We start from the raw sequence: 62,891 nt of genomic DNA, 5'->3' as shown, positions 1-62,891 counted from the left end.
GGAGGTGGGGCAGAAATAGCCTAATGAGCAGCAATCCACGTCTCTTGGCTCTAGCAGGCCTTCTCCTAGGTAACATTGTACCTGGCTGACTGGCCTCTGTTCCCTGTTTTGAGGCCCCCCAAGCAGAGACCCTCAATAATCTGTCTGTAGGGAGCCCCGCTCTCAGGAGAAAGCCAGAAACTCGGTGATATCTGATTTTTAAATGTTTGTAACCAATTCATGCATTTTTAATATTCCCCCTGAGAAGAGGGGCAGACAGCCTCAAAGTCAGCATCCTGAGTGGGATGTTCAAGACATCACCACGGGAAGACAAACGGGCACATGGGGTACCTGAGTCACCTCACAACTGCATGTGAATCTCATCCTAGAATAAGTTACTTAGTCAGAGAACAAACATTGTACACATTTTAAAGGAAGGAGGGGTTCACACAGGCTTCACACGGCACTGTGCTAGGCTCGAGCCCCGACTGTCTTGCTCACTATCTGTGTCCCACTGGGAGAGTTTCTTGGCCTCTCTAGGTCTCCATAAGTGAAAGGATGGTTGGGTCTTAGGATGCGCATCTGAAGAGATTTCTAAAACTGTGCCTGTATGGATCTGTACCTATATTTATCCCGACTATGGGTCCTCCAGCAATGCAGTCTAAAGTCTATTTGTATTAGGTATTATAAGGCACCCAGGGGTGACTGGAGGTGAATGGGAGGACTTCACAGGTTACATGCCACTCTAACAGGTAAGGACGATGAGCATCTAGGGACTGTGGTATCTGCAGGTTCCAGCACCATGGACACAAAGAGATGACCCTAACAACACTAATACGTCACAGAAGTGGGCTGGGGATGGAACGACGTCATACCTGAAGGGCCCTGAAGGTGCCCCACGTGTAATCAGCACCACATGAGATGTGGACAGTTTTCTCATTGATACCTGCGCTAAAGACCTTCATCTCCAGCGACAACTCTGACCTCTTGCTAGCCCCCCTCCCCAACCCCCCACCCCCCACCCCCCACCCCCGACCAACACAGAAGCTGAGAGGCACAACCAGCATCCAGAAATCTCAGCTGTCAGATTTGCGGTGTGTTTAGAAAAATCCACTGGAGGATCGGGGGGGGGGGGGGGCCCCATCTCTCATTTAACCCCTCCCCCGCCACTAGCACCCACCCCAGAGCCTCCTTACTGCTCATTTAATATGCAGGGACAGAATTAAATCAGGTCCTCAAATTCTCAGGCATGTCTGTGTGAGGCGGGGATCCAGTCCTGTCATTGGAACCTGGGCCAGCCTCAGTGGTTCCAGGGAGCTAAAATAAATCAGGCCAGGTCAGAGACAGGCCACACAGTCATGCAGTCATGTTCTGTGGTCCCAAGGTTCTAGGTCCCTGGGTAGGAACAGACACATATCTCATGTGTGATCATGAGCCATCAATGCGCTGCCTGGCAGGCTTCCAGATGATGGCCATCTCAGTTGCCACCTGGCTGCAGCAGCATGGGACCCCTGGGGGAAGCATACAACCGGGACCCTTCCCCAGTCCTTGATCCACGGCACTGAAGTGGTTTTTGGAGGCTACTAAATTTCAAGGCAATTTGTCACTTGGCTATAATTGACACTCACTTCAGAGTCTTTGCAGCAGGCAGAAGGAAGCTTTTCCGGGGAGCTACCAGGGACCTGGGCCTGGAGGCAGGCATCTGCACGTAGGTTCCAAGATTTCAAATCTTCCTGGTGGCTCCCAGGGGACTCCCATCTCTAGGGACAACAGTGGGCTGAGTTGTTCTCAATTTTGGTCACTAGGTGGCAGCCTAGAAGGCCAAATCACTGAAGACTGGAAGACGGTACCAGGTTCTGGGAATGAATGTCTGAGGACCCTGTGAGTCTGGGTGGTATTTGGGGCAGATAGGTATTGTGATGGGTGATCCAGAATCCTTGGGTTCTGGGATGGGAGGAAACAGGCCTTCCCTGCGGATGGGGGATCCTGAGAAGGATGTGGTTTGAGCGTGAACTGGGTTCCCACCCAGCAAGGTAGAGCCTTCATTGCTGTTTGAAGCTAAATGTAAAACTGTCATTTGTTCCATAGTTTTCATTAATAGATAACAGATCATTTCTATAAGAGGCCGCAATTAGGATTGTTGAATGCTATTATCAAGTCCTTACAGGACTTCTACTGCACCGGAGACTGTTCCAATCTCTCTGCTTCTCACTTAACCTCCGCAGCACAGTGAGGTTTAATATTATTGGACGGGGAACTGAGACCCAGCTGGCAGGTGCGACACCAGCGTGGGGTGCAGCACTCACCCTGCACACAAGGCTAAATGCTGGCTCGGCCGTGCTCTTCCTGCACACACAGGGCCAGCCGCTTGCTTGCGTTCCCTAAGAGGCTGGCTTCAGGGCAGCCAGAATCTCAGGTCAGGGGCATTCCCAGCCCACTGAGCCTACTGGATGTCTTTCTCTTCTATTTTTTATTTTGTGGCATTAGGATATAGCCCAGAGCTTCACAGTTTGGGAAAGTCCTCTATCACTAAGCCACACTCCCAACCTCCCCCCCCCTTTTTTTGGAATCTGCCAAAGACTGGACTTTACTCTGGTGTCTCTCTACAACTCAAACCCCTGTCTGCAGTGAGTTCCAAGTGCCCACTTGTGCCTGTAGCAGCTGTGGGTAACATGATGAGGCACAACAGGCCTAGTGCTCAGGAAGACACACCCGAGACCCCTTACTTCTCCTCCAGCCTGGACAAGTCCTGCAGGAACTGGGATTTGAGCAGGACCTGAAGACATGGAAGAAAGTGAGGCTACCAGGTGGGCTTGGGGGAGGGAGGGGCATTCATGACTGATCCTGGCGCGGGACAAGGACTACCATGACAGGTCCCATATGCTTGAGCTTGTGGTTCTGGCCTCTGCCATTAAGAAAAACAAGAGACACTACCTGGGAGGGGCCTGCTTTTCCCGGGTCACTCCTTGACAAGCTTCCGGGCCTTGAGAGGATGGTGGCACCCCAGAGCAAACTGTACCAGGTGGAGCCAGGCCAGAGATGGGCTCCCTCAGGTGCGCTCTGCCCTGCACACTTTTGACTGTGGGCCTGCATCGTAGTGCAGCCCACCTCCCTTCCTACCTGAAAAGTCCCTGTGGGCTCCTGGGACACTGGACAGGAGTCAGGCACTTCAGTGAGAACGGCTACAAGGAGCCTGGACTGTAAAGCACCCCGTTACTGCTTGCCTTTTCCTTTTTTAAAAAAGTTAAGATCCTGGGCCCTGAAAGATTTGTGACCCCCAACAGTTATTCGACCATTTCCTAGTAGTGAGGCCTCTCAGCCCTACAACCAAGGCACTGTCCTCATGGTTCCTGGCTGCCTTGAACTCTTCTTGGGCACCTTTGGGAAACTGAGCTTAGACTTCAGCTGATGGATCCCAAAGCACATCCTGGTCCTGATTCATGGTCTCAGTTACTGCTGTTTCAAACAGCTTGTGCAGGATGAAACTTTCTGCCCACCATCAGCGTCTGGGAAATCAACATGACTCTTGGGTATTTTTACCCACAACAGAGGGGGAGTCTTTTCCCTGGTACCGGTGCTATGCTTGGTGCAAATTCAGTCTTTAATTTGCAGGAAAGGTTGTGCTCTGATTGGTGCAGACGCTGCTTGCCACACTTCCGTTCTGAATCAGCTCATGATCACTTGTGTCGCCACGTGGAGGGTTTCTCCAACGTGGTCTTCCCCAGAATGGGAACTGAGGGGCCGCTGTGGAGAGCAGAGGCTTCGTAGGCAAGGGCAGGGGAAGTTGGGAGGAAACAAGACATTGCCAAGGGCTAAGGCTGGAGAAAGCAGGCAGAGAGGAGAAGCTACGCAGACGGTCCCAGCACCCTGGGCCTAAAAGCTGTGACATTTGCCAATATTGAGAGCCAAGAGTCCCAAAGCCTGGGGACGAAAGCTGTCACGCCCAGGGTTACAATAGCTGCCCAGTTAAAGCCCAGGGCTGAGCGTCCAGCCTGAGCACCTGGGAACCTGAGTTTCTGACCTGCAGGGCTCTGGCTCTGCCACTATGGTCCTTGAGCCTGTGGCACCTGTACCGGAGAGTTTCTTCACTCCTAATTCCCACCTGCACAGGGTAGAGGACCCTAATGACTAGTAACAAGGCTAGACGCTGCATCTCACTATCCTGGGCTCCAGCCTTACCCATTCAGCCAGCTGGAGCGAGAGCCTACCACTAGGCAGGAGCGCCAGACGCCACTCCTGGGCGGGTCCTAGGCTAAGGTCAGGACTGGGCGTGTCCTGGGGCCTTGGCCGCGCAGTGGGAGAAGGCACTGGATGACCGTCGCCTGCCACGCGCGGGGCACAGTATGGGGAGGCGCTCCTGCTGCCGACAGCGCTTCCCGGTTGTGGCAAGGCTGGGCGCTGCGCTCCTGCTTCTGTGCGCGCTCCTGCTCCTGCGTCCCGGTGAGTGCGCGTTGGCCTGGGCTTCCGCTTCTGGGGCTCCACTAGCTGGAGCGCCCCCTGGGTCGACCAGGCACCTACCCTTGTTCCCGGCGGGGTGGAAGACAGGCGCCTTCCACCCCCCCTCAGGAGTCTTCTTTCCTGTTGCTGGCTGGCGAGGTGACCATTGTCGGGGTCAGGTTGTGATGGTGGGGGAGTGCATATGGCCAGTCTAGGGGGCATGCTGTCACTGTCCCCATTCTCTGAGCCTCGGGAGTCATCTTGCGCTCCGGCCTCCTCGGGATGTCTGTCTCCATCTGAGACCCTGCTGAGTCCTTACATCCGCAGAACTGCACAGCTCTATGCTGGCCTGGAGGTACAGGGCTTACAGCCAGCCTGTACCAGCCACATACCAGTTTCCACCAGGTATATGGTCTCACTCTGAATGAGCCCAGTTCTCCTCAGATCCTCTGGAGAACAATTCACTCTACATACAGACAAAGCTGAGGACAGAGGCCAGGTGTGGAGGGGCTGGAGGAGCCTAGGCAGTGAGCTACGTTTGTGACCGTCTGCCCATCCTTATGTCTGTGTCTGTGGGGTCTGTTCACTTCCCAACAGGCTCATACCCTAGGGTAGACAGGGGCATTAGCTGGGAGTGACTCAGGGCAAGGGGAAGCGGTTTTCAGGGTGGTACTAATCTGTGGAGGGACCCAGTGGCCAAACTGGTAGATTGGAGGTCACTCAGCAAGCTCAACTTGCTTCAGTCCCCTGCCGGGGCCCCAGCAGTCTCTCTATGGAATAGGTGCTGACTCCATCCTTACAGGGCTTTTGGAGGGGCTTCAATGTTACAGTAGATGGTGCTCGGCCCCCAGTCCTTCCGCCATATTGGCTTCATCCTTAGGGATCCCTGGGATGGAGGCCAGGGCTGGGCTGGGGGGTACAGTGAACAGAACTGTGGAGGTCTAAGGAGCAGCCACCAGGTCCATGGCCACTCACTCTGCCAGTTGACAACCTCTCCATGACCAGATACAAGTGGCCGTGCCTGGACCCCTCCGGAAGTCCCCCTGGAGGAAGCCTCCCTCCCCTTACCGAGGACCCGTAGGTGAATGGCTAGCCCTGCATAGGTTTGTCCTCATGTCTAAAGTGTCCCTTGCCACAGTGTGGTCCCAGTGTCTGCTCTTGCCACAGCCTCTGTCCACCCTGTCATTCATTGTAGACAAATGTTTACCCAGTCCTGAGCCGTGGTGGCTCAGGTCCCTCAGTGCTCAGCCACTGCTGTGGGGGATGAGAGGGTAGATGAGAGTCTGGGGACTGTCTGCAGAGGAGCGTGTGTCTTGGTAGCCCGCAGTGTGCGTTGAGACACATCTGTTCTGCTACCTCCCTCCAGTCGGGTCTGAGAAAATAAGAAACAACCACTGGCCCGGGCCCGCTCCTTGCCCACAGAATCTGGAGGGGAGGGGTGTGAATGTGGGGAGGTAAAGTGTAAGCATGGTTAGAGAAGGGGTCTCCTGCTCCCCCCTCCCCACTTTGCTCAGGTGGGGCTGCCGTCTACATCTGTCACCCCCAGGCTGGCCCTGTGCTGTCTGGCCTGGGAAGTCCTCATAGTCTGAGACGGGTCTCTGAGCTTCCTCAGCTGCTCTCCCTACCTCCCAGTCTCTAGATGCTCACACCCCACTGTATTAGGTTTTCAGCCGCTAACTCTTCAGTCTTGGGCCCACAAGAGCCAACCCCACCTCACAGTTAGCTCTCAGAGTTAGCTCTCCACTCTCTTCCGGGGAGAAATGTGTGCTTATGGCAGGCACTGGCTGAGAGGCAGTGGGAAGGTCTGGTCTGGGTGCAGGGGGGCAGGGTCCCACTGTCCCAGGTCTCAGGGGGGACATGCCCCTGTTTTTCCAGCCACCAGCCAAGTCTGAGTCATCAGGGGCTCATGGGAAGAAATTTATGGGTGAATGAGGGCTTAGGACCCAGGAGAATCCAATGCCACATCCCAGCTGAGAGACCAAGCAGGGTCTTGTCCCTTCCTGCTCCAGGGAATGAGATGTCACTGTCACCATCTGCTGGGCAATGAGGGTTACAGATTATGCCTGGGTTCTAGCTGCTCTGGGGAATCTCACTGGTCTCTTTCTAGTGGGGAGCCCATTCTGGTCCCCCTGCCCCAGGATCTGCTGCCAACACTGGCTCAGAGCCCAGGGTCAGAGAGAAGATAGCATGGTGGAATGGGACAGCTGCCTAAGACACCTCTGTCCCCAGCATGCCACCCTTCCCTCTGGGGTCCCAGTTATGGTGACACTGCCATCCCCAGGGCCCCCTTCTGTCCTTTGTTCCCTTGGCCTAGGCCTGGTTCCTGGGCTCCCCTGCTGCTCACACCTCGAAACACATGTCTGCTGAACCTGCTGCCACTGAGTGTCTGTCCCACCTCTTAGAGTTGCATTTTGACACTAAAACCCAGGTCTCCATGTCACCTGCTCTTAGACACACCCTGAGGGGTGGGGCTAGGGTGCTTTGATCTGCCAACTGGGAGAGCAGAGGAGTCTCAGGACCCCTTGGCCTAAATGCCAGGCTGGTTAGCAAAAGGAGAGGATGTGGCTGTTGGGAGGAGCTCACAAGAGCCTCACCAGGTCCAGCTGGAGTCCAGAGCTCAGCAGACTCTGGGGGAAATGCTCTCTGATAGGCCAGTCAGCTCAAGTAGGAGCAGGGAGGCAACTGCCATCATGGGGGAAGAAGTGACTTTTTTAAGATGACAGTTGGGGGGACAGGATTTGAGTCCTAGAGCCCAGAGTCAGGAGACGGGGTACACTGGGAGACAGGACAGCTGCCCCCACACCGCCACCCCCACAGGGGCTCTGTGGCAGCCCCCGTGCTGATCCTAGGATGTCGTATGGCTTTGCTCCTATGCCATCCTTACCTGGGATGGGGATTTGGGCTTATTCTTTTTAACTTTACAAAGCAAAGATAGTTGGAGTAGTGTAGCTAGAGTTTTCCTGCCTGGCCCACAGTCAGGACAAATCTTTGTCACCCGCCAGTCCCACAGCCGCTCAGACCCAACCAAGTAAACACAGAGACTTATCTTGTTTACAAACTGTATGGCCGTGGCAGGCTTCTTGCTAACTGTTCTTATAGAGTAAATTAATCCATTTCCATAAATCTATACCTTGCCACGTGGCTTACTGGTGTCTCCACATGCTGCTTGTCATGGTGGCAGCTGGCAGTGACTCCCTCCTCCTTCCTGTTCTTTCTTTTCTCCTGTTAGTCCCGCCTATACTTCCTGCCTGGCCACTGGCCAATCAGTGTTTTATTTATTGACCAATCAGAGTAATTTGACATACAGACCATCCCACAGCACTTCCCCTTTTCTTTTTTAAAAAGGAAAGTTTTGACTTTTACACATCTCCAAAGCCAGTTTGGTATATTTGGGAATTTGGGCGTAGCTTCTCTTACTACTTCCTGCTAGAGGGGGGCGCGGTATCTAATGGGAACACAAAGAAAATTTTAGGATTATGGAATAGTCCGTGAGGCTGTATTGTCTGAGCCAGTTGCCTTGAATCCAATCTGGACGTTGAATTATCTGGGTGTCATCGGAGACCTTTCAGGGGGTCTTGGCTAGTCAAACCTAATGTATCTTAATCTGGAACAAATCCATAGCCTCTGGCTTTCTGTGGGAATAAAAGCAGAGCCTCCTTTCCAAAACAACATATCCTTACATCCAAATTTTGAAGTCAAGGTACCTTTAAAATATACATATTGGCTTAACTCAACAGCTACAAATATCAAAGAGAACATAATCTAGATTCTCTGTGTGGTAGCCATTTTTACGTGGCTTATTTTTTATATTACCTTGAGCCTATTGCTTTAAACTGTAGCCTTCTAATACTGAAACTGTGCTGTGGCTGCTGGCTCTGCCCACCTCAGCTTCTCAACATGGCAGTGGTACGTTTTCTGCCAGCTCTAGGAGCCATCAACTCTCAGAAATAGTGGGTCTATGCTTCTATCAAAACAGCGTGTAGCCCAAAAACCTTTTTTTTTTGTACTAGCAAAGGCTAAATCCACCACGCAGCTTAATATGCCACTTGCAGAGGCCTCATTCCCACCATACTACAGGTCCAGCGCACACGCCAGGAACCCGCCATAGTAGCTCAAACACGCCACAGGCTGCCGCTAGCTTGAATGAGACAACTAAGAACTGTTTTTAGCTCCGTTTTAGAATCTTTTTACTCAGGTTTTAAGTGGAAACTCTTGCCAACACGTTGGGTGCCATTTGTAGCTAGAGTCTTCCTGCCTTGCCCACAGTCAGGACAAATCTTTGTCAGAGTAGATTGAAAGAAGCATAGAAATTGATTAGATGGGAAACTGAATAAACTGGTTAGGTTTTTTGTTTGTTTTTATGTCAATTTGACACAACTAAGGGTCATCTGGGAAGAGAAAAACCCCAGCTGAGAAAATGCCTCCATCAGACTAGCTGGTAGGCAAGTCTGTGGGAGCACTTTCTTGATTAATGATTGATATGGGAGGGCCCAAAGCACTGTGCACAGTGCCACCCCTGGGCAGATGGTCCTGGATGTATAAGAAAGCATGCTGAGCAGGCCATGGGGAGCAAGTCAGTAAACTGTTTCTCCCTGGTTTCTCCTCTAGTCCGACTCACTAGGCTCCTGCTTGAGTGACTTCCCTCAGTGATGGAATAAAGCCTTCCCTCCCCGAGTTGCTTTTGATCATGGTGTTTTATCATAGCAACTGGAGGCAAATTAGGACCGAAATAAGTACTGAGAGTGGGGTTTGAATCCATGTGGACATAGGTCCATTGGAGGGGTAGAAGGCCTGTGCATGAGGTGCAGTGCTGGGCTGGTCCACAGGTCCTGAAAAGTGGTGGGCAGAAGCCAGGGAGGTGCTGTAAGCGGGAGCCCAGCTTTCAACTTCGAATGGGTTTGAATGGCAGGTTAGGAGGTGAGATGTTCTCCAGTCTTTAAATAGACTGGGTGAGGTCTAAGTATTACAGGAAAACAACACAGTTCCCTTACTGACAGAACTGACTTCCAGAGGGGTTATCCCCGACACAGGTCAGCTGATTCCATCAGTAGCAAGCACTGTGAACAAATTAAAAGGATGCTGACTTAGCCTGGGATTTAGTTAAGGTTCCTATGACTGTGATAAATAGCATGACCAAAAGAGAGAGAGTTTATTTCAACTTACAGGTCTGTTACAGTCCATCCTCAAAGGAACTCAGGGCAGGAACCTGGAGGCAGGAGCTGAAGCAGAGGGTGGGAAGGGATGCTGCTAACTGGCTTGCTCACCATGGCTTGCTCAGCTAGCTTTCTTAGTGCACTCAGGACCACCAGCCCAGGGACGGCACTGCCCACAGTGAGCTGGGTCCTTCCACATCAATCATTTGAAAATGCACTGTGGGCCAATCTGGTGGGGGAATTTTCTCAACTGAAGCTTCTTCTTCCCAAGTGACTTCAGCTTGTGTCTACTTGACAGGAAGCTATCCCATGGAGTGACTGAAGAGGTTTTCTGCCACATTCAGTGGGAGCATGGTCAGTGAGAGGCTTCTACCCTGGGCAGGACCTGGACTCTGATGTGAGATAAACCAGTAGCAAGGGTCACCCCTACCCCGGGCGCAGGACTGGAGACTGAAGTGGGGTTCCTTCATGCTAGGCAAATGTTATGTGCTCTACCATTGAGCTGTATTCATAGCTTCCTAGTCCTTCCTCTTTTTTTTTCCTGTTTTTGTTTGTTTGTTTGTTTGTTTTGTTTTTCGAGACAGAGTTTCTCTGTGTAACAGCCCTGGGTCTCCTGGAACGCGCTCTGTAGACCAGGCTGTCCTCAAACTCACACAGATCTGCCTGCCTCTGCCTCCCAAGTGCTGGGATTAAAGGCGTGCGCCACCCCCTAACCCCCCCCCCCCCCCGACTCTCAGACTCTCAATTTCAACTTTTTGATCCAGGGTTTCAATATTTGCCTAGGGTAGCTGGGTAGTCTAAGCTGTACTTAAGCTTGTGATCCCCCTGTCTCAGCCTTCTAAGTAGCTGGGATCATAGGCTTGCACCACACAGTGGGGCTGCTGTATGGATTTTGAGATGACCCACGTGGGATAAGCAGTAGGTTGTTAAACAGTTTCCCGTTGCCCCTGAGCAGGGATGGGAGCCGGGAGGGCTGGCAGTTCAGAGGCAACTTTGACCTGGTGATGGCTGCTCAGATAGGAATTTCCTCACAGCAGCCGGCTTGTAAAAGTCAGTGAATTCTCTCTTCAGGGCAATCACAGGAAACAATGCTCCTGACACTGGATTGCAGGGCTCCCTGAAAGCATGGGGGGGAGGTGTGTGTCTGAGTGGGGCCAGCAGACCGGAGGCTCTGACCTCGCTACCGCTGGTGCTGGTGGTGGTTTGTCTTGCAACATGGCAGTGAGAACTTATTAACCAGGATGTGGCTGTTGCAATGTGCCCTGGGCTGGACTTACCCCCCACTCCACCCCCACCCCCCAAAGCAACCTGCCCTACCCTGCCTGGGGCCCGGGGCTTCCTGCTGGAAGTGGGGGATGACGACTGAGGTCAGCTTTCTTGGAGTTTTCTGTGGTGTTTCAGCCCACAGGTTCCTGCAAGGGTGTGTCCTGCTATATTTCACCCTCTGTGACCTTGTGTGCCCTGTTCCTTTCCACGATGGTGGGCACTTCCTTTCTAAAACAGAGCTTGGGCAATCTTGTGGACCCCTAGGATGTGCAGGATGAGCTGGAGCCTGCCAAGCAGAAGCCGGGGCCTTAGCAGTGCAGACACGGGAACCTGAGGTGTGTCCTGTCTTTGGAGCCAGTAGCCCTGAGGTTTGGGCCTTGTCACTGCCAGTTTCCCTGTCTAATGCGTGGGAAAGTAACAGTTTCCACCTGACAGGACACGGGTCAGCTTCACACAGCACAGTTACACAGTGCCCTGTGTCCCCTGCCCAGCGTCTCCAGGGCCCCACCTTGGTGCTGACACAGGATCCTGGGCAAAGCCCTCTGCTGAGGCCTATGGCACTTTCTCCAGGATTTCCTTCCACCCTTCAGGGACACCGAGTCCACCCCAAGCTGGGCACTGAAAGTTCCGGTGGGCCTCACATGGGTGTCTTGAGCTGAGGAGGCGGCCTGCCTGGACAATCAGCATGTTCCTGCTTGTCAGAGGCCCGTTTTCCATTCCACAGGCCTGCTCTGGTCTCTTTCCAAAGTGTCATTGCATCCAGGCACTCTGCCTGCATGCCACTTTCTCCCAGCCGCAGTCCAGGGCTGTCCCCATCTATCTCCTGGTGGTGACACTCCTTCCTTCCTCCTCTTCCCCTTCTCTCTCCCTCTCTAAGGCAGGGGGGTTGTTGGCTTCCCTGCTGCTTGGGGTTGGGGAAGTCTTAGTTCTGCTGAGGCCCCTCCTTGGCTATACGAACCTGCTGCCTCCTCTCCATTCGGTTCTGTGTCTTGGGGAGGGGAGGGGAGGGGAGGGGAGGGGAGGGAGTACAGCTGGGAGCAGGTCAAACAAGGATGGGGTGAAGGTGCTGGGGCTCCAGTGTGGCCCTGTTTGAAGCTAGCCTCAGTGGTCCTCAGTGGGCTGGACCCATGGACGCACACCACACCACACACACACACACACACACACACACACACACACACACACACACACACACCTTCTACAGCCAGCCTGTCCTTGCCAGGCCTGGAGCCCTGAGCTCTTCATTGGCAGGGTGGAGATAGCCTGGCCCTGTAATCTGTGACCACAGCTATTCTGGGAAACCCTGAGGCCTGTCCTCCACCACAGACCTTTGGCATCTGCTGTGGGACCCACTCTTAGACAGCTGTGGTCTGGCCAGGAAATGGAAGGCCTTGGGCAAGGAGTGGCTTCTGGAAGGCCAGGAACCTCCAAAGAGGGCTGTGGGTCAGATGGCTGTGTTGTGGTCCCTCCAGGCTGTTCTTCCTACCCTGCCCACAGACCTAGAGGGAACTACGATCCCCCAGTTGCTTAGTGAGGCTCTAAAAGACCCCTTCACTACGTGGCCTAGAGTGACACCTCTAACCTGAAGAACTGTGAGGACACTTCTTCCCTGGTGTCGAGAGATGTCACTCTGGCATGCTGCAACCCTGCTCAGACTCCTGATGCCAGTTGCTGTATTTAGCAACAGCTTATAATTAGCGGTGCCTGCCTATCCTGGCAGTTTATTCTCTGATGAAGGTGCTGTTCTATCAAAAAGGCAGCAGGATCAGAGATCCTTCCCTGGATAGAGTCTGGAGAAGTTCAAGGGCTGGGTCCATGGGCATCCTCAAGACAGGTTTCTTGCACGAGCCCTGGTCCAAGTGGCCCCACTTATTTTAGGTACATACATACATGGCCTGGGGTGTACAGACAGGACACTTAAGGACACTGAAGACTGCAAGATAAAAACATAGAGAGTGTCCCTGTCCAGTTCTGGAAACGGGTAAAGCTACATTTATCAGGAGTCGCATCCACACCTTGGGGCATGCCCATGCTTCCAAGGGCTTTCATGGCGCCTCATGTGGCCTGGTGCCCTGCAGCCTGGCTGTGCCACCACCCATCCGTTCTGGATGCTCACAATTCAGATCTATGGGCTGGGCAGCCATCAGACTTGTGAACCCCTAGGACTCAGCAGAAGTGGCTGGTGGGGGGCAGGCTAGGGGCAGTGGTGTTGGTGGTTAGGGGCTGTGGGGGGGTTAGGGGTGGTGGGGAGGTGGCGCTGAGACAGAATGAGAAGAATTGGATAGGGCTGGATGCTCTTCCCAGAGGGTAGGCAGGCTCTTTTCCTCTTATCCCCTATACTTTCCAGTGTTGAGGGTAGGGCATGAGGGTGGGAATGACCCCAAGGACACTGCCCACCCCCTACCCAATCCCCCGGGAGGAAGAGAAGACACAGGAAGAAAAGCAGGCACACAAGTGGGTTAAATGTGTCCTAGGGGTGCTGGCCAAACCACGCCTTGACCAAAGCCAGCGCTGATCTCTCTCTCCTTGTGCCCTTCAGCATTTGAAAACAAAGCCCCGGGCTCTAGCTGGTTTGGAGGAGTGAGGAAGAGTCCCCTACAGCTGTTACATGACCTGGACCAGGTAAGTGGCTGGGATGCCCTCTTACATCCTGGATAGGAAGCCACAGTCTCCTGCATACCTCCTATCGGGCTCTGTCCAGTATGAGCCATGGGGCTTCCTGTGTAGCCTGGAAGTCCAATTTTCCTGTTCATCATCCCCCTCACCACACCCAAGACATGTGCTTGTTCTGTGGTATGTATTGCAGATACAGGGAAGTAAAACAGCCCCATGTCTGTCCCAGGGGACCAGCGAACAGCAGACGGTCATTAAGCTATGCCTGTTCCAGGAGTTCAAGTAGATGGTTGTTAAGCTCCCAAATTTTAGTAATGTGGCCTAACAGGGGAATGTTCAGAGGACACACACACACACACACACACACACACACACACACACACACGATCATCTCCAAGCAGGTGGAGAAGTGGCCCCACTGAGACCGCACCCAGCCTCCTACATGCTCTCACACACCCAACAGCACAAGCACTCCTTGGCTCAGGGTGGCGTTAGCTCCCAAGGAACCCAGCCTGCTTAAATATTGCTAAGTCAAAACGCTCCTTACGTCTGGGACCCTGGATGCACAGCCACCTGGCCACACAGGACACTGTAGATGAGGCTGACCCCCTAGTGATGGTGTGTGATGGTGTGTGATGGTGTGTGTGTGTGTGTGTGTGTGTGTAGGTGTGGGTGTGTGTGTGTGTGGGGTCAGACTCCATCCTCTCCTACAGGGAGAGATCTATACAAAGTGTCACTCAAGCCCAGGACAAAGTCTGTATTCAAAACTAGCTTCAGCTCCTTCTGAATGCCACCATCATAAAGTTTTTTTAAACCTAAATCATACAAGTATGACTGACTGAATACCACTAGAAGACCCCATACCTGGCTCAGCCCAACAAACACACAGACAGTATGTATTGGCACCTACTGTATGCAGCCATTCTTGTACCAGGCTTTTTCTTTTTGGGCCACCAACTAGTTCCCAAATCATGACATGGAGACTTACTAGTTTTGAATGCTCGGCCTAGCTTAGGCTCGTTTCTGGCTAGTTCTTTTAACTTAAATTGACCCGTTTCTCTTTATCTAGCTTTTGCACCAGGGCTTTTGACTTTTCTTTCCTTCTGCATGTCTTACTTCCACTGCTTCTTGTGTCTAGCTGGATGGCGACTGATTGGCTTCTTGCCCAGGGCATGTCCTCCTTTTCTTCTTCTTTTCTCTCGTTTCTCTTCTGTCTCCTCTCTCCTATTTATTCTCTGCCTGCCCACCCCGCCTACCCCTCTCCTGCCTAGGTATTTGCTGTTCAGCTTTTTATTAGACCAATCAGGCGCCTTAGGCAGACAAGGTGGAAAAAAATGCAACACATGTTTTCATAATTAAACACACATCCTTACATGTTAAACAAATGCAGCATAAACAAACATAACACATCTTTTTCCAGTTAAAATAATATTCCACAGCAATTCTCTTGTGCTGAGATTTAGTGGCAAACAGCTGGGCACATTCTCTTGTGCTGAGATTTAGTGGCAGACAGCTGGACTGGGGTCCTGCCCTCACAGTGCAGACAGCACAGCCGGGTAGGACACAGTCTGAACAGCATTTACACGTCCATGTTGTGCTCTGAGGGAACAGTGGGGATGACAGGGAACTACCCAAGGGGATTTTGTTAGAGATGGGGAGAAGCTGCTCCCCAAGAGAGGGGCTTGTAGTGAGACCTGAAGAGGAAAATGTGAGCACCACAGACAGAGGGAACAGCTAGGCCCACAGCCTTAGAGAGAGGAGGGCAGAGAGGTGGTCTGTGGTGAGCTTGGGAGGCAGGCAGTATTCCATTGGGCCAAAACAGGCAAGGGCAATGGGGAGCCATGGAGGATTTTAAGCAGGGGCAGCAGGGCCAGAAGTTTCCCCTGCGGGGAATGGTGGAGCTGCATAGGGGATGTCTGCTGAACCTAGCCACCCCTTGGGTTGCAGATAAGGAAGTCTTGGTTCAAAGAGAATGTCTGGCTCACTCCTGGTTGCACACTGAGCAGGTGCAGGACAGACTCCCAGAGGGTCCCAGATTCCATTAGCTCTGCAGCCTTCTTCAGAGGGACCGATGGGTCCTCACAGTCCCAGGATCCAGGGATGTTGGAGTCAAATCCTTTGAGGCCATAGGCCTTGCCTCTGGAGAAATGCCAGCAAAAGAAATGTCAGGGGACAAGGACTGATCTTGTGCCATGCACCCACCCACTTATACAAACCATAAAATAAGGCTGGGCCACAGTCATGTCCGTTTACTGATAGGGAATTGAAGCAAAGGGGCTGAGGACCTGCAGAAGTCATGGAGCTCGTAAACACTTGAGTCAGCTGGGCGACTGGGAAGCTCACTGGGAGGGAGAAGAGCTGTAGTGCAGGGCGTGGCTCCAGCTGTTGAGTTCCTCCAGCCCCACGTGTAAGAGCCAGCCTCCCCCACAAAGTGCCATGACCTCGGGCAGCTCACTTCTCCCACACCTGGGTTTTGCCATCTGCAGAGGGGACCGTATTGACTGTCACAGCATTCACAAGTCCGTAAACATCAGCAGTGTTGACAGAAAGGCCGGCAGCCCCATGGGACAGCAGTGGCAGATTGCCCTCTGTCATCCTCTGAGTGTTGACTCCTGTTAACAGATTCGCAGCCCCATGACTACATGGTAACTGCCATCCTCACAGAAGAGGATCCCAGGATGGGGGTGGGTGGTTAACGGTTTGAGTGCTCCCCCCCATGCCCTCTTGCTTTGTATCCTAAGGAAAAGTCTTTCCCACAAGCAGCTGGCCAGCTTCCCTACATCTCCTTGGTCACAGTCAGACCACATGCCTACCCTAGACTCATCCCTTTGTGATGGTGTGAGGCTGCATGGCTGGTTCTTCTGAGGCTAGGCATAGATCCCAACTCAGTTAATGAGGAGGGAGGTGAGCTAAGGAATAGATGGCTGGCCTTCTTCCACAAGGATGCCCTAGGCTGTGAGGAGGTTGAGGGCAGCCTGGCCTAAGACACTCCCGATAGCAAGAACAGGATCTTCTCAGAGCCTACAGACCCTATGGCCATGGCTGAACTTGGCATGGTGACAAAGAATGGTGTAAGTTCAGTGCAGCACAGGTCTCCTCAGCGAGGCCCTGGTCTTCCCCAGATGGGGCTGGGCCTTGTGTGGGCTTCCAGGCAAGATCAAGGATGTGCATTGTAACGAATCTTTTTCTGTCCTGCCAGGCAGCTCCCAAATAATGACACCAAGCCTCCTTATTGGTTATGAAAGCTCAGCTACTTTCTAACTAGCTCTTAAAACTTAAATTAGCCCGTTTATATTAATCTGTGTTCTATCACGTGATGTTACCTCTCTTCCATCTTGCACCTTTTTTCCTCCCCCATGTCTCCTGTGTGCCTAGATTCCTCCTCCTCTTCTCCTCTTTCCCTGGAAATCCCACCTATATCTCCTGCCTGGCTATTGGCTGTTCAGCTTTTTATTACACCAATCACAGAAATACCCCTTCACACAGTGTACAAACATCCCACCTCAGTGCATTTTAACTCTTCCAAAATGTCAGTTCCTGGAATTCAAGTTGTGTGTCTCTGCTTGTCCACCTCTCCGCTTTAGCTCTCCTTTGGAACTACCACAAGCAGGATGACTGACGTAGGACCCCCACATTACATCAGCACCCCCACATTACATCAGCGACTCCCTACCTCCTACTCCAAAGCCCATCCCAGCCTGTGGATTCTGAGGCTCTATCAGCACTTAAAGGAAAAGAAAAAGTGCCCCTCCACCCATCCTTTCTGAAACACTTTGTTTTCTTCTCTCCCTCATAAAACACAAAGGTCAATTCCCTTAATGAATCATGGACTTCTGCAGAATACCTTTAAAAGCCTCAGAAACACGTATGTGCATAGAGGCACATGCCCATATACTTCCATGCCACCAATATCCAAGCTGGGTCTCTACTATTTCTGCTTCTGCTATGGCCTCTGAGCTGGAAATATTCTGAAGGCCTTTAACTTTCTGAGAAATAACTCAGCATAAATTCACTCTTTTGAAATGGCTGATTCAGTGGTTTTCATATTTTACAAGGTTCTGTGACCTCATCACCACTGTCTAATTCCAGAACACTTGTGATCCCAAGAGAGACTATGATTATATCAGTGGTCATTCCTCTTCCTTCTCTTCTAGCCCCTGACAACCACTAATCCATTTCCTGTCTGTAGATTACCCGTTCTGATCATCCCATACAAGATAGACAAATGCTTTCCTGACAAAGCACTGCGATTACAAGTTGCTGGTGGTGGGCTGGAGAGATGGCTCGGCTTTAAGAGCGCTCACTGCCCTTGTAGAGAACTCAGGTTCCATTCCCAGCACCCACATGGTGGCTCGGTCCTATTTGTAATTCCAGTTCCAGGGGATCCAATGCCCTCTTCTGGCCACTTTGGGCACTGCATGCACGCAACACACAAATGTACATGATAGCAAAATGCCCATACACATAAAATGAAAAAACTTTGCTGGGGTAAAATAAATCAAGCTCCAAATAAATGTATCCATTCATTAATACAGAATCAGTAAATTTATTTAACCACTGCACACATAAAAGCCCACATCCTACTGCAGCTGCCAAGGGATGACCATGATTCAAGGCTAGCCAGGGCACAGCCTTCCTGTTGTCCTTGCCAGAGTTGGTGAATTGGGGGAGGACACAATGAGGCAGCAAGAATTAAACCCACAGCAGAGGACAGATGGTCTACGTGTGCCTGCGTTTATATGCTGTGCGCCCGGCCCTCGGCCATCCTTCTTTATCCAGTTTACCCAGTCCCGTAAATACTCATTCTCAGCAATCCTAGTGTACACGCAGTACCCAGCACTGGTTCTTCACATCCTCCCCCGTGTCTGCAGTTAGACTGCATTTCCTCCGATTCTAGGGCAGATTCTGACCCCAGACCACGCAGAGACGGGGGTCACTGGGGTTCCAGTTTCCAGAGGGGGAAATCCCTTGCCTGAGTCCCTGGGCCCAACCTCGGCCCAGAGCCTGCTGCACTCTGACGATTGGCCCTGCCTGCCTCCGTCCCTTGCCGCCTGCAGGGTGGTCGGCCCTCCTTGATGGCCAAGGTGCACCAGCAGCGGCGCGAGCTGCTACAGCGGGCCTGCAGCCGCCACACACGACGCCAGCGCCTGCTGCAGCCGGAGGACCTGCGGCACGTGCTGGTGGACGACGCACACGGGCTGCTGTACTGCTACGTGCCCAAGGTGGCCTGCACCAACTGGAAGCGCGTGCTGCTGGCGCTGCGCGGCCGTGGGGACCCGGGCTCAATCCCCGCGCACGAGGCGCATGCGCCTGGCCTGCTGCCCTCGCTGGCGGACTTTGCGCCGGCCGAGGTCAACCGGAGGCTGCGGGACTACCTGGCCTTTCTCTTCGTGCGCGAGCCCTTCGAGCGCCTGGCCTCGGCCTACCGCAACAAGCTGGCGCGGCCACACAGCGCGGCCTTCCAGCGGCGCTACGGCACGCGCATCGTGCGCCGCCTCCGCCCGCACGCGCAGCCCGACGCGCTGGCCCGCGGCCACGACGTGCGCTTCGCCGAGTTCCTGGCCTACCTGCTGGACCCGCGCACGCGCCGCCACGAGCCCTTCAATGAACACTGGGAGCGCGCGCACGCGCTCTGCCACCCGTGCCTAGTGCGCTATGACGTGGTGGGCAAGTTCGAGACGCTGGCGGATGACGCGGCCTTTGTGCTGGACCTGGTGGGCGAGCCGGGCCTGCGCTTCCCGGCTCCACCGCCGAGGTCAGAGAAGGACCCCACGCGTGACCAGGCCCGGCGCCTCTTCCAGGACATCAGCCCCTTCTACCAGCGCCGCCTCTTTGACCTCTATAAGATGGACTTTCTGCTCTTCAACTACTCCGCCCCCGCCTACCTGCGGCTGCAGTAGGGGCGGTGGGTGCCTTGAGAAGGACCTGTGACTGCTGTGACCAAGAGGCCACCAGCAGGTCTGGAATGGACCTGGTAGTGTGGATTGGAGAACCCTTGGCACACCTTCCTTATTGGGCCTGACTAAGATCCTGGGCACAGGCCACACTCACACCGACTGGGTTGGGCACAGCTTGCCTCAGGCGACTGTCTGGGCCTTTTGTGCCTTTGGTTTGATGCATGTCTCTTCTTCCTGATGCAGGTGGCAGGCTTCTCTCCACGACCCAGGGTTTTTTGTTTTGTTTTGTTTTGGTTTGGTTTTTTTGTTTGTTTGTTTGTTTTTTTGTTTTGGTGTTGGTGTTGGTGTTGTTTTGGTTATGAGAGGTCATTTTCGGTCATGTCTACACAGAGTCTGTCCATGGTGCTACAAGACAGAATGCCAGGGTTTGGTTCATTGTAGCCTGAGGCCCTGCCCTAGCCAGCCTCGGGAGGTCCTGTCCGCAGGCACTGCTTAGGCATCACCGTGAACTGTCAGCTGCCTTGGCAGTCACAGGATGGTAGAGCAGTGCCATTCCATCTCTACCTGGCTGGTCCACTTTTGATCTCATTGCACGATTTTGGGGTCTTCCCCTGTGTCATCGGAGGCCAGGATGTGATATGGTGGCAGTTTTTCCAGCATGACTGCTGGGGAGCTGGCCTGGTCATGTTTGTTTTTGTTTGTTTGAATAAATATGTTTTGTTACATTTTCACTTCGCGGGGGTTTCTCTGCCTCATTGGACCATTTACCTGCCAGATCTTGGGCAACTCACTGTGTCTCTGAACGCGTTTCTTCTGCTGCTGAGTGGCACAAGAATGCAGGGTGGCAGGCAGATCAGAGGAAAGTGGTCATGGAGCCTAGGTCACATCCAGAGCAGCCCATAGGTGGTGATGGTGATGGTGGTGGTGGTGGTGGTGGTGTGGTGGTGGTGGTGGTGGTGGTGATGGTGGTGGTGATGGTAATGGTGGTCACAAGAGGGCTGCTGGAATTATAGAGCCGCCAAGAATAACCCAGGGGAGCAGAAATGGTAGAGGAGACAAGGGGTGGTAGAGAGAGGACCAAGAGCTATGGCTGAAGAAAAATGCCTGGGAAGCTATGAGGGTGGAGTCACTTACTGTAAGGAGGAGCAAAGGATTCTGACATCCAGTACCTGTGAAGAAGCTGTGAGGCGGCAGGCATTGCCTGCAGCCATCTGCTGCTGGTGCCAGAGCTGAGGGTTACAGCAACCGCCTAGTGATGGGCTGCTGGTTCAAGCTCAGGGAAATGGTCCCCCAGCCTGAGCACCTGGAGTCCGGAGTCTCTGACTTCTACGGCCTGGAGCAACACGCCCCTGGCTCTCAGGGTTTAAGCTGCAGCCTCTGGCTGTGCCAGTCCAGCCCCTGGGCCTCAGGCACTCAGGGTTGGGACTGCCAGCACTGCAGAGTGTCTCTCCTCATCCACACAGAGTTCTATCTAGTGAAGAAGGACCTCAGGCAGCTGACTGAGAGCAGGCCAAGTCAAACCCCAATCTGTGGGGCGCAGAGGGGTCCTGAGATCTGCCTGCTCGGGTCCCTCACCCTTGGCCTTTGTTTGTGCTGGGTTCTCCCTCACAGGAACTTGCCTGAGGCCTTCAGAGCACCTGCCTGTGTGAGCAGCCACAGGCCTGCGCAGGACCCTTGCCTCCATGGATCTTGAAAGACGCTGCCGCTGCTCCTGGCTCTGTGAATCCATGCCCCAAGCCTGCCCTTCTCCCCACTGGAGGACTGTGGAGAGCCCAGGGCCTGGTGTCTTTCCCAGAAACCCAAGACCAAAGCTCTGCCCCTCTAGCCAAAGTGTGAAGTGAGAGGCTGGGTCCTATGGTCACACCAGTCATCACCCACCCTCTCTTCTAGGTACATCCTGGCCCTCACACTGTAACAGTTCACTGAGTTCTCAGCTGTTTCGCGCCTGTTTCCGTATCACTGGCCTTGGTTCCCAAGCTCAACTCAGCTTCCACAGAGCCCCTGATGGAACCTGTTTGCTGAAGCTGACATCCAACTATAATGCCACATTCCCAGGTGTGTCACATCCAGATGCTTCTAGGACCTGGACTGAACACCCTGTCTGTGCTTATACATGTTGATGATGGTGACAAACCCATGCCCTGTTATGAGACACTGATTATGCTCCCTCTAGATGTCCCCTCATATGCCAACATGTCCCCTTGCAGGCAACACACACACACACACACACACAGACACACACAGACACACACACACACACACACACACACACCAATTTTTAATATACACAAGATAGCTTCTCAGATACTTCTATGCTTTAAAAATATTTCTATACCTTATATACCATTCCAGATCAATGAATGCATGGTTGCTCTTTTCTTTTAATGGCTACCTGAGATTGTAGGTGTGGCTGTGAGCATCAGCAGTGACTACTAACAGGTGTTTAGTTGGCTCCCCAACCTTGCTATTTCTAACTACTAAAATGATGATCATTATTGTCCCAGTACCTTGGCTTACATGTGCATGTATCTGTATAAAATTCTTTAGTGTCCTAAATCTTACTCCAAGGCCTCATGATTAAATATTATACCCATTTTAAAAATGAGAAACTAGAGCCGGGCGGTGGTGGCGCACGCCTTTAATCCCAGCACTCGGGAGGCAGAGCCAGGCGGATCTCTGTGAGTTCGAGGCCAGCCTGGGCTACCAAGTGAGTCCCAGGAAAGGCGCAAAGCTACACAGAGAAACCCTGTCTCGAAAAACAAAAAAAACAAAAAAAACAAAAAAAACAAAAAAAAAAAAAAAGAGAAACTAGAGGCAAGTTGACCAGTCTGAGCAGAAATGGGATTTGAACCTGTGAAGTTTATTGGTGCTGCATGGTCTTTGGTGCGGGGGATGGACCACTCCTGGTTTTTGGTGGCCTACAAGGCTGCTCCCCTTTACAAATGTCTCTGTGGCAGCAGCTTGGAGCAGAGAGCAGGTGGCTGAGAAAGGAGCCATGGAGAGTCGATGTTCTAGGGAAAGCTCTCGATTGGCCCCGAAGTCTCACTCGTGTAGGGCTGGTTAGCATCGGCCTTTGGAGGAGGCAGCTTGTCAAGGTCTTGTCTAGGGAAACGGAGGCTCAGCAATTTAAGTTCCCAGAGGTTACATAGTGGAGGCTGTGGAGGCTGTGAGGAGAAGCTGAATGGTGATGTCAATTCCGGAGCTCCAGCCCTAGAGAAGCCACACAGAACCACCTGACTCAGGGAACCCTGCAGGTTCCAAGCAGCCAGGGAAGACAGGGGTCATATCTGGGAAGACTCTTGAAGGATGTCTCCAGTCAGGCCTGTCCCAGCCCCATACACAGCCTCTGTAACCAATGGCTACCAGAGAGGCACAGGAAGCGGCCCACACACTCCTCCTGCCATCTGCTTGTCCAGCCTCGGAAATCCAAATTAGACACAGCAGATTTCAAATGCTTCTTGGGCCTCAGGGTATCTCCTAGTCCTACCCATCCGCTGGGTGAGCTATGCTGGTTGATAGGCTCAGCTAAGTCACGCTCATTTTTCTTCTGCGGTTACCACCACCTGAGACTACCTCCTAGCTCCCGACCGGAGACTGTCCTCAATCTGAGACTGGCCCGTGACTGGCTCCCCTTTTCCCTCCTGGCTGAGGCTGCCTTCACAGTCCACTAGGTGGATCCTTTCTCTCTTTCCCTTTATGATACCTGCACTGGGCTTCTCCTTCAAGGTTCCTGTTACTCTTTCACCTTGATCCTCCTCCTTTATGCCCGGGGCCCCACAACTGGCCTCCCAGCAAGAAGTAGGCAAGGGTTCAGAGCTAGAGGACCTCATGGGGCTGGGGTTTCTCCACTTGCATCCTGCTCATCTCTTCTAATATGGTCTATTTCCTAACTCCCAAGCCCTGGCTGCTCCTCCCGTTGGGGGAAGAACTAATTTTTCACAGTGGCTGGTCTGAGGCATTAAGCTGGGGCTGGAGTGTCAGGATATACCCTTTGCTACTTATCCCTGAAGTCCCTCAGGATGGAGCAGCCTGTCCACCATGCTTGTGTGCAGGCAACACTTGCAGCCTGGGGGAGCCTCTTGCTTCCTGCACCTCTTTTTAGGGTGGAGCACTGTCGTTCCGTGTCTGCTGACTCTCTGAGAGGACCTGCCTACAGGTGACTGAGATTTCCGCATATGGGGTGGGGGGTGATGTCAATGAGACATTTGCCTGTGTGTGGCCATTGAGGGCAGCCAAGTATGGGAACTTACCCTGGGGGAGGAATGGACCGTGTGGGCACCAGCTTCTTCTGTAAGGGCAGCTGGTCCTTCAGTGAGTTGCTCTTGGTCTTCCAAGACTGTAGGTAAGCTGTGCTGGGCTCCGTCAACCAAGACAACCTAGAAGGGCCCTTGAGAGGTTAAGTGTCTGCCGCCAGCCACCTACAGGCATTCACACCTGACCTTCCTATGTGTCTGGCCTCATACTTGGTGCTTTACAAAACCTCTGTTCTACCCTTTGGCTTACCTGGCCTGGGGCAGCAGGTGAAGGAGGGAGAGCTAGATTGGTGGCCACAGCACACTAAGGTTCCTAAGGGACCCCATGGCTTAGAGTCTCTCCTCCTAGCTCCAAGATCCTCAGAACACCCGTGTTCTGGGGACCTGGGAACAATGTGGGGGTTGTAACGGGGTTCAGCCCTCGGTGTCTAGGTATCTTGTACCTGAAAGGGAACTTCTTGATGAATCTCTCCTGGCTCTTCATTTTACGTTTCTTATACCGACGGGGCTTCTTCGGGCCTCTCGATTCCATCACAGAGGATGTCAGGCTGTGTCCCCCTCAGCCATGGCTAGGAAAGAAGAGGAGGCTGCCAGGGCAGAGGCAAGAGCAGGCGTCCACTTGACCTCCCCACGGACGGAGAACACCGTTATTGCCTCATTTCTCATGGGAAGGGAAGAAAGATCGACAGCAGGTGAACTGCTGTGCTTGCGTCCACCCAAGAACACCAACCAGGAGTGTTGGGCTTCCAGAATAGCTCAGACAACCCTGAATGAGCAAGGTGGCAGGAGTCCCTCCCAGCCATCTGCCATCCATCTGAAGGATGGCCCGGTCACTGCTGCTTCCCTCTGGGGCAGGGGCCCCTGCAGAGTCCAGGGAACCGTTTGACTCCATGACACCCCCTTCAAGGCATCTCTACTGCCATCTCACAGCAGTAACTGTAATTTCACTAACGGCCATGGGGCCTTCCACACAGGCTACTGGAGCTCACCAAGGCAGCCCAGCTTAAATCTTGAGTGTGACAAGGATTAGGACTTGGATCACAAAGCCCCCAAGCTGCTCTTTCCAAGGAAGTTGCAAGTGGGAGAGCTGCTGGGGCCCCACGGCTGGCTTCTGCTGTCACACTCAGAAGCCTTGGTCAGATGGGAGGCCCAGGTCCAGGGTGTGCTGGGAGCAAGCCAACCAGCAGAGCTGCATGTTGAGACACAGGCTTAAGTGACACCACAGAGGTTGATGCTGGCCATGGTTCTGGGTGCCAGGCTACTAAGGGAGCCATAACCCCATGGCTTAGGGTCAACAGGCTGCACAGGCCCATTGCAAGGTCAGAAGCCTCTGAGGTCACAATCAGTGACAGGGTAGCTGCTGACATATCTCACAGCAGCTGAGGGCAGGTATACCAGCACGGCACAGGAGATCTGCTGGGGCACCTTATCTTGCAGGGAGGGAGGGAGAGAGAGACAGACAGAGACAGAGAGAGACAGAGAGACAGAGAGAGAGACAGAGAGAGAGACACAGAGAGAGACACAGAGAGAGAGACAGAGAGTAGAAAGGAACTGAAGAGGAGCCAGGCAGCAAGATGAATGAGTGGTCTGGAATTTGGGCCGTACTGTCAGGAGATGCTCAAGAGTCTGGAAAGCCAAGAGGGCTGTTTCTGGTGACCCAGCCAGGGTTGTTCAGGAGCTTGAATTCCCAGCAGGCTGCTCAAATCCTCAAGCCTAGATTTAGGCTTTCTCCCTTTTCTCCTCTAGGCCAGAAGATCCTCCCAGCTTCTAGGACAAGTGTCTTGAAGGGAGCAGCAGGAAAGTCAGGTGAGACTCTGAGAGTTTGAACAGAAGACACTGGTTCTTCACTGGGACCACCTTACAGTGGTTGGGGTTGGCAAAGCCTGGACTCGAAGTGGGGAGAACCAGATGAGAACATGTCTGTGGTGGTTCAGACTCTCCCCAAAGGCTCATGTGCCTCAGGTGTGGTCCCCAGATGGTGGATCCAGTCATGAGAGGTGATTAGACCATGAGAGCTCTGAAGTAATTGAAGGGTCAACCCACTGATGAATTCATGATTTGATGGTACCATTAGGGATAGTGGAGGCAGAAGATGGGTCTTGTTGGAGGAAATCGGTCACTTGGGGTGACATTCATGCTGGATGGTTCACAGCAATAGTAACATAACTAAGGCAGAATTTGGTACTAGGAATGGGGTATTGCTCCCATGTGTTTTGGGGAGGACCGTGGAAGGACTTTGGAACTTTGGACTAGAAAACTGTTGAGTGTTGACATCTCAAGTGGGCTGTTCTGTAGAGGCTTGGGAAATAAGAATGTTGGGAGCAGTGCAGATGATGGAGGCCTGGCATGAAGTTTCAGAAGGAAGTAAACACTCTATAGGGTCATATGTGTGAAGAACCTGCAGTGCCTGGGTAGCTGGGGCTGACTTAACAAGAGATTGGCACTATTGAAGTGAAACCTTTGCTTTACTAGGACAATTGATGCTGTCAGCTGGAGCTGAGAAATTAGCAGTGATTAAGAAAAGACCAGTATCACCGAGTTGAAATCTTCTGGGAAGTGTCTCCTAAGAGTCAGCACACAGAATCTGTGTTCCAGAAGTAGCCAAGGTTGTCCCTTGTGCTGGCAGCCGAACTTGGTAGTGTAAGAGTCACCCAGGTGGTACTGGTTTTAAAGGCATGAGGGGTCATGGAGAGCAGCTGTGGCTTGGCACTATGAAGAGAGCCTAGGAGAGGCTATTGGTGAAACTGTAGCCCCATTGCAGTAGAAGACCGCAGCATTCTGGTGTAGCTAGAGTTTTCCTGCCTTGCCCACAGTCAGGACAAATCTTTGTCACCCGCCAGTCCCACAGCCGCTCAGACCCAACCAAGTAAACACAGAGACTTATATTGCTTACATACTGTATGGCCGTGGCAGGCTTCTTGCTAACTGTTCTTATAGCTTAATTTAATTAAATTTAATTAATTAATTGAATTGAATTAATCCATTTCCATGCCTTTGTGCCATGTCATTTGTACTAAAAGTGTAAAATTAACAGAGCCAGTCATGCACCAAAGCCTCTATGACCAGGAGCCAAAATAAAGATGGTCTCCCCCGTCTTTGTCTCTTTTTGGTCATAATGACCCAAAACTGACTAATGTGTCTCCATCTGCCTGACTTGCTGTGTGTCTCTGGGCTAATGAAGTCCTTGATTTTGTTTCCTCACTATTAAAAATGACAGCCTATCTGCCATGTGTCTGTGGAGAACAAAGATGAGATCTGTCTAGGGGTCACTATGTGGCATTGACCCGATGTGACACTTGTCAAGGGGGTGTGATGGTTTTGATAAGAATGGCTCTCATAGGCTCACATTTTTGAATGATTAGTCACAAGGAATTGGCACTATTTGAAAGTATTAGAAGGATTAGGTGTGACCTGGTTGGAGGAAGTACGTTCCTTGGGGTGGGCTTTGAGGTTTCAAAAGCTCATGCCAGGACCAGGCTTGCACTCTCTGAGAACAAAAACAAATGGGACCTCGTGAAAATGAAAAGCTTTTGTATGGCGAAGGACACCATCATTAGGACAAAGTGGTGGGCCATTCACTACAGAATGGTGAAAGATATTTACAAATGTATGCATCTGATAGAGGGCTAATATCTAAAATTTGTAAAGAATTGAAGACAACACCAAGAAAATAAATAACCTAATTAAAATGGCATACAGAACTAAATGGAGAATTGTGAAAACATGGAACACAAATTGCTGAGTAACACTTAAGAAATGTTCAACATTCTTGGTCATTCGGGAATTGCAAATTAGATCTACTTTGAGATTTTATCTTATACCAGTCAAAATGGCTAAGATCAGTTTTGCTCATGCTGGCAAAATGTTGGGGTAAAAGGCATACTCATCCATTTCCATTGGGAGTGCAAACTTGTACAGCCACTGTAGAAATCAGTGTGATCGTTCCTCAGGAAGCTGGGAATGGATATACCTCAAGATCCAGCTATACCACTCTTAAGCATATATCCAAAGGACTCTACATCCTACTACAGAGACACTTGCTCATCCACGTTCATTACTGCTTTATTCCTAATAGCCAGAAATTTGAAACAACCCAGATGTCCATAAATAGATGAATAAATAAAGAAAATGTGGTACAATGGAATATTGCTCAGCTGTTAAATAAAAGAAATCATGAAAATTTCAGGTAAATGGATGGAGCTAGAAATCATCCCGAGTGAGATAGGTAACCCAGACCCCAAAAGACAACCATGGTATGTATTTCTTTATATGTGGATGTTAGCTTTTAAGCCTTTGATAGGAATGCTACTATTTGCATAACCACAGAGGTTGGGTATGCAGTAAGGGACTGGGTGAGGAGATCTCCCAAGGAAGGGGAAAAAGAATATATAGTTATGGAGAGATGGGAGGGGGACTGGAATGGGAGAATTAAACAGGAGGGAAGAAGTGGGTAAGGGAGGGAATATGGTGAGGGACCCAGCTAACAGGGCCATTGGAGAGGTCATATGGAGACCTACTGCAGTGGAAGCTTCTTTATATATATGAAAGAAATCTTAATGGAATCACCAAATAATGGGGGAGACAAAGCCCCAAATGGACATCTTCACCACCGAATGAAACCTCCAGGGCCAGAAATGTGTTACAGCTAATTGAGTTGTTATGCAACAAACAACTCAGGCTGTTGCTTGTTGTTTGATTGCTGCTTGTTTGCTTGATTGCCAAGCCTATTGGTTGCTCTCTACAAACTGCTAGTACAGCCCTATTGCTGCAGACAACACCCATGTATCTCATTGAACCTGGAGAAGTTGAACTGGTGCCTACCTAGAGCCTTCACCCCTTTGGACTAGTGTTCATGGTACTGGAAGGTAGTCCATGTGCTTCCAAGGAGAAAGCCAAACGTCAGTCCAGTTACTGAAAGGGAAAAATCAGTAGCCATCTTGAGAGATGATTCTCTCTCCCCTCCTCCAAAGGTATTTGCTGACCAGCATCTTTAGAAGTGACCAGAAGTTGAACTTATAAGGCTGGGACAATAAATCTATGTATCCTGGACTTGGCAAAACAAGATATGAGGAGTAATGGACTCAACTGACCAGAAGTTGAACTCAGAGGACAGTAGGACTGGGACAATAAATCTGAATGTGTATCTCCTGGGTTCAACAAAAGCGGACATGAGTAAAAATTTATGTCTCTGTAGATACCCTGAATCCTGTTAGCCAACAGAAACCTCATGCTTACACTTCAGCCAGTAACTTCAAAGAACTATCTCACCCCTAGCCCCCTCGTCCAATCCTAAGCTGCATGTAAACCTTTCCTATATAAACCCCTTAAAGTGAGTGCTCGGGGCCGTTTTCCTCCACCTGCTGTGCAGGATGTTGGACGCGGACCAAGCTTGCTTTTTTGTATTAAAAACCTCTGTGTGCTTGCATCGGGTATTGGCTCTGTGGTGGTCTTGCTTGGGGGTCTTGCGACCTGGGCCCAACACTACAAACCCTGCACTCTACAGTGGTGACCTGCCTGCATGATACGCTGGGGCAAAATGGCACAAAAGCCGTGGGGGTCACCAGCCACACTATCTGACTGCATTAAAGGCCCCCTCTGTGAGATGGAACCCACGCCTGACACTGCTCAGGTGGTCAAGATTCTGAGACTACATAGGCCATAGACATAGAGGAAAACCAAACACTACTGTCCCCCTAAAGGAGCGTAGCAATAGAATGACTCCTGCTGACATTCTGTTATGTCCATGATCAGTGCGTCACTCAGCCACCATCACAGACACTTCCTCCTGCAGTAGATGGGAACAAAAACTGAGACTCAGAACTGGAAAATGTGCTGAGAGTGAGAAACCTCGAATCACTTCATTCTAAATGGAATGTCCTTCTCAAACCTCTCCCCTCGGGGCTCAGGGAGCTGTGCAGAAGAGGAAGTGGAAGGACCCTAAGAGTCAGTAGGGATGGAAGACACCAAGCAAACAGCGTCTTCCAGACACAGCAGGACTGATGCACACATGAACTCACAGAGGCTGGGGCAGCATGCACAGGTTTGCACAGGTACAAGCCAGATGGGCGCCTCAGTGCTGAGAGGGGAAGCAGAACCGAACCCTCATCCCTACCGAGAAGCTATCGCTGCTGACACCTGCTCACAAAGGAAAAATTAGTTTTCTCCAATGGCGTTTCACTGGGTAGACAAACCACACTTGAGGCCCCATGCCCATCAGCAGATGGCCAACACGAAACAAACTCAATTCAATGGTACTTTGGGAGATTTTTTTTTTTTTTTTGGTCTTATAATGCTTTGGGTGGTTTTTTTTTGTTTTTTGTTTTTTGTTTTTTAACCTTACTGGTATTTTGTTGTGGAATATTATTTTAACAAGGTAAAGATGTGTTACATTTGTTTATGCTGCACAATATTACTTTAACTGTGTAAAGCTGTATTACTTTTGTTTATGCCATAGTTATTTAATTATGTAAAGATGTGTTGCTGTTTCACCTTGCCTGCCTAAGGCACCTGATTGGTCTAATAAAAAGCTGAATAACAATAGCTAGGTAGGAACATGATAAACAGGGTTGCCAGGCAGAGAGAATAAATAGGAGGAGAAGTCTAGGCTCAAGAAGAATGGAAGGAACGAGAGAGAAGAAGGAGATGCCCAGGGCAAGAAACCAGGCACACACCAGCCAGCAGACATAGAGAAGCCGTGAAAGTAAGATATACAGAAGGAAGAAAGGTAATAAGACCCAAGAAAAAGGTAGAGAAAGAGAAACAGGTTAACTTAAAATAAAAGAGCTAGCCAGAAACTGCCTAAGCTAGGCTGAGCATTCAAAACTAGTAAGTCTCTGTGTCATGATTTGAGAGCTGATTTGTGGCCTAAAAGAAAAAAGCCTGGTACAGTCTTTTCTTATATATTATGGTTTCGATTTTGTGATTTTATGTGTGTGTTTATATGTTTCTCATGCTTTTTCCTTTTTAATTTTTAGTTTCTTTGTCTTTGTTTTGTTTTATTGTGGTTCATTGTTTTCCCTGTTTGTTTTCCAAAGATAGAAAAAAGATGAGTTGGATGGGGGTGGGGGATGGGAAGGGTATGAGAACACATGAGGGAGCAGAAGCTGTGATCAGAATATAATGTATGAAAAATTATTTTCAATAAAAACATAAAACATAGGAGGGAAAGATTAATAAAACCACACAGACACCAACAACACATACAAATAAACAACAAAGCCCCCAAAGCTCTGAGCTTGTACCTAGGGCTCACTGTGTGAGGAGTTAGCAGGGAATAGGCAGTTAAGGAAGAGGTCACAGGGAAGGAGATAAACTTCTCACACAGTGCTTGGACTATAAAGAGAGACAATACTCCCACTTGGGAGCTGGGATTGTCTCTTAGAGTCAAGGACCATCCTGGCCAAGGAGATGTAGTGATGGGAGAGGGAAGGAGGTAGCAGAGAAAAAAAAAACAGGGATCCAAAGAGGGGAAGTCTAGGGCCCTACAAATGACCAACCCAGAGTCCACTAGACAGTCCACCAACCCTGGAGACTCCACCCTTCTCGACAGAGAACATTCTGCTCTTTGCTCTTGCCTCAGTAAACCGCTCTTCGAATTTTCTAAGTCTCTGGGTGTCTGGTTCTTTCTTTGCCTCAGGGAAAACCTGGACTCCTGGGCAGCTGCTCTGTGGCACCGACACCCCCTGTTACAGCTGGACTTGAGCTGCCCCACTGTGTGCTCCACCAGCTATGTTGACTTGGGGACCCCTCGTTAATACTCCTAGGTCTTGTCTTAGGAGCTTCTCAAAGTCCCCTGAGAGACAGGAGGCCACTAATCTCTGGCCAGAGCAAGGGTGAAGAGCCAGCAGCCAGAGTTCTGGGAGTGGACAGGGGAAGAGGGCTGTGGATTCACCAAGCAGCTGTTGATTTAAAGATGGGCTGGGAAGTACTGAAGCCTCCTTCCTGCCTAGGGACCACCAGTCAAGAGACTCTTGGCCTTACCCACTTTAAAAAACAGGACCTCAAAGCCACTGGGGCTCTGGGCTCTGCAGAGAGGAGAGTGGTCTTCAGTGTTGAAGGGGTACACACCTCAGTGGCCTGGGGGGGCTCTGCTCACTTCCCCTCCGGAGGGCTGGGGATGTTTGCAGCTTAACCCATCATTCCAGCCTGAATTTGTTTTTAACACATTGGCTTATTTGCCATGTACCTAATTTTCCCCAAAATCTCACAGAAATTAAAAGTAAAGAATACCTAAGCAAATGGGGCGATACCTGTGAGCAGCAGGACCACTAAAACGTTCTCCAGACTTGATCCAACCCCTATATGCTATGCAGGAGGTAGCCTCAGTCAGGCTGGTGATTCCAGACTTCCCTGACAGCATTCAGCTGAAATCTCTGTTGATTTCCAAGAAACTTGGTGCATCTGCATGGCTTAGGAGTCTATCAGTGGGCTTCCCAACAAATAGGATTTCAACTTGAAGTTGAGACTATAACTTGGTCATTTAACACTAACTACAGAACACAAATTTGTGCTCTTAGGCCTGTGTGTGTGCTTATGTGGACTGCAGAGTTTTCTGGCATAGGAATGGCTTGTATGTGACCTTGGTCACACACATAAGGCTTCTTACCTTCCTCCTCAGTCCCCTGTCAAGTTAGATGAAGGCCATTAGAAAGTCAGATGCTGTTTCCTGTGGGCAGGGGTGGGAGTGGGGGCAGATGTGGGATCAAGTAGACCTCTAGCCAACTTGTTCTGGAATCCCGAGCACTGTGCCTGCCTACTCCAGCATCCTTACTTCCCACTGGAAAGATGAGACCATCTAGCACCTCACTCAGAGGTATTCGTCTGGCGGCCAGGTTTGCCCTCAGGCTCCACCTGTGAGATTGTGTACAACAGGTAGTGTGGGATGGAGTATGGCAGCTCTGTGTCCTGCTGTGTGGAGCAGCTGGAAGCAAGACAAAGGTGCCTCCCATTTCAACTCCCATCCATGGCCTGAGCCCCTTGAGCAGGAGGCATGCCCAAGGCCATCCTACAATAGGGTAGCCGAGAAATCACTCATGTGGAGCACTGGAGCCAGGACTTTTGAGATGCGTCTGAATGCGGTGGTCATGCATGGCCTCTCTGGCACTGGTCAACTGACTATGGACTCCTGGTCACCTTTGGTGAAAGATTCTTATCACACTCCTGTCTCCAAGGTCTTCCTCTGAATAGTATCTGTTCCAGGCAGGTCACCTTCTGGTCTGGGCCCTTCCCTTCCCACCTTCAGGTGTCCAGGGTTAGGCCTGGGACCCTGGTCATGTGACTTCCTCAGGGCTCTGACCTGGGTGCTGCCTGCACATCTGCTCTCCAGTTTCCAACTCTGTAAGGCCAGCCTTCCTCTGCCTTCGTAGGACTGGGCCCCCAGCTACATTCTTGAATCTCCCAAGCCATTTAGCACCTAATATCTGCCAAAATCTTGGCCCCTCAAGTCCAGACAGCACCTGGGGCTGGTGTGGCTAAAAGGTTGGTCTGTGTTGTTCTTGCTTTATGGAGGTGCTATGTCCTGGAGGAACAGACAGCTTGTAGAGGGGGAGAGGTACAACACATCCCAGATACACGGAGGACCTACAGGCGAGTCCACCTCTCTGTGTTTTAGTTCTCTGATTTTAAATGCAGATGAAGAAGACTCTATCTCTAGTAGTTGTGAGGGTTAAATCATAATGTAGACACACTGATCCTGCTACCTGGATGCTACATCAGTCATGATGAAATGCCCTGGGGATCAGTACTCAGACACTGGACTCTATAAAGGTTTTGGGGGAGGAGGGAGCTCTCAGTTGTAGCCACTAGTGTGGAGTACTTGATAATGGCCAGAGCTCTGGAGTTGCTCATCATGGATATAAAGTCTCGGTTACATGACGGACCTTTTGCAGCCTGCCAAAGCCCCCATTACTCATCAGTCAGCAGGTGAGTTCTGTCTGACTTTGTGTATCCTCACCAGAGGACACTCCGCAAGAAGCTGTGTGCCTGAACTTCAGAACAGGTGTCTGTAAGCGAGTGAGTGTGGCTGTTGTTACTGTAGACAAGCGTGTGATGAGCAGCTATCAGTTACCGTGATGACAGAGTTGCTCTCTGGCATTGACTGAGCATAAAAACTGTATTTCCTCACCTTATGCCTGTCAGAATGACTAAGATCAAAAACACTGAAGACACTTTTTGCTGGAGAGGATGTGGAACTAGGGGAACTCTCCTTCACTGCTGGTGGGAATGCAAGCTTGTACAACCACTTTGGAAATCAATATGGCACTTTCTTAGAAAATTGGGAATCAATCTCCCCCAAGATCCAGCTATACCCAAGAAATGCTCAATCATACCACAAGAGCTCAACTATGTTCATATCAGCATTGTTTGTAATAGCCAAAACCTGGAAACAACCCAGATGCCCTTCAACTGAAGAATGGATAAATAAAATGTGGCACATATACACAATGGAATACTACTCAGCAGAGAAAAACAATGACATCATGAGGTTTGCAGGCAAATGGATGGATCTAGAAAAAATCATCCTGAGTGAGGTAACCCAGACTCAGAAAGACAAATATGGTATATACTCACTCATAGGAGGATGCTAGAGGTGGAACAAGGATGACTAGACTGCTGTTCACATCACCAGGAAGGCTACCTGGAAAACAGGACCCCCAAGAAAGACACGAGGATCGCCCAATGACGGAGAAATGGCTGAGATCTACATGAACAACCTGGACATGAGTGGGAGTAATGAAGGGCGAGGGTCAAGGGAAAGAGAGCCTGTGGGAGAAGGAGATCCCAGCTGGATCAAGAACAGAGAGGGAGAACAAGGAATAGGAGACCATGGTAAATGAAGACCACATGAGAAAAGGAAGAAACAAAGTGCTAGAGAGGCCCACAGAAATCCACAAAGATACCCCCACAATAGACTGCTGGCAATGGTCGAAAGACAGGCAGAACTGACCTACTCTGGTGATGGGATGGCCAAACACCCTAATAGTCATTCCAGAAACCCCATCCAAGGACTGAGGAATCTGGATGCAGAGATCCACAGCTAGGCCCCGGGTAGAGCTCCGGGAGTCCAATTAGTGAGAAAGAGAAGGGTTTATATGAGCGAGAATTGTTGAAACCAAGGTTGGATAAAGCACAGGGACAAATAGCCAAACAAATGGAAACACATGAACTATGAACCAAAGGCTGAGGGGCCCCCAACTGGATCAGGCCCTCTGAATAGATCTCTGAAGTATTCAAAGGCCATCTGGCCAAACATCCTAATTGTCATGCTAGAAACCCCATCCAATGACTGAGAGAACCGGATGCAGAGATCCATGGTCAGGCCCCAGGTGGAGCTCCAGGAGTCCAATTGGTGAGAAAGAGGGGGGTTTGTATGAGCGAGAATTGTTGAGACCAAGGTTGGAAAAAGCACAGGGACAAATATACAAATTAAAGGAAACACATGAACTATGAACCAATAGCTGAGGAGCCCCCAACTGGATCAGGCCCTCCGGATAAATAAGACAGTTGATTTGCTTGATCTGCTTGGGAGGCATCTAGACAGTGGGATTGGGTCCTGTCCTCAGTGCATGAACTGGCAGTTTGGAACCTGGGGCTTATACAGGGACACTTGGCTCAGTAGGAGGAGGGGACTGGACCTGCCTGGACTGAATCTACCAGGTTGAACTCCATCCTCGGGGGAGTCTTTGCCCTGGAGGAGATGGGAATGGGGGGTGGACTGGGGGGAAAGGTGGAGGTGGGGGTGGGAGGGGAGAACAAGGGAATCCGTGGCTGATATGTAAAATTAAATTTAATAAATAAATTTAAAAAATGAAAAAAAACCTGTATTTCCTATCATTCTTTACAGGCTGAAGTAGCCATGATGGTTCTTGTCCTTGGAAACTTGTGGAAGTCACCACAAGTTTGGGTCACTCTTCTTCCCATGCCCTTCTCTCAAGTAAGATTTTGGAATGGAAATAGGAAGACTGTGGTCCATGATGGCCTGGTGAGCACCATGACAGCCTATATTGTGCACCTTGGGGCTTTTTCCAAGGGCAAGGAAAATCTCTCAGTCTTGGTTTGTTTTTCCTAGTGAAAGGACACCAAGCATTCCATTTCCTCATTACCCTCCATTTCATTCTTAGTCCAAAGAATGTAAAAACTCTAGGCCAGAGGACTAGCATTCCAGATCACTAATTCCCTTCAGAGGCTGGGGTAGAGGCACCACACCTGCCTAGCCATCTCCCGAGCCCTGTCCAGGCTGCTCTAACTCCTCAGAAGAGAGTCTCTCCTCCAGGTGCCAGGGCCCAAGCCCAGGATCCCCAGGCTCCTGTTGCTCTCTTGAGCCCTGTCCAGGCTGCTCTAACTCCTCAGAAGTTTCATCTTCAGGTGCCAATGCCCAAGCCCAGGATCCCCAGACTCCCCAGACTCCTGTGGCTCTCCTGAGCACTGTCTCTAGATCTGGCAAATGCTTCTCAGGATCTCCAAGCTGCTCTGATTTGCTGGGGGCAGCTGGACATGGAGCAGGCATTGCACTTCCCATCTACGAAGCAGAGCTGGACAACTAAGAGAGACCCAAAGAACTCAGGCAGGGAAAGTCAAGGTCGGGATGGTGACATTGCCTTCAAATGAACCAAGACCAGGATGACGTGTCCAAGGGGAGGGGCATGGCAGAGCTGGGCATTGATGCCAAGTCCATTCAAGCAGTGTTGGGTGCGGGCATGGAAAAAGCAGGAGGGACTGGAGTTCCAAATCCTTCTGACCAGAGAGAGAAAGTGCTAAGATCAACCAGAACATGCAGCTCAAGAAGGGAGAGGACTGACGTCTCTTAGTGTCCATCGCCTTGGGGACATCTTGTGACAGGTGCGCAATTGGGTAACAAACCTGTGTAAAGTGAGTAACTGTTTCAGTCCACTCAAATTCGTTTATCTTGTACTAGATTCGAGTGAGAATAAGTTCCACACATTTAATTGTAAACCAGCACACTCAGTGTGATCTTTGCTATTTTTCTTTTCCTTCCTCCCTCCCCCCTGCCCTCTTGCCTCCCTCCTACCCTCACCCTCATCTTTTCATTCTCATCTTCTCTTCCTCCCGTATCATGTCTATACACATGTCTAGAATGATACTGCTTAATACAAATTTGGGGGTTGAGGTCGAAATAATTTCTTTTCCTGCTTCAATTTTACAGTGGAGCTTGAATTATTTTTTAATTTTAATTTTTTATAAATACTTTTTATAAGATCTTTTTTCTTTTTTATTAGTTCTTTGAGAATTTCTTACAATTTATTTTGATCATATTCACCTCCCTCCCCTTACTCCTCCCAGATCCAGCCCCTCCCCTTCTCACCCAACCACATGTCCTCTTTTTTTAAAATAAATTTTTTTATTAAAAATTATTTTATGTGTATGGATTTTTTGCTTGCATGCTTGTCTGTGCACTACATATGTATCTGGTACCCAAACTGTCCCCACGGAACTGGAATTACAGTTTGGAGTCACTGTGTGAGTGCTGAGAATCGAACCTGGGTCCTCAGGAATAGCAGTCAGTTCTCTTAACCACCGAACTATCTCTCCTGTCCCTTTCTCTTTTGTTTTTAAAGCCATCAAGCAGAATCTGTGCTGCACAAACACTCTTAGACGTCTTCCACTGGTTGACCTACCTGGAGCTGCAGCCTTAAAGAAAACCGGCTTTTCTTCTTCTGGCAACTATCAGTTACCAAGCTCCTTAGCTAGTGCTGAGGCTCCATGCCCATCTTCCCTCTCCATACTAGGATTTTGTCTAGTTTGAGCTTGTAAGGCCTTGTGCATGTTGTCCCAACTGCTGGGAGTTTGTGTTTCAGCCACTCTACAGCATAGGGAAAACCTTTAGTTACCCCTTGCAGTCTTTCTTCACCTTCTTTTGCAATGACCCCTGGCTCTTGGGAGAAAGATGTGGAATACAGATGTCCCATCTATCTATCTATCTATCTATCTATCTATCTATCTATCTATCTATCGCTTTATCTCTATCTCTCTATTATTATTTTTTTTTGAGACAGGGTTTTATTTGTGTAGCCTTGGAGCCTTTCCTGGAACTCACTCTGTAGCCCAGGCTGACCTCGAACTCACAGAGATCCGCCTGCCTCTGCCTCCCGAGTGCTGGGATTAAAGGCATGCGCCACCATCGCCCGGCCAGATGTCCCACTTATATCTGAGTATTCTGAAGTCTCTTATTCTCTTTATCTTGACCAGTTGTGAGTCTCTGTGTTAATCTCCATCGACTGCAAAAAGAACGATGACTGCTGAGGGACCAGGTTTGAGTGGTGCATTGATCAGTGGAGAGTTGTCCTTAGGAACTGATTTAAAATGCTCCTTTAGCACAGTAGAAGCATTAGATTCTCCCTCAGAGCCTATGGCTTATCTACCTACAGGTTCTTTAGCCCTGATACCTGTACTAGGTATAGATTTCAACTTGTAGAGTGGGCCTGGGTCTAATCAGGAAGTGGTGGGTTACTGTCATAGCATTTGTGACAAAATTGCACCAGCGGACATGTCTCCCTGGCCTGTGCATTGTAGTTTACAGGGTTCACAGCTATACAAAATTAGTGATTTTCTCCTGTGGTGATGTGCATAGCCCTTTCCATATCCATGAAAGGTAGTCAGTCGGGATGAAACTTCCAGGTCAGTAACAGCTTGATTTCCCTACATTCTATGACAAGTATGTGGTGTCCTCAGCAATGGGGTCTTACCATCAAGTTTGGGGTAACCAAGAGCATTAGGATACAGTGTGATGTTTTGAGGTCTATGGGACACCACTGGCCAACAACTCCAAAAGAGGAAACCCATTTTTGGCACAGGGATTTTTATTTATTAGCCTGTGGAATATTGTTGCTCCATTATAGGATAACTCCATTATTCCCCTTAAGCACTTTATACCACTGCATTCTGTCTTTCTTCTAATCCCCCAGTCATGGCCCCTTATTAATTTCCTAACTTCTCTGGATATTCTAAATTGAACACACATATCTGGAGATTCGAAGTTAACATTTACAAATTAGAGAAAACACATAGAGTTTGTCTCTCTGTGTCTAGGTTACCTCATTTACAATGATTATTTCCAGCTCTATAAGTTTATCTGTGAAATTCATAATTTCATTCTTTTTAAGAGCAGAATAATACTATTAAGTGTATCACATTTCATTATCACTTCATCAGCTGATGGACATCTAGGCTGTTTGCATTTTCAGGTTAGGGTAAATAGAGCAACAATGAACATGAGTGAGCAAGCATGTCCAGAGTAGGATAAAAAGTCCTTTGGGTATATGCCCAAGAGTGGTATAGATGGCTCATGTAGATCTGTCTTTTATTAGACAAGATTTTACTCTGTAGTGCTTTGTAGTTACCGGTGTAACATTCCTGTAACAGAAACCACATGATCATTTCATTAGATGCAAAAAAAGAAAAAGAAAAAGAAAAAAAAAGGCCTTTGACAAAATGCAACATCTTTTCACAATAAAAGTCCTGAAGAATCTAAGGATACAGAGGACATGTCTCACAGAGTATAGCTTGGAGAAAAATTCCAAAAATTTCACTAAAACCAGAAACAAGACAAAGATGTTCACTCTGCCCCTCCCTTTCAGCACAGGACTCTGAGTTTACTAAAGCAATAAGGTAAAGGAAAGAAATCAAGGGGATACAAACATGAAAGGAAGAGGTCAAAATATCCTCATTTGAAGATGATATGGTCCTACATCTGATTTGAATTCTTTATAATCGCTTCTGGCATTTTAATAAAAGAATTCAACAAAATTTCAAGGAATTCTGTAACATCCACTTTGTAGGACGGGGACACTGAATTGCTGGACCAGACAAGCGCCTGGCCTAGCAGGGCTTGAACAGTTCTAAGATGGCCAGGGTCCTTTTGTGGTGATGCACATGCTGTTCCTTCTGTCTGTAATATCCTTCCTCCACGCTTTACCAAATTTCTGTTCCTTTTAGACCTAGCTCAGTGTGACACATTTCCCAAGCCCTACACCCGGCCAATCAGACCCTCTCTGGAGACTGAGAATCTGAGCAGTGACAGAGGGACAGCAGAAGGCTTAGCGTGCACTCACAGGGGTGCAGGGAACACTGCCCAGGGGTTGGCACCAACTCCACATGGTGCAGCCCAGCTTCTGCTACTGGACTTGGCCCCGGGACTTCCCCGGGACCTCAAGTTAGCTCCCCATGCTTGCTTGAATGTCCACCTGCTGCCCTGACGTCCAGTGCTGCGTTTGTGCTGCAAGAGAGCTGCAGAATGGATTGAGGTTACCCAAAGATCATTCCAAGAGGACCAGTGCCGTCAGCAGGGACATTTTGCAGACGGGACAGACTGGTCAGAGCTGAGAGGACAGCCCCAAGTTTTGATGTGGGAGCCCAGGATTCTCCAAAGCCCAGGTTCTCGCAGCTCTTAGCAATTCCATGACACCTGTCCTGTGTCTTCTTTCTGGAAAGAGCTCCCAGGGAGGCTGATGTGTGAGGGGGGCCAGGTGCACAGTGGGCTTGGTTGACTGAAGAGGAAACAGAAGCCGTATTGGCTGGGTTGAGCTGTGTTGGATGTGATTCTAATTGTGCCCAGCAACACCATGCAAATGAGGCGGATAAGAGATTTCAAGATGGGTGCAGGCAGCAAAAAAAGCAGAAAAGATGGACAGGCTAGACAAGTGAGCAGGGCTATGAAGTGGGGTTAAGCGAGGGGTTCAGCTGGAGTAGTGGTTGTTTTCAAGGGATGGACAGGAAGAAGGAATGGGCAGAGCTAAGATGGGGGGGGCTTGAGGGAGGGCGGGGCTAAGGGGTGGGGGAGAAGGGATTGGCAGAGCTAAGGGGTGGGAAAAAGAAAGGATGGGCTGGAAGAAGGGTTGGAGAAGTCAGTTGAGCCAGCTAAAGAATGGGCAGGGCCCATAAATGGAGTAATAAGAGGTGCTGAGCCTGATGGATGACAGCTCTGGGAAGATGGACCAGTGGGAGTGGGCGGGGTCAGTTGGCTGCGGCAGCACCGGCTTCTGGTGGGAGTGTCCGAGGCTCAGCCTCCCAAACGCACCCGGTTGATCAACCTCTTGTCCACTCCATGGAGCTGTGAGACCTGAAGGGAAAGGTGCAGGGAACTGAGGGTGTCGAGGCCGCAAAGTTCCCTGAAGGAGCAGCTGGAACGGGCGGCTGTGCTTAAGTCACACGGTCATCTGAGAGAAACAGCTGAGATGGGCGACCGCGCTGACGTCACAGGTCATCTGGAGAGAACGCTGGAACCCGCGCTGTCAGTCCTGAGGGGATTAGCAGGACCGGCTGGGTAGACACCTTCAACAGCCCGGGCCGCGCGGACGGCGTCTTCTCTGTGCCTTTTCCGCGTTTGGGAAGGCAATGAAGAAGATGGTATAGGTTTCCAACCCGCTACACCGGTGTCTCTCTAGAAACCTGTGTGGCAGGCACAGCATCCCAGGTGACTCCGGTGAGAGGGCGCGGTCAGGTCTGACCCAAGAATCCCAGGGTGACGAGGCATGGCTTGGGCTCAGATCCCATCAGAAGTCAGGCTGTTTCCACTGTAGAGTTGTTCTACAAGTCACCTACCACCTCACTGCCAGAAACGCATGGCTCTGATCGAGCCTCTATCAGGAGCTGGCCTCCCCTACTTCTCTATTGCACCACTCCATCCCTCTCCCTAAATTTCAAGAACACTTAGGTATTCACCCCTCCCTGTGTGAACTTCTGCGGTGTGGTTCATTCCTTCTTAAAACTGCCGACCTCCCATGTGACACTAGGTGGCGCCAGAATGCGCATTCTTCAGGTTTTGGCTAATAACCCCTTGCATGCTGGCCTGCTGGTCCACTGGCTTGGTTACAGGACCTTTTAGAAAGCCCCTGACGTTAATTTTATAAGCAGAGTTTGCTTTAGTGCAGCTGTCAATGAACACTGTGTGGAATTAATTTTCCAGCTATGACAAGGGAGGAATCATCAAGGCATTCAGTCCCGGCATGCTTCAGTGCACCGGAGCCAACCACACGGTTTTTCTCAGAAGCCAGGTGAAGGTCTGAACTCGCTTCTGGCTTTCCTACGGCTGTTATTGCTGATGTGTTTGGGGAACTCTCCTGAGGTGCAAGGTGTTTGGTTTATTTCAATGGCTCTGAGTTTTATAAGCCTTGTAACAGAAAATTCAGTCAGTATTCCTCCACCAAAACTCCATTACTTTCTACCCAAGCTACTATTAGGTAAAAATCAGATACTCTGTTCTTGTTTCTCCACAAAATTTCTTATAAATCAAATGTGTGAGATTTCATTTTCTCCTCAGGCTTAGTTATATTCTTCCTAGGTGTGTGTGTGTGTGTGTGTGTGTGTGTGTGTGTGTGTGTGTGTGTGTGTGATCTCCATGCTTCACAAGCTGGAAAGAATGCCCATCATTACCAGCTGGGAAGGCATGGTGGCTGGAGCACCAGGCTAGCCCATCACATTGTGGCTGGAGCACCAGGCTAGCCCATCACATTGCACTGGATGTCTGGAAGCAGAGAGAGTGAATGCACGTGTGTTTGCTCTTAGGTACTCTGTCCTCTGTTCTGCAGATCGGGATCCCTTGCCTAGAGGATGGTGGCAGCCACAGTGGGAGGATTCTCCTAGCTCAGTTAATGAACCAAGATAAACTCCCACAGAGAGGCCCACAGGCCATCCTGATCTAGACAATCCCTCACTGAGACCCAGTCCTACATGATTCTAGAGTGTGTCAAGTTGACAAAACTAACCATCCCATCTCTGCCATTTATCACCTTGACATAAAAACACATCACTTGTACCACTTTCCCCCAGTGCTCATTTTTTATTATTAAAATTTAAAATTTATTTTACATACTAACCACAGTTTCCCCTCTCTTCTCTCTTCCATTTCCCTCCCCCAACTTCCTGTCTACCCCCCCATCCCTCTATCCACCCCTCTTCAGTTCAGAAAGGGGCAGGCCTCCCATGGGAGTCAACAAAGCATGTCATATCACGTTGAGGCAGGACCAAGATGCCTCAAGGCTGGGTGAGCCATACCAGCAAGGGGAATAGATTCCAAAAAGCCAGCTCATGTGCCAGGGACAGATCCTGTTCCTACTGCTAGGGGCCCCACAAACAGACCAAGCTACACAACTGTCACAACTGTCTGTCACATGCAGAGGGCCTAGGTCGGTCCCATGCAGGCTCCCTAGCTGTTGGTCCAGAGTCTGTTAGCTCCAAATGCTCATGTTTATCTCGTAATGTAAAATATTCTCCAACTTTAAAAGTCCCCAAAGTTTTGGGCTGGGCAGAGGTGGTGCACGCCTTTAGTCCCAGCACTTGGGAGGCAGAGACAGGCGGATCTCTGTTAAGTTTGAGGCTAGCCTGGCCTACAAAGTGAGTTCTAGGACAACTGGGACTGTTACACAGAGAAACCTTGTCTCAAAAAATCAAAGAAAAAAAAAGGCTCCACAGTTTTTAAAATTCTAATACTTTAAAAGTTCAAGGTCTCTTAACTGTGAGCTCCTATGAAATTAAAAACAAGTTATGTACTTCCAACATAAAACGGCATAGAATAAACATTGTTATTTCAAAATAGACAAATCTGGGCATAAAGCAATAAGCCAGGCCCAAACTAAAAGGCAGCAGGGTAAAGACAAAATCTACACCTCCATGTCTAGCATCTGGGACTCACAGTGTAATAGGCTGTCAACTTACCACAATCTAGAATCACCTGGGAAGGGTCTCAGTGAAGGACTTCTCCACTCAGCCTGTCTGTGGGCACATCTGTAGGGGTTTATACGGACTGTGTTAATTGAGGTGAGAAACCCTCCACAGCAGGTGGTGTCATTTTCTGTGCTGGGGATCCCAAACTATATGAATAGGGGAAGTGGCCTTCTTCATCTCTTTTAATTTTGAAGTCTACTTTATCAGATACCAAAATGGCTATAACAGCTTGTTTTCATCTTCTGCTTGCTTGATAAATTGGCTTCTATCATTTGACCCTCATTCTGTGGATATTTGTCAGTCAAGATGCCATTTTTTCTATATATGTATATGGTGTCGTGAAATATTATTTTAAAGTGTGTTACATTTTTCCTACTGCTTTTGTTAACAATGCAAAAATGTGTTACATTTGCTTGATTAAATAAAATTAACCTGTGAGCAGGAGGCTGAGTCAGCAAGTAGCTGACAGGAAGTGGTGGGGAGGAACCACATATAGCTAAGGATCTTTTTTTTAAAAGAAATTATTTTATTCATTTTAACATACTAGTCACAGATCCCCCCCTTCCCTCCTCCCACCACTCTAGCCTCGCCTCCACCCCCATTCCCTCCTACAAGAAGGTAAGGCCTCCCATGGGGAGTCAGCAGAACCTGGTATATTCAGTAGAGGTGGATCCAAGCCCTCCCCCTGCCTCAAGGCTGTGTAAGGTGTCCCACCATAGGCACTGGGCTCCAAAAAGCTAACTCATGCACCAGGGATGGATCCTGATCCTACTCCCAGGGGGCCCTTAAGCAGATCAAGCTACACAACTGTCTTACTATGCAGAGGGCCTAGTCCAGTCTCATGGAGGCTCCACAGGTGTTGGTCTAAATTTCATGAGTTTCCACTAGTTTGGATTGGTGTCTGTAGGTTTCCCCATCATGATCTTGATGCCCCTTGCTCATAGAATTCCCCTTCTCTCTCTTCAACTGGACTCCTGGAGTTTGGCCTCCTGTTTGGCTGTGGATCTCTACATCTGCTTCCATCAGTTGCTGGAGAAAGGCTCTATGATGACAGTTAGGGCATTCACCAATATGATTACTGAGATAAGTCAGTTCAGGTACCCTCTCTACTATTGCTAGTAGTCTAATCTGGGGTCATCCTTGTGGATTCCTGGAAACTTCCCTAGCACCCAGTTTCTCCCTATCCCCATGATGTCTCCCTCTATCATGGTATCTCTTTCATTGCTCCCCCACTCCATCCCTGTTCCAGCTCCACCAACCCATTCTCTTATGTTCTCATCCCCCATCCCCTACCCTCCATCACCCACCCCTCATCCCCACTTTACTCATGGAGATCTCATCTATTTCCCCTTCCCAGGGAGATCCATGCATACCTCTTTGGGTCCTCCTTGTTAGCTAGCTTATCTGGAGCTGTGGGTTGTAGTCTGGTCATCCTTTATAGCTAAGGATCTTAAGTGGAGACGAAGAAGAAGGATGGTTGGGTTTTTTGGAAGACACCAGCAAAGGGAGAAAATTAGCTATTTGCTATTCAGCCTAGCTGAGCAAGCAGAATTCTACCTCCACCTTTGCATTGTGAGTTCTTTGGAGGGATAGAGATCTATATAAAGTTTCCCTTGATAGCTTTGAAAGAGTCGGCGCCTGAGGGAACAGAATTCCCTCAGGCTCTGGCCCTGGCATCTGAACTGCTGCTGGTAATGGCAGAGTTGCAGTCTCTGATTAGGACAGCAGTTGCTTAAGGGATCAGCTGTAGCCCAGTTTCACAAGGACAAAATTGTCAGGTGTCTGATTTGTTGAACCAAGGTTATATGCACAAAGCAACTTTGGTGCCAGCTTCTCTCTTACTAAAGTCTGACTGATAACATAAGACCAATGATTAACTCCCTGCACAAATTACTCAGCAATTAACTCTCTGCATGAACTCCTAATGTTAGTTTTATGATGCAAGACTCAAGGTTCAGCTAACTAACTGTTTATGTTAGGTCCTGAAATGTATGTGGGTGACAGGAAAAGCAATTAACCAAGGTCCAGAGGGAAATAGCTTTTGTCTAGCTACACTGTGGGAAAAGTTTTCTCAACTAGCCAGGGCTACAGAGGATAATCTAACTTCACAGCCCTGAAAAAAGAGTTTCCTTCCTTGTAATCTGGGGTTGCACACAGGATAGGAGAATATATTTTAAGATTTGGGATGCTTTTAATGTCACTGTCCCTTGGAAAGTGCTGAGCACTCAGCACCCTACCCTCGCCTTTGCTTTACAGCCTGTACACCAAGGAGCCTCCAAGCCAAGTGTTGCCATGGTTATTCACTCCCAGGTACACCATCTACAATCTGCATTTCTCTGTCAGCAAAGTGCTCCAAGTCTGAGAGAAATCAACACTTTTTCAGTTTTTAATCTCAAAATGTTAGTTTAGAATGTTTATTACACTTAGAAATATAGAATATAATGCACAATTTCTCTATTTTCTAGGCTCTCCAATAGTTTAACTTTATAACCTCATTTATAGGCTATCTACTTAGTAGATAATAAAATGACTGGATCTTCCTTTACAGCTGCAGCTGCCCCACTAATTAGAAAGCTGACAGATTTATTTCATGTATGTTATCAGGATGACTCTGCTCCTTATCATTTACTCAAGAGATGTAATGTGACCCTCAAATGTAACCTTTTTTATTGCTTTCTATTGGATGTATATAAGCAGTGTAGAACAAAGAAAGAGAGAATTCAACTTGAGAGAATTAAAGTGAGTGACCATGAGTACTCGTGTGAGTCTTATTCCCATAGATAGATAAAAATTATTCCTAAGTCCCGCTACTCTGTGGTATTCTTGTTACCACCCTGGAGCACCCCTGGGAGCTGGTCTCTTGGATTGCAATAAGTATGATTTCATATTCATATTTCAGGTGATAGTTCAGTACACTTAGGGCTTTAAACTCCTTTGTTTTTTGTTCTTCCACTCTCCAACAATGAGAGTCCTCATGTTCTTACCACCACCATCCACCTGTTGTTCAACCGTGGTGGCAACCTTGAGCATTAACTCCTACCTCTGTAAGAAATGCATTTGCTGCTGGGAATCAGTGTTGGTATGGAGTCTCACAGCTTAGGTTAACTATAGATTTATAATTTTCAGGAAAAACATAATTATCAATGATTCCTACATGTTTCTTTTTTAAAAGATTAAAACCTTGAGAATCACTCTTTGTAATATAAAATTGTATGTGTTTTTAACAAATATGTAGACTTGTCCCCATGTCCTTATCAAATACAGAACAGTCCATCACCTTGAGATTTTTTTGACTGCACCTCCTTTTATCAACCCATCTATCCCTGCCCTGACCCTCACATCACTCATCCTTTGTCTACCCTATAATGCTCCTCATAAAGAATGCTACATGAGTGAAATAAACCACAGTCTTTGCAGTCTGTAACCCCTCACTTGGTGCATGTAGGTTGCATTTGGTTTTGTAGGCGTTCAGTGTCAACTCTATCTGCCTGTGTGTTCCTGTGCTGGAGGCCGTTATTCCTCACACTTGACAGTGACTGTGAAGAATGCTGCTGGCAACATTCACATACCGGGGGTGGGGGAGTGGGGGGAGGGAAAGGGTAAGCATATGTTTTCAGAAAGTTTGGGTACAACCTAGACCATCTGTTTGTTTATTATTTAGCCAAAGGAGTTATTTTAGAATTATTAATTCTAATAATAATTAATTTATTACCCAGGTATACAGGCACAAGCCTGTAATCTTAGCACTTAGGAGGTAGAGACAGGAAGATCAGGAGTTCAAAGCCATCCTTGACTACACAGGAAGTCTGATGCCCAGTTTGAGATACTTGAGACACTCTCTAAAAACAAACAAACAAACAAACAAACAAACAAACAAGTAATCAAGCCAACAGCCAAGATCTTGCTGCTGAGAGTACACTGTTTATATGGAGCTGCACAGTGTCTTTCACCTTTGACCTCATCATTTCTACAGGAAACATCACTTGTAATTGGCATTTTCTTTGGGCCATTAACCAACTCCCAAATAAATATACAGAGACTTATTGTTAATTATGAATCAGCATTAGTTTAGGCTTGTCCCTCTAGCTCTTTTTACTTAATTTAACCCATTTTTATTAATCTACGTTTTGCCTTGGGACTTTTTAACTTTCATTCTGTATATCCTGCTTCCTGCTTCCTGTGTCTGTCTGGCCCTGGTGTCTACCTGTCATCTCTTTTTCTTTCTCCCCTGAGCCTAAATTCCTCCTCCTCATTACTTTCCCTGCCTGGAAGTACCGCCTATACCTCCTACCTCACCATTGGCCATTCAGCTTTTTATTAGACCAATCAGGTACCTTAGGCAAGCAAGGTAAAACAGCAACACATCTTTACATAGTTGAACAAATATTCCACAACATAAGCAAATGCAACACATCTTTACATAGATAAATAAGTGCAACACATCTATGCATAGTTAAACAAATATTCTGCAGCATAAGCAAATGCAACACATTTTTACATAGTTAAACAAATATTCTGCAACAAAACTTACTAAAGATTCTTTTTTAGAGTTTATAAATGCTGAGGTTCACCCTCTGTGATAGCAAATTCTGTGTGTCTGGACAAGTGTATAGTTATGGACCTATCTCCCTGTCAAATACAGAACAGTCCTTCCCCTTGAAAGTCCCTGGATACACCCCTTTTTCTTCTTTCATGCACCTCCCTGGCATCTGCCATCAACACTCACTTATCTGTTGCCTGCCCACCAATGTTCCTTTTAAGAACTATCTTATGAAATGACCCAGTAAACACTGCCTTTTCAGTCTCCTTCCACCTAATAAGATGTATTTAAAGTTAATTTGTGTTGATTTATCACCAGGCTACTCTTTTCTCTTGCTGCACAGGAATTTGTTGTATCATCTGTCCTTCTATTCCTGTGCTGGGGCATCATCACTCTTTTCACTTTTCAGTGACTGCAAATAATGCTGCTGGAAACACTAGCATGCAGGACTGTGAGGGTGTATATTCTCATATGATTTATGTAGAACTGGGAGTGTGATTGCTGGTTCATATGTACTGAGGGCACAAAGGTCCTTGTACCCACAAATCACCAGGGAAACCAGGAATGTTAAGTACTCAACGTTGTCTTTTCAAAGCAAAATATGTATAACCTGTTTTTATACCCAGAAGGCTGGGAATTAGGAGTTACTGATAGCACAGTGTGGTGGTTTGAAAGAAAATGACGCTCAAAGGGAGTGGAACTATTAGGAGGTGTGGCCTTGTTGGAGTAGATATGACCTTGTTGGAGGAAGTGTGTCACTGTGAAGAGGGGCTTTGAGGTCTCATATATGCTGAAGCCATGCCCAGTGAGACAGACCACTTCCTGTTGCCTGTGAGTCAAGATGTAAGAACTCTCAGCTTCTTCTCTAGCACCATGTCTGCCTGCATGCTGCCTTGCTTTCTGCCATGTTGATAATGGACTAAACCTCTGTACTGTAAGTGAGCCACCACAGTTAAATGTTTTCCTTTATAAGGGTTGCCATGGCAATGATGTCTCTAAGACAGAAGAAGTTGGTCCCAGGGACTGGGGTATTGCTGTAAAAGGCCTGACTATGCTTTTGAGTGAAGGAATATGGACCTTGGGACTATGGATTAGAAAAGCAGCTGAATGATTTAAGTGCTGCTTAATGGGCTATACCAGTAGGAGCATGGAAGACATTCTAAGAGTGATTTAAACTGTGTGTGTGGGGTATAGCTCAAGAGGTTCAGAAGAGAAGAATTTTAGTATGTTGCCTAGAAATCATTCTTGTGATATTTTGGTGAAGGATGTGGCTGCTTTTTGCCCTAGCCTGAAAAGTTTGCCCAAGGCTAAAGTGAAGAGTTTTGGATTAATTCCCTTGGCAGAGGAAATCTCAAAACAGCCTAGTATAGTCTGTGTTGTGTGGTTATCAGTGTTAACTCTAATGAAGATTTATAATGAAAAGGAGCAAGCAGGGCAAGGAAAAACATTTGAGGAGAAAAGGAGCACCAGAAAGTGGAATGGAGCTAAGTCCTGTGTTCAAGGATGAAAACAGATTAAGAAATGGAATAAAGGGAATGGTGACCTCAGGGCAAGATCCTGCCCAGCTAAGTTTCCAAATAGTGAAAAGGAATTAAAGAAAAGCCTAGAGCTGGGTGTGGTGGCGCATGCCTTTAATCCCAGCACTCAGAAGGCAGAGGCTGGCAGATCTCTGAGTTTGAGGACAGCTTGGTCTACAGATCCAGTTTCAGGGCAGCTAAGCTTAGGCAGTGAGGAAGCCATAGAAAACAGAAAGTTGGTGAAGGTGTAATTGATCAAGGGGGTCATGTTCCAGATCCAGTAAGTAGCAGAACTTGGCAGCTTCAACCATGTGGTTCTGCTTTAGAGTTAAGGACAGAAGAAAGCATCTATGGAATTTGCCTCCACAACTAAGGAAAGCTGCTGGGGCCAGGGATATGTCAGGGGTGTCCCTGATGGAAGCCTAGAGAGGCCATTGCATGAAGCTGTGAAGTTGAAGCCTGGATTGCCTTGAAGACCCCAAGATGTTAGAGATGCCAGAGTCATGGGATACTTGCTGAGGAGAGCTGCTAGGAGTGGAACCAGCCCAAGAGAAAGAAGTATGTTTCAGTCAACAAAGCTGAAAAGTGTTGGAGATCTGAAGAGCACTTTGACATCAGACATGGAGATGCATAGTTTGGAGTTTGCCCAGCTGGTTTTCAGTCTTGCTTTGGTCCAGTATTTCCTCACTATGCTCCCTTCCTGTAGCACAAATTCTATTTGGTCTTAATAATAAAAACCCAGAGCCAGATATTGGGGTAAGATCAGAGAAGTGAAGGAGCCAGCCACTAGAGAGACTTCTTACCTCTAGGAATCTTCAGACTGAGCTCCTGCCTTCTGCCTTATATTCCTCTCTTCACCCAGCCATATTACTTTCTGTCTCCAACTCCCAAGGGCTGGGATTAAAGGTGTGAGCCACCACTGGCTGGCCTCTATGGTTAACTAGTGGCTAGCTCCACACTCTGATCTCCAGACAAGCTTTATTTGTTAGATCACAAACAAAATATCATCACACCTTCCCTATGTTTTGGAACTGTAATGTATATCCTGTGCCATTATATCTTGGAAGTATGTGATCTACTTTTTACTTTTATTTTTAGGGGATTGCAGTCAAGAGATTGTATGAATCTCAGAAGAGGCTTTGAACTTTAGAGTTTTAACTAAGTATGAGACTGTAATAGACTATAGTGATTTTTGAAGATGGATTGAATGCATTTTTGCATTATGATATGGCTACAAGCCTTTGGGGACCAGGGAGTGGTAGCTAGAGTTTTCCTGCCTTGCCCACAGTCAGGACAAATCTTTGTCACCTGCCAGTCCCACAGCCGCTCAGACCCAACCAAGTAAACACAGAGACTTATATTGCTTACAAACTGTATGGCCGTGGCAGGCTTCTTGCTAACTGTTCTTATAGCTTAAATTAATCCATTTTCATAAATCTATACCCTGCCACATGGCTTGTGGCTTACCAGCATCTTCACATGCTGCTTGTCATGGTGGCGGCTGGCAGTGACTCCTTCTGCCTTCCTGTTCTTTCTTTTCTCCTGTTAGTCCTGCCTATACTTCCTGCCTAGCCACTGGCCAATCAGTATTTTATTTATTGACCAATCAGAGCAACACATTTGCCATACAGAACATCCCACAGCAGGGAGTGGAATGTGGTGGTTTGAAAGAAAGTGGCCCTCAAAGGAAATGGCACAGTTAGGAGGTGTGGCCTTGCTTGAGTAGTTGTGGCCTTGTTGGAAGAAGTGTGTCACTGTGGAGAGGGGCTTTGAGGTCTCATATTTGCTCAACCTAATCCCAGTGAGACAGACCACTTCCTGCTGCCTGTGAGTCAAGATGTAAAAATTCTCAGCTCCTTCTCTAGCACCGTGTCTGCCTACATGCTGCCTTGTTGCACCATGATGGAAATGCACCAAACTTCTGAACTGTAAGGGAGCCACCCCAAACAAATGTTTTCCTTTATAAGAATTGCCATGGTCATGGTGTCTCTCCACAGCAATGGAAACCCTAACTAAGACACACAGTGACCTTCATTATCTGAGGGGACAGGCCATATCAAGCTCCCACAACTAGCACAAAAGATTCTTAATAGTCTAGACCCTTACATTATCTGTCTAGCCAGGGGCTCCCCCAGACTCTCACAACTAGGACCAGAGGTGGCTAATAGCCCAGATGACCTCTTCACTATCTGTATGACCATGATCACATCAGAACCTTCTCAGGGCCCTTAAGTTAATACATGTACCCTATCCCTAGAACCATCTTCTTGGAAGAAATGACATGTACTTTGAGTTGAGTTTCAATGTAATTCTGCTTCCTTGTGCACTGGGGATCGTATTACATCGGAAAACTTAAACCAAATTGTGCTGTGCTTAAATATGTTTATCATAAACCACCTGGTATCAGACTCCAGAAGTTTGAGCTAGCCTGCCTGACTACATCAGTCGAACTAAGTTTTCCTTTTTGCCTCTCCGGGCATTATTTTCCTGCTGGCTATGACACTTGCAGAGACCCCCTCCACCAATGCAACCCCGGAGTCCAGTTCCCTGAACTGCTTCAGGGCCGTGAACAGAAGACCTCAGAGTAGTGGGATTTTAGGAAATGTTTTTATCTGAGGGTCTTTAGAAATAAGAACTGCTTCAGGGCCGTGAACAGAAGACCTCAGAGTAGTGGGATTTTAGGAAATGTTTTTATCTGAGGGTCTTTAGAAATAAATGTCTATCTATCTGAGGGGAAAATAAGGAAACACACTGTTAGGGAATGTTGGCCTTCAGACCCACCCTTTGGGGACCCGCCCAGCGTCCTGACCACATCATCCCCTTTAAGAGAAAACTCCTCCTCCCTGCTTCTCTTTGAATTCCCATGAGGTGTGCACCTCCTCCCTCCCCCTTTTTCTCCTTCCCTTCCCCTCCTTTTCTCCTTCCCTCCCTTCCCTTCTCCCTTTCCCCCAATAAAACTTTCCATGTGGATGCTGTGTCTGCATGGCGTGAGTAACTTTCTGCCATGCCCCCTTGACCACTGCCCGCATGGCATGTCTCCTCGACTCAAACCTGCCAAGGCCTCTCGCATGTGGTTTCACAACATTGGTACTCCATGACTTGGCAGGCCCTCCTGACATTTCCTCCTGCCTGCCCGCAGTCTGAGAAACGCTGGGACCTGTACCTCCCAACACCATCACTTTTCCAATTGGAGGATCGCTGGGACCCTTCATCCTATCGATAAGCCCCTCCCTTCTGGCCATTTTCCACGAGTGAGGATTTGTCTTGTCTCAACCGTGGTTTCTCACCTTTCGACCCTGTTGGTAAGCCCTGGTACCGGGCACATGTCTCTTGGGCTTAGCCCTGGCCCCTGCTCTCTGACAGAACTTTGAGCAGCTTGCGCCACTTCAAACGATCCTTGCATAATCTCCAGGATGATCAAAAAGCCATTGGATCTTGCAATGGAAGATCCTCCTCTATCTATCTCACTCATGGAAAATTCGCCTAATACCACATTCAGACTTGGTCTCATGCCCTTTATCCATTGGTCTCCCATGGCCTTGGAAGCATCTACCCCTCCCCCCTTTTCTATTGTGCTCATCTGTCCTGTTCTCTCCTCTCCCAGCTCTGGCCCACTGGATGCCTCTGTATAGCCTGCTCCCTGTTTCTGTGTCTGCTGGCATCTCATGCTCTGGCTCAAAATGTCCTGTTTTCCTGTTTTGTTCCTATCCATACCCCAACCCCCAAGGATGCCACCACCCACACCTTGTCGCTCCAATTCGTTCTGTTAAAAGTTTATTTTGTATGTGTGAATGGAAATGTGTGACTGACCTGGCCACATGACTGTGTTTTTTGAACCCTTGAGATTATGTGTTCCATATCTCCTGTGTCTCCTGTGCCAATGGGTTTGAGATTATTTCCCACTTTCTCTTCTACCAGGTTCATTGGGCTGACTTCCAAGATATATAAAGAACTCAAGAAACTAGATATCAACAAACCAAATAATTCAGTTAAAAAGGGGTGCAGATCTAAATAGAGAATTCTCAACAGAAGAATATCAAATGGCCGAGAAACACTAAAGGAGATGTTCAACATTCTTAGCCATCAGGGATATGTAAATCAAAATGAATCTGAGATTCCATCTTACATCTGTCAGAATGGCTAAGATAAAAAACACAAACCACATTGGCACAGGAGACTACTTCTTAAATATAAACCAGTAGCACAGACACTGAGAGCAGCAATTAATAAATGGGACCACCTGAAACTGAGAAGCTTCTGTAAGGCAAAGGACACCATAAATAAGACCAAAGGCAACCTTCAGAATGGGAAAAGATCTTCAAAAGATCTCCACCAACCCTACATCTGACAGAGGGCTGATCTCCAAAATATATAAAGAACTCAATAAACTAGACTCTGAAATACCAAATGATCCAATTAAAAATGGGGTACAGATCTAAACAGAGAATTCTCAACCAGAAGAATCTCAAATGGTTAGAAGACACTTAAAGAAATGCTCATCATCCTTAGACATCAGGGAAATTCAAATTAAAACATCTGAGAAACCATCTTCCACCTGCCAGAATGGCTAAGATCAAAAATACTGATGCCGGGCGGTGGTGGCGCACGCCTTTAATCCCAGCACTCGGGAGGCAGAGGCAGGCGGATCTCTGTGAGTTCGAGGACAGCCTGGGCTACCGAGTGAGTTCCAGGAAAGGCGCAAAGCTACATAGAGAAACCCTGTCTCGAAAAACCAAAAAAAAAAAAAAAAAAAAAAAAATACTGATGACAGCCTATACTGGAGAGGATGTGGAGTAAAGTTAACATTCCTCAATTGCTGGTGGGAGTGCAAGCTTGCACAACCACTTTGGAAATCAGTATGGAGTTTTCTCAGAAAATTGGGAATGAATCTACTTCACGATCTAGCAATACCACTCTTGGGCAAATACTCAAAGGGTGCATATCCATACCACAAGAACATTTGCTCAACTATGTTCATAGTAGCATTATTTGTAATAACCAGAACCTGGAAACAACCTAGATGCCCCTCAACTGACAGATGGAAAAAGAAAATGTGGTACATTTACACAATGGAGTATTACTCAGCTGTTAAAATCAATGACATCATGAAATTTGCAGGCAAATGGATGGAACTTGAAAAAACCATCCTGAGTGAGGTAGCACAAGCCCAGAAAGACAAACATGGTGTGTGCTCACTCATAGGTGTATATTAGACATAAAGCACAGGATAAACAGGCTACCATCCACAACCCTAGAAAAGCTAGATAAAAAGGATGACCCTAAGAGAGACATGTACGGATTCCCCTAGAAAGGAGAAATAGATAAGATTTCCTGAGTAAATTGGGAGCCTGGGGGAGAAATGGGAGGAGATAAGGGGAGGTGGCAGGAGAGCATGAGGAAACAGGATAGTTGAGTTGAAGAAGGAACAGAGAGGGAGAGCAAGGAAAGAGATATCTTGATAGAGGGAGCCATTATAGAGTTAAGGAGAAACCTGGTGCTAGGAAAGGAAATGCCTAGAAACCCACAATGATGACTCCAGGTAAGACTCCAAGCAATAGTGGAGAGGGTCCCTGAACTGGCCTTCCCCTGTAATGAGATAGATAACTACCTAATTGTCATCATAAAGCCTTCATCCAATAACTGATGGAAGTGGATGCAGAGATCCACAGCCAAGCACTGGGTGGAGCTCCTGGAGTCCAGTCAGAGGGATGAGGGGTTCTATGATTAAAGGGGTCAAGATCATGATGGGGAAACCCACAGAGACAGCTAACGTGAGCTAGTGGGAGCTCACTGACTCTGGACTGATGGCTGGGGACCCTGCATGGGACTGAACTAGGCCCTCTGAATGTGGGTAACAGTGTGGTGAGGCTTGGGCAGTTTGTGGGGCCACTGGCAGTGGGACCAATATTTATCCCTAGTGCATGAACTGGCTTTTTGGAGTCCATTTCCTATGAAGGGATACCTTGCTCAACCTTGATACAGGGGGAGGGGCTTTCTCCTGCCTCAACTTTATATGCCAGACTTGGTTGACTCCCCATGGGAGGCCTTACCCTCTCTGAGGAGTGGATGGGGTGAGGTGGGGGAAAGGTGGGGGGCGAGTGGGAGGAGTGGAGGGAGGGAACTGTGGTTGTTATGTAAAAGGAAAAAAATTTCTAAATAAAAAGAAAACTCAAGTGACAGCTTATGCTGGAGAGGGTATGGAACAAGGGGAACACTCCTCCATTGCTAGTGGGAATATAAACTTGTACAGTCACTTTGTATGGTGATATTGTGTTCCCCAAAATATTGTGCACCCTAATAAACTTATCTGGGGTCAGAGAACAGAACAGCCACTAGATAAACAGAGGCCAGCAAATGGTGGCACACGCTAGCATTCCAGAGGCAGATATCCATCTGGATCTCTGTGAGTTCAGAGCCACACTGGAAACAGCCAGGCATGGTGACACATGCCTTTAATCCCAGGAAGTGATGGCAGGAGGCAGAAAGGTATATAAGTCATGAGGACCAGGAAATAGAGCTGGTTAAGCTTTTAGGCTTCTAGCAGCAGTTCAGCTGAGATCCATTTGGGTGAGGACTCAGAGGCTTCCAGTCTGAGGAAACAGGATCAGCTGAGGAACTGGCAAGGTGAGGTGGCTGTGGTTTGTTCTGATTCTCTGATCTTCCAGCATTCACCCCAATAACTGGCTCTGGGTTTGATTTTATTAATAAGACCTTTTAAGATTCATGTTACATCGGGCACCCAACATAGGATGGTACAAATTCACGAAAAAGGTACTTGCCTGTGGCCTTGTGGGCTCCAGCTCAGACCTGAGCTACAAGTTGCTGGTTGTGGTGGCACACTGATTGGATTTGTTGAAGGAGGCAGAGGCAGGAGAATCCCAAGTTTGAGGTCAGCCTGGGAGGCTTGCTAAGGAGAAGCTGTGGCCAGGGAGGAGCCACAAACAGTGGTGGTGGGACCGTGGAGGCAGCAGCTGCTGCTCTGAGTTGCTGGCTCCTTCCCATTGTGTTGGTGACTGCGGTGATGCTGCTGCCTAGGATGAAGGGTTACTGCTGCTTGTTCAGAGAATTGCCAGTACCATCGTGTTACAAGAAAGCATCAGCAAAGGTCAGTTTGGAAAAGTTTGGCAAGACAAATGGTGGGGAGAAATTACTATGAAGATTTTCTCTTCTACGGAAGGAACGTTCATGGTTCTGAGAGATAGACATTTATCAAACTGTGATTGCTCCAAACCACAAAGGAGGCACAAAAAAAAAAAAAATCTGCAGAGAACCATGATCACGCCGAACAGCAACTTTAAAATCTTCAAAAGGATGATGGGACCCCACAAAGATGATTCCACATGGACTATGGTAAAGCCATTAAGCTGATTAACACCACGGAAAGATCAGCTTTGGACTACAAACTGCTAAGGACAATTTCGAGATGGCTAGCTGAGATGATCCATATTCACAGATTACTTGAGCAAGGACTTGAGACAAGCCCTGCACTTTCCTGTTATGCAGTTACTGAACAAATGATACAATTAACTCTCTCAGGACTTGACAACCCAAAAAATTTCAAGATTTCCTAGAGATGTCTTCACCCCCAGAAAGCCGGGAGTAATTTTAAGAACACGACATCCACATTCCCAAGAGGTGGGGTGGGTGTTTCTTGGTCATTCAATGGTTTATGGATAATTGTCATTGTTTATGATGGATGGTTACAAGTTATTAATTGTTAAAGGTAAAAAAAAGCTAAACAAAGGAGATTAGATACAGGGTTCTTATTTTAAAAAGGGAAAAAAAAGATATAGAAAAGGGTAGATCATTGAATCTACTCTAAAAAAGGGAAGATATAGAAATGATAAGATAAAAGGTAGATTTTTAGATCTACTCCATAAAGAAAAAAGAGAGTATGGATATGATAAGATAAAAAGGGAGATTATTGATCTACTTTTAAAAAGGAACTACTAGTTTTAAATAGGATAAGTAATGAAAATTGTTTACCTGAATTTGTCAAATGTTAATGGACTGGACATTGTTAATATATATAATTGAGTTTTTTGTTTGAATCTGTCAAATGTTAATGGACTAGACACTGTTAATGTAATTTTTGACTGTATATATTGTATATACTTACTGGATATAGTTTTTATTGTATTGGTTATAAGCTTTTTTTGGCTTTTTAACTGACTCCAGGTTTGTTTTTATTAATAAGACCTTTTAAGATTCATGTTACAACTTTGGAAGTCAGTGTGGTGGTTCCTCAGAAAACTGGGAATCAACTTACCACAAGACCCAGCTATACCACCCTTGGCCATATATCCAAAGGATGCTCAATCATACAACAGGGACACTTATTCAACTATGTTCACAGCAGCTTTATTTGTAATAGACAGAACCTGGAAACAACCTAGATGTCCCCCTTTCAAGGAATGGATAAAGAAAATGTGGTACATGTACACAATGGAGTACTATTCAGCTGTTAAAAACAAGAACACCAGGAAATTTGATGACAATGGATGGAATTAGGAAAAAAAAATCATCCTGAATGAGGTAACCCAGACCAAGAAAGACAAAGATGGTGTGTACTCATTCATAAGTGGATATTAGCTGTAAAATAAAGGATAACTATGCTACAATCCACAGACTCAGAGAGACTAGGCAACAGTGATCAGATTGGTGTCTGGCCAAATTGTCATTAGAGAGGTTTCATCCAGTAACTGATAGAGGCAGCTGCAGAGACCCACTGGCAAACATTAGACAGAACTTTAGATACTTGCCAAAAAGGAGGAAAAAGGAGTGTAGGAGCAGAAAGATCAAGGACACCACAGGAAGGCTCACACAATCAACTAATCTGGGCTCATAGGGGCTCACAGAGACTGAACCGAAAACCAGGAAGCCTGTATGAGACTGACCTAGGTGCTGTGTGTATAAGTTACAGTTGTGTGGCTTAGTCCTCTTGTGGGACTCCTGACTGTGGGAACAGGGGCTGTCTCTGACTCTTTTTCTGGCTTTTGGGACCCTACTTCTCTACTGGGTCACTTTGCCCAGTTTTAATACATAGGGAGGTGCTTAGTTTTACTGCAACGTGATATGCCATGTTTTATTGATATAGGAGATCTGCCCTTTCCTGGATGGAGACAGAAGAGGAGGTGTTTGGGGGCTGTGAGAATAGAATGGGGGAGAGGGACTGGGAGGAGGGAGAGAGGAGGAAGACTGCTAGCCAGGCTGTAAAATAAATAGATGAATAAAAAAATAAAGATGTGAGTACATTTTAAATGTGAATCTAAAAAATGAAATGAAAAACAGAGAAGTAGAGGCACAGCTCAGAACTGGTGTCACGGGCAGATGGAGCACAGCTCAGAGCTGGTGTCACGGGCAGATGGAGCACAGCTCAGAGCTGGTGTCACGGGCAGATGGAGCACAGCTGAGGCTGACCCATGCCTGAGCTGGACTCCATTCCATGAGGAACAGGAATGGCCAGCCTCATTCTCCCTGATGAGACAGGAAGAGGCCGTGCTTTGTCTCAGTGGAACACTGATATGCACTGTGCTTCAGTCTCCTGTGCAGACATGGTGCACACACCTGCACCCAGGACTCAGGAGAGGGAGGCAGGAGCATGTTTAGTTCAGGAGCAGCCTAGGATACTCAAGAGATGTTGTCAAAAAAAGCAGTCATTTCAGGGAGACCCTCAAATAGGTATTAGAATCAGAAAACAGTACTTTTTTGTTGGTAGCAAATTTATTTAGTGCTTTTTCTATTCCACATCACCAGAAGGACTGGTCCAGCTATATTAGACCAGCTGTTTACATGACTTGTCTAAACCTGCATCACCCCAAGCTTCTCATTCTTTGCTTTGATCTCACCAGTCACTGCATCCCAGTCTCCTGGACGATGAGAAGATGGATTCAGGTCCTTTTCATCAGCTGTGAACTATTTCTGTGTGGGTTCATCTCCTTTTCTGCCTCTGGCTTTTTCATTTCAGTTTCAATCTCTGTTGAAAGTACTTTAACTGGGCTCTGCTCTGGTTTATAGGACAAAACCATCTCACTTTCAAGTTGTAATCTTCTCCAGAATGCAGTTTTACTAAAGCCGACAATGCCTCTCTGGAAAATTCTGAATTTACGATATTTTTATGAACATTCTGATTGTAAGTGTGACCATCACTCAATATTCCAGTTGATACCAGTCCTTGATTTTTGACTGAGTCCTCTAAGAAGCAGACGCCATACACACACACACACACACACACACACACACATTTAGGAAAAGAAGACCTGGAGAAGTAGACTCTCCTTCCTGTAATCACGCAGCAAGTCATAGTAGAGCTGGCGTGTGTGTTCAGACCTCTCTAGCTTCTCCAAAGAGCAATTCTTGGCTCCTCCAAATAGTAGTCTCACCTACAGATCCCCATCTCCAGAGTTTCCCAGGGACTGTATGGGGACAGAGTACCAGATGTAAATGGGTGATCTACATGCCACACCATACCAGAGGGTAAGACAGAAGTCTGGTCTGCTATAGGCAGAGAAGTGCAGGGTCCAGGATGAGGCTGGACTATGGTGACCCTGTTTTCCCAGTAACAACAGGCTGTGGACTTCCTCCTTCCTGGATGAGCCCTTCCTGATTACATGTGTTCAAAGGGTTGTTCAACAACTTACTCTCACTTCACATTCAAAAGCTTCCATTTAATCCTCTCTTCCTGACAATGGGCACTTGCCACCTTGATTAGAAGATCTCTGGCACTTTCTTCTAGAGTTTCCAATCCTCCCAGACCCATCCACGGGCAATTTTAAACTGTAAATGTACAGTCTTTTGTCCTTATATTTCCTTTTAGTTCCTCCTAGGTTTGCAGTTCTCTCTGGAAGTTATAATCATTCCATTCATTATGTCTGTATTAATATCAAACATTAAGAAGAGTTATATTCATATATTGTTTTCTAGGAAGTTTCAGTAATTCCTAGGCAGTGGCTCTCAACCTTCCTAAAGCTGCCACCCTTTAATGCAGTTCTTCATGTTGTGGGGACCCCCAACCATAAAATTATTTTGTTGCTACTTCATAACCACAATTTTGCTACTGTTATGAATCAAAATGTAATTATCTGATATGCAGGCTATCTGATATATGACCCTAGGGGGTCATGACCCACAGGTTGTGAACCACTGCAGTCTTGGGTCTAGTGGTGTTGTAGCAGGACCTACAGTGACCCAGCAGTTTTTCCAGAGCTTCTCTTGAAAGACCCTAACCCTTCAGGCTTACACCCCCTAAACCCCAGAGAATGAGGAACTAAAAAGCCAGTTCCAAGGGCAAGCTGACTCAGCCACCCCTGCCACAATGTAACAATGTAAAAAGATTTCTGTTAAGAGATGTGTGCTCAATGGTGACCGGTATAATTGCAAGTGTTCCAGAAAGGACCACTGTGACCTTTGTGTAAACTTCACTCCAGCCCTGATAGCTGCCTTGAGGTTTCGAGAAGAATGTGTATGCGGACGTGACTGTACCCACCCTGTGATCAGACCATGATCTTGTGAAATTAGTCTCTAGACATAAATCAATCGAAACAAAATTGTATGGGAATTGTATGATCTTGTGGCTTTTGTGGGTTTTTCCTTTAAAAGTACCTATGGGACTGCAGTAGGATGCGACTCTTGCTCTCAGGACAAGAGTAGCCTGACTGTACAGCCGCATCAATAAACCTCTTGCTGTTTGCGTCAACTGGACTGGAGTCTGGGTTCTTGGGGCGCCCACTCGAGAAGGTAGTACCCAGGGCCTGGGGTCTATCACTCTGATGCTCTGACTGATCGGGACCCTGGTATTAGAGGAGCCAAGCTAGGCTTTGGAATGGGATGCTGGCTGTCAAAGAGTTTATTGTCACTTTCCTCTTGGTGAATACTCTAATGCTATTGCCTATGTGAAGATGTCTCTTGAATTCAATCCAAATAATTCCATTGAGAACCCAAGGAAAAGGATGCATGAATGGTGTGTGTGTGTGTGTGTGTGTGTGTGTGTGTGTGTGTGTGTGTGTGTGTGTGTGTTTGTGTGAATATAGACATCTATGTTGCATGGTATATAGAAGTCAGAGTTATGCTGGCTGAGACTTTCCACTTGGTTTGAGGCTGGGTCTCTTGTCATCTCCATGGTGTGGGCCAGGCTAGCTGCAGTGGAGAGTCTGGGAATCCCCTCCTTTCCAGCCATAAGAACTCTGGGATGGAAGATGCCCCATGCCCTTTTGTCTGGTGTTATATGAATGCTGGATATCTGTACTCAGGACCTTGTTCTGCAGTGAATCCTATATCCACTGAACCTCACGGGGACTAGAGAGAATGTTGTGTTATCTGCATGAAGATAATATGTCTTTTATTATGAGGAAGCACACAAAACATAACAATGAATGCTAGTGTGCACATACACAACATTCTGTCCCATAATTGCACATACCTACATTTGTTTACCCCTTAATTGAAATTCTGTCAATCAAGAAAAAACAAAAACCCAGAAAAAAAAGAAAAACAAAAAACAAAACAACCCTTCCCAAAAAATCGCTATTTGTACCCTTTCTATGAACCTCCAAAACAACGTTCATTGTATTTTGTCTCTCTGAGTGTCACTACTGTGTTCCACCCTCTCTCAGGCGATCCACATAATACTTGTTCCTCTCTCACCGTGTTATCTTACTTTGCACAGCAACATCATGGTTTGTCTGTGCTCCATTGTTGCAGAAAACAACCAAGGGCTGAGACAACCAAGCTGAAGCCAGGAAGCATTTATTCTATGGAAACAATAGACCCACAGGACAGCAGCCCAAAGCTGAGCCCCAAGTTAATTTAAACAAAGCTTTTTATGCTCCCTGTGTTCTACAGTGACACATATTTGATTGGCTTAATAAACTTCCAGAATACAGTTTGCTAAACTGCCTCATAAGCAGAAATGTTTGCCCAAGCAACAGAATTTACTACAAGCCATTGAAAGTGCAGGCGAAAGGGAGGAGATTGGGTTTCACAGGAGATGTGGGGTGGGGTCTTGAACCTCAAGGGGGCTGACCAGTATGGTGTGGCTATTTCTTGTTTTTCAGGGCCCCAAATGACAGTACCCTGTGTTGGAATGGCCTTGCACTTGAACAGTATCCCACATTATGCAAAGGCTGTGTTTTGTCATATGTTCTGATGACTCTAGACATCTCTGAGAATTTGAAATCCTGTCACTGTTAGCATTGCTGAACAATGTGTCATTGTGTGGTTTCTTGCACATAGTACTGTTTAGAAAGTTATATGTGTAATTCCCTTTTTTTTTGGATCATATGACTATGTATGGCAAGAAATGCTTTCTTATTTAATTTGTAAAAATGGATATAACAGAGGAAATTGAAATATTGAAAAGAGTTAGAAGAGGTCACATACTTAAAGTAGTATGGGCTATCCTGGGCCAAGGTGTGTGAGAGACACCTCACAGGACCTCCTTTAAGACTCACTGTTATGCATATATAAATTGATGTGCATTATAATGAGTTAAATATCATATGGATCATATATAGATATAGATATATATGATATAAGATATATAACTTACCATTTCTCAAAGG

At 48.0% G+C, this 62,891-nt stretch overlaps 2 protein-coding genes across 2 annotated transcripts; one reads left to right on the top strand and one right to left on the bottom strand.

Annotated features, from left to right (window-relative positions):
* The first annotated feature begins 4,262 nt into the window (after positions 1-4,262).
* Positions 4,263-20,076, top strand: Chst13 (carbohydrate sulfotransferase 13). The gene is made up of 3 exons (XM_028854448.2): positions 4,263-4,419; positions 13,375-13,457; positions 18,506-20,076. Exons 1-3 carry the CDS (start codon positions 4,323-4,325, stop codon positions 19,346-19,348), a joined length of 1,023 nt encoding a protein of 340 aa, XP_028710281.1. The 5' UTR covers positions 4,263-4,322; the 3' UTR covers positions 19,349-20,076.
* Positions 20,077-22,184: 2,108 nt separating this feature from the next.
* On the bottom strand, positions 22,185-24,879 carry C3H3orf22 (chromosome 3 C3orf22 homolog). The gene is made up of 4 exons (XM_028854463.2): positions 24,588-24,879; positions 24,042-24,167; positions 23,596-23,721; positions 22,185-22,555 (listed from the first exon to the last, which is right to left on the bottom strand). The coding sequence occupies exons 2-4, from the start codon at positions 24,128-24,130 to the stop codon at positions 22,357-22,359; spliced, it is 414 nt and encodes a 137-aa protein (XP_028710296.1). The 5' UTR covers positions 24,131-24,167; positions 24,588-24,879; the 3' UTR covers positions 22,185-22,356.
* Positions 24,880-62,891: the final 38,012 nt, after the last annotated feature.

This window comes from Peromyscus leucopus, chromosome 3 (assembly GCF_004664715.2).
Source record: "Peromyscus leucopus breed LL Stock chromosome 3, UCI_PerLeu_2.1, whole genome shotgun sequence".
NCBI lineage: Eukaryota > Metazoa > Chordata > Mammalia > Rodentia > Cricetidae > Peromyscus > Peromyscus leucopus.
The sequence above is the reverse complement of the archived record's forward strand: the minus strand, read 5'-3'. Positions and strand labels throughout refer to the sequence as shown.

Excerpts from the sequence above, each read along its gene's own strand:
- C3H3orf22 (XM_028854463.2), bottom strand. The coding sequence starts at position 24,130 with ATGGAATCGAGAGGCCCGAAGAAGCCCCGTCGGTATAAGAAACGTAAA. Across the intron at positions 23,722-24,041 it reads ATCAAGAAGTTCCCTTTCAG|GTTGTCTTGGTTGACGGAGC; the intron begins GTACAAGATACC and ends GGGCCCTTCTAG. Across the intron at positions 22,556-23,595 it reads CGGTCCATTCCTCCCCCAGG|GGCTGGAGCTCCGGAATTGA; the intron begins GTAAGTTCCCAT and ends TGGCTTCTCTAG.
- Chst13 (XM_028854448.2), top strand. The coding sequence starts at position 4,323 with ATGGGGAGGCGCTCCTGCTGCCGACAGCGCTTCCCGGTTGTGGCAAGG. Across the intron at positions 4,420-13,374 it reads GCTCCTGCTCCTGCGTCCCG|CATTTGAAAACAAAGCCCCG; the intron begins GTGAGTGCGCGT and ends TGTGCCCTTCAG. Across the intron at positions 13,458-18,505 it reads TGTTACATGACCTGGACCAG|GGTGGTCGGCCCTCCTTGAT; the intron begins GTAAGTGGCTGG and ends TGCCGCCTGCAG.